The sequence below is a fragment of the Leptidea sinapis genome, chromosome 9, assembly GCF_905404315.1.
Source record: "Leptidea sinapis chromosome 9, ilLepSina1.1, whole genome shotgun sequence".
Classification (NCBI taxonomy): Eukaryota; Metazoa; Arthropoda; class Insecta; order Lepidoptera; family Pieridae; genus Leptidea; species Leptidea sinapis.
In genome coordinates, this window is record NC_066273.1 from 9,555,014 (window position 1) to 9,627,102 (window position 72,089).

General features: G+C 36.3%; 4 protein-coding genes and 1 long non-coding RNA gene across 5 annotated transcripts; 3 read left to right on the forward strand and 2 right to left on the reverse strand.

Moving 5' to 3' along the window:
• Nucleotides 1–7,656: 7,656 nt before the first annotated feature.
• Nucleotides 7,657–20,258, forward strand: LOC126966221 (DNA (cytosine-5)-methyltransferase 1-like). Its single transcript, XM_050810166.1, has 8 exons — nt 7,657–7,892; nt 8,008–8,122; nt 8,197–8,554; nt 10,816–11,029; nt 12,963–15,960; nt 16,610–16,790; nt 18,427–18,608; nt 20,135–20,258. The coding sequence occupies exons 1-8, from the start codon at nt 7,819–7,821 to the stop codon at nt 20,207–20,209; spliced, it is 4,197 nt and encodes a 1,398-aa protein (XP_050666123.1). The 5' UTR covers nt 7,657–7,818; the 3' UTR covers nt 20,210–20,258.
• A 608-nt stretch (nt 20,259–20,866) lies between these two features.
• LOC126966252 (KRR1 small subunit processome component homolog) lies at nt 20,867–22,338 on the forward strand. The gene has a single exon (XM_050810227.1). It carries the CDS (start codon nt 21,275–21,277, stop codon nt 22,307–22,309), a length of 1,035 nt encoding a protein of 344 aa, XP_050666184.1. The 5' UTR covers nt 20,867–21,274; the 3' UTR covers nt 22,310–22,338.
• Nucleotides 22,339–26,727: 4,389 nt separating this feature from the next.
• LOC126966288 (uncharacterized) lies at nt 26,728–27,443 on the forward strand. Its single transcript, XR_007729707.1, has 4 exons — nt 26,728–26,833; nt 26,939–27,139; nt 27,227–27,301; nt 27,384–27,443. It is a non-coding gene; the product is annotated as an uncharacterized LOC126966288 (long non-coding RNA).
• Nucleotides 27,444–28,489: 1,046 nt separating this feature from the next.
• On the reverse strand, nt 28,490–29,513 carry LOC126966261 (putative nuclease HARBI1). The gene is made up of 2 exons (XM_050810240.1): nt 29,243–29,513; nt 28,490–29,152 (listed from the first exon to the last, which is right to left on the reverse strand). Exons 1-2 carry the CDS (start codon nt 29,507–29,509, stop codon nt 28,490–28,492), a joined length of 930 nt encoding a protein of 309 aa, XP_050666197.1. The 5' UTR covers nt 29,510–29,513.
• A 5,401-nt stretch (nt 29,514–34,914) lies between these two features.
• LOC126966248 (serine protease Hayan-like) lies at nt 34,915–52,792 on the reverse strand. Its single transcript, XM_050810222.1, has 11 exons — nt 52,630–52,792; nt 52,272–52,347; nt 50,569–50,669; nt 50,154–50,186; nt 48,963–49,001; nt 47,905–47,996; nt 45,845–45,954; nt 44,415–44,558; nt 43,109–43,224; nt 42,027–42,187; nt 34,915–39,178 (listed from the first exon to the last, which is right to left on the reverse strand). The coding sequence occupies exons 1-11, from the start codon at nt 52,697–52,699 to the stop codon at nt 39,005–39,007; spliced, it is 1,116 nt and encodes a 371-aa protein (XP_050666179.1). The 5' UTR covers nt 52,700–52,792; the 3' UTR covers nt 34,915–39,004.
• Nucleotides 52,793–72,089: the final 19,297 nt, after the last annotated feature.

The window sequence follows — 72,089 nt, forward strand, 5'->3', positions numbered from 1 at the left end:
AGTCCCAGCCACTGTTCAGGCATTATCTATAAATAAATTTAAATGTTTTATTAAAAATGACTCTGTCGTAAATTCAACAACTTCTCAGCTGTATATCTAAGTGATCGGACAACCTGGAACTAGATTATGATTATTTTATAGCAATAGCAATAGACAGTACAATATTGTATATTTTATTTAAAATAGCGCAAAAAAAAGTATGCTCAGAGAGTTACTTGCGCGAAGCAGTAGTAGTATCTAGTATATTAGAAATGGCATCAAAAATAATTTTTAAGGAAACAATTTTGAGAAAATAAGTGACTTTTATGCTTTTATAGTTAATTAGGAAATGATATATCATTAAGTATTTAGCACTACACACACAACACCGGTACCAGTGTTACTAATACCTCTCTAACAAGGGTCAGGCTAAGGTTGGTCACTATGTTGTAATACTTATATTCAAAATAGTAAATTTTCGTAGTAAAGTTCAGAGGTTACCAGGCAAATAACAGAACAAATAAACTTTTGTTCGTGTTTATTATTGTCGAACACCCATATATTTAATACAAAATACATACTTAAACAAACATTAATTCAAATAAACATCCATGACTCGGAAACTAACATCCTTATTCATCATATAAATGTCTGCACCAAATTAGTCGTAAGTTTTGAAACGTAGTGTTATTAAAAAAGAAGTGGAATTCGCTAACTCAATCCTTTTTTTTATTAATTGTTACTTTAGAAGGAAATTGAGTAAATATAATTAACTTTCAATAGTGTTTTGGAAACAAATAAAAAAAAATACTGGTTATTTATAATTTATTTTTTTATTATTTATATAAATTTACAAAATAATATACATTGTAAAAACCACAGAGGTTTGACTTAATGCATTATCTTAGTCTACGCCTTATGTTACAAAATTTATTTTAAATATTATATAAACTAAACATTAAATTCTATACCTACATACAATCAATTAATTAATATCTATACTAATTAATACCTACAAGAAATCAACTACAGATAATATGTACTTTATTAAATATTAATTCCAAATGCTACACTAGTTCTCTAACTATTTAGTTTAGGTTTTCAGAATATGAGGTAGATTGATTTTGTGTCTGTTGCATCATTTTACATATTATATTGTAATTTGAAATGATTTGTAAATCGATGTACTTAAATGTAAATCTTGATATAAAAGAGTGGCAATGAGTTTCTTGCTACTTCTTCTCATTAGCTCAACACTTTACGAAGATAGATTTTTTTGACATTCATAAGTGTCATTTCCGTGACCTACGTGAATAAACTGATTTTGATTTGATTGATTTGATTTATAAGATTGCTTCAGTACTCCAAATTTGGTACCCAGTTGGTAGAACACGTTGTCTTTTACATCTACCAAAAATGCAATAATGCTTTTTGGCTAGTATTACGCCCTATCATAGTCATGTACTTACTTTCATACTTACATATTGACGTTGATATTTAAAGTAAATTAAATAGTACTTAACATGGTTCTTATTTTGACAAATTCATTTTTTATTTATATTTACCATATTATACCTATCTACATATTGTAGTTATAGTCTGTTCCAATTCAACCAGTCAAGATTTTCGAGCCGAGTCATCGATTTATCTGGCATTCGATTATTTATATGTAAATAACCGTACAATATAATATACATATATATGATTATAGGACATAACGTCAATTAATGATGAATATTTCTCTAATATCAGCAATGATTAATTACTAGAAACTACGCAGTGTTCGATTTACAAGTACTTACATATGTCAATAGGGCTGAAACTGTGTTGTTTAATAGTTTACCGTCATATGTCCCATTAAAGTTATGATCATGTTTTTTGATGTTATTATATTATATTCTGAAGAAACGAATAAGAAATGATGTTATCGGTAGAGAAATAAGGTCACGGTGATAGTTTGCCGTCATAATGCAATTTGGAATCAAGAGTAATGCCAAGAAATATAGTAGATTCCACTGGATTTCTCAACCCCCCCGGTTAATAAAATATTAGCATCTACATTTTTGACATTTGGCGCGGTATTTTGTGTATTTAGTTTAGGTAGGTAATTTAATATATTTAGTTTTATGACTACTTAACAATAAGTAATTGGCGCAAAACCAGTACACACGGTGTCAGATAGAGCATTGTTTACTTCGTCATATAAAACTTGGCTTCTTTTTACTTTGAATATGAGCAAAGTGTCATCCGCAAACAATACTACCTTGTGTTTATTTCAACAAAGTTAGGTAGATCATTTATATAAATTAAGAAGAGGAACGGTCCAAGAATAGACCCTTGTGGCACCCACATACCGAGATGAGTCCCAGCAGATCTCCTGCCATTCACATCAACCCTCATAATCCTATAATTTATATATGAGATCAGAAGATCGAGTGCAGATCCTCGTATACCATAGTGACATAGCTTCCTGACCAGCGTTGAATGTTATACACAATCAAAAGCGTTAGAGAAATCACAGAAGATACCAAGTGCCTTCTGTGATTCCTCCAAGGCCTTAAAAATATTCCTGATGAGTTCAACACCTTCATCCGTAGTCGTATATAAATCATCCAATATTGCAGCTCATTAACCCACCTTTTTTATTCAATTAATACATCTCAATAACCCTACTTCGTTATTAATTTTCAGTCTGAGGTAATATTCGCTAAACTTGTAAAAATGTAAGCTAAGTAAGTGCTAGTAGAGGAAAAAGTAAAATAAAAGTAGCTGATGAGTGGTCGCTATGCTTCGCCTAAAAATAACATAATTCTTACCTATACAAAATTTAAAATCTTTTTGTTTCTAACGAAATTTGTAGAAATTCAATCATTACATAACTATTTCGTTTTAACCTATTATTTTAATGAAATAATGTCAGAGCAGAACTGTTTTGACAGTTTGCTGTACATCAATAAATGATGATATACAACACGTAATCCATTTAAAACGATGGTTCTTGAAATTTAGATTCCCCAATAAATCAATAATATTAACAGTTTGCCGGTTACGCTTAAACCACTTTTGCACTTCAGTATTCCTAGCCCAACTAAGAATTAGAGACCATTCTCTATGTGACTGTGGACTTGAAGAGGGAAATGTAGACTATTTGTTCTTTAATTGTCCTTTAATGAAGTCTTCCTTGTACATTTTTATACCTCCTGAAATCCCCCGCCCCACCTCCATGAAATGCCTCCTCAGCTTCGTTTTCACTCCTTTTGTAAATATACTAACACAATAAATGTTTTATATAAGTAATATTATCAGTGTTTGTCCATTATAATCTAACAGCATGTATATTTGTTTCAGGTATGATAAGAAAATAAATCTGTTTTGATTCTGGGCACCGGTCATTACTATAATCACTTGTAAATTCGTTAACACCGATCAAATGACACACTCTAAGCTTGGTGGTCCACTGAAACGTGACATAGGCGAGTTGTGGTGCCCCTTCCACAGAAGCCACTACAAATAAAAGAATAGAATTATTTATTTATACAGGAATAAAATTTGAAATTAAAAAATGTTAAGAGTCATGAATCGAAATAAAAACTATTCTATCTCTCAAGATATAAAAAACAACTACCTACAAACTTTTTAAGAAAAGTGATCAAGTATGAGAAAAAAATATATAGACAAAACAAATTGTACCGATGTTGCACCCCTATCGAATTCAAACAGCTGCGACCTTACGTCAACGTAACCTTTGATCCATTTCATTCATAGATTTCTACGTTATAATACCCTTAAAACTTTAACCTTTTCTTATCAAAACACGATAACGGTTACAATTTGACAAAAAAAAATATTGGACATTTTATTACGTATTTACGCCGAATGGGAATATTGACATTCTAGCATCTGCTATATTTTATTTACTGTTTACTGCTATATTTGATAAAAGTTTAATTTATTGTAGTGAATTGTTATGAAGATAATGACATATATTATAAACAAATATCTCTTCAGATATTTTGTATGTTTATTAATATACAAAGTGTAGAGTCATGCACTGAGAGATTTTTTAATGTAAAATCATAAAGAGCGCCCGCCAAATCTTGGGATGTCTAGAAATCTTCAGCTTATCAATGACAGATACTACTTATACAGGTATTAATATAATGACTTTCATCATGGTTGGTCACCCAACGCAGCTTTGGAATGCCTGACATCGATCGGTGGTATTAAAAATACCTGGTAGTTTCTTTGTGGCTATATAGCCGGGCCGTTTAGGAAAGGTACATAATTTTGTAGTTTTTTTGAGGAAGATTCACTAACTCAGGTGGAGAACTGATAATAGTTACTAAGAAAAAGCATACTCAATAATTCAAGACTTTTATATAACCTTTGTTAGTATTATTATACTAATAAAATTAAAAGAAATAAAAACGAAGACAGTTTAATTTGATTTAAATGAACTGTATTTTCAAGATCAAGGTATAAAAAGGATTTATTTAATAATAGGTTGGTGAAAAATCGTTTCGCATTTTGTATGAATAAACCACTGTTTTGTTTACTTACAGCTATTCTTTATTTGTTTTTCTTATTTTCCAAATATTCAAATATAAGTTGATACATAAAAGCCGTGAAAATGCAGAGTCAGCGGGTTAGCACAAAGTTAGTTTAAGTCACGTCTATGTGTTTTCAATCCGGGAATTGTGATGTCATAGATGCATCTCGCCCTGGTCGCTCTGTTAGGCATAAAATAATATTAATGTCAGTTTATTTCACCTCACAAAAGATCTTAAACTGAGACAGTAGATCCAAAAGTATTACATTTTTTATACTTTGTTGAAGTTGGTTGACCTTGTATAATGGAAATCCAGGACCTCACCCCTAGATTTCACAGACAGCAATAATAGCTTTAGAAAATAACAATAGATTATGTATAATCAAATTGTGTCTGTATAGTGTATGTGCATTCTACTCGTTTATCTATCCAATTACATTTTATATCCGTAAACAGTTTGTAGAAATTTAAACAAGTGTGCAGTCAAAAGGCTCCGATGTGCCACAGGGCTCGATTCTTGGACCGTTTTTCTTTTATGTCTGTATTAACGATCTTTCATTTATGGTAGAGAGATGAGCACACATTCAAGAAATATATTAAAGTTTTTTTCTCTCTTGTCTTCTCTCTGGTATGGAGTGCCCACCTCAATTTTTTTAGGGTTCCGTAACCAAAGGGCAAAAATGGGACAGTATTACTAAGACTCCGCTGTCTGTCCGTCTGCCTATCTGTCTGTCTGACTGTCCGTCACCAGGCTCATGAACCGTGATAGAAAGTTGAAATTTTCACAGATCCTTTTGCCGCTATAACAATAAATACTAAAAACAGAATAAAATGAATATTTAAGGTGGCTTCCATAAAACAAACGTGTTTTTTTTGCCGTTTTTCTCGGTAGGGTCTATACGATACATCCAAATAACACCGAGTGCTACCACCTGCGCTTATTACTACATGAGGTTAGAGGGCCTACATGGTTCGAATATTTAAAAACTGTCAACGCTATCCTCCATACAACATTTTAATTAGCGTGTAACACCCTTGGACTACTAGAGGACGATAAACATAGGGACACAACTTTAGAAAAATCTGCATTGTGCGATTCTCTTCGTTCGGTTCGCCGAGCAGTTTGGTCATACTAGCACCTCAAGGCAGAACCACTAATGTAGTGTATAAGGAAGTACTATAGCTAATGCAACAACAATAACAATATTGTTGTTTAAACAACAATAATATCATGCATTTACAATAATGCATTGTAATTTGTAATATCACTTTGTTGGTAAACTTCAACACAATTCTACCACCATAGCGAAAATAGCGAATAAACCTTATTTATTAACCTGCCTGCTAGAGTCTGTCAAGCGATTATTGATTTGCAGTCAATTATAAACATTACAACAGAAATATTTTGGATAGTGATCACAATCACGCAGTAAATTTGAAACGTAAGGTTACTCTACGAAATTACAAGCCGTCTGTTGCGACAATGAATAATATAATTATTGTAATAGCTGTACAAGGTCGCGGGAGTAGGCACGTTGTGCCACGGGCCACGGCAATGTTTTTGTGCGGTCGGCACACGTCGGTGCTCGGGAATGAAGCAAGCTCCTCTCACTTGCTCAAGGTTGCTGGCATTTGTTATCGCCATCGTGCAGGATAATGAATATGAGCTAAACTAATTACTATGCCAGTTAGGTACTTATATTCTTTACATTTTTACGGAAGAGCGTTGAGCTCGGCTTGGAGTTTGAAGTCAAACTGCTTCATTAAAAGTTATAATTATACCTGCTAATTATACCCCTAAATATAAACTTATCTGCACTAATATTATATATAACTGAAGAGCTGCCTTTACGTACTGCTGGGTTACGTACCCGAAGGGTAGGTAGCCAACGGGCTCTCGACTAGTCTGTCCAAACCATAAACTTAGTACCTATACTAGCGTAATAGACGAACCCTGTGTGAAAGTGAGATAATTACTATCCTTACATAAAAACCTTGGTGTGAGAAAGAGAGGAAAAAGATGAAGACCATGAAATCGTTTTGAAACAATTTAGCTTCCATTAATCTCCTGTCAAATTAGACCGCGATTTAATTTTAGTGTTGTTATTGTTATTGTTCTGTGTTTTAACGGATATGAATTAAAAAATATAGTGGTGTCGTGTTCCGTATTACATTGTGATATCATTAATATATAGCAACAATCCAACTAAAGAAACATTTCACAGGTAAACGGTTCACTGATTCTTCAAAATTATTTTCGTAATGTATATTTTTGTAGAAAATATTATGCACTAAAACACTATATTTTCCAAAGATTATATTTATTAAAAAAATGTGTGTTTATCCATATTTGTCATAGGGATTGTCTAAAAGCAAAATACTACACACTTCACGCCGTAATGAGGAGTGTATTTGTCTATTACGATAGCATACTAAATTTATGGTCCCTCCAAACATCCGTCTGTCTGTCAGTGTTTTGTAAGACCAGAACTACAATAAATAAACAGCTGAAATTTTGTATGAGTGTATATAGGTACTATTGCCGCTTTGGTAGAAAGCCAATAATGCGTATCCCAAAGTGGCCGCCATGCACATTTTTTTTTAGTATAAAAATATTTAAGAAGTACATAAGTTACTAAAGCCGATAAAAAGGTTAGACAATCAACTCATATAGATACGGTACGACTACTTTCATAGTATTATGTCCTATGGTATATTGTTATGGGGCAACGCTGCCGACATTTAATACCTATCATCTTTGCGCTGCAGAAGAGGGCTATTCGCGCTATTAAAATATAGGTCCTAGAGAATCATTGAGAGCAAAATTTAAATAAATTAACACGTTACTGTTGCTTCTGAATATATTCTTGATAATTTTAGGTATGTACATAGGCACATAAGTGAATTTGGTAGAAACGATCATAACCATAATGTTAACACAAGGAGCAGATATAACATAACTACTTGGAATAACTTTACTTCGCGTTTATTAATAACACATATAACACATATAATCGTTTTCAAAAGCAAAAACTGCATGAACTACTATAGCCTGGTATCAGCAGCCGTAAAAAAAAGAGCTTTAAATAAAACGTCATTGTCAATTTGTCAAATTTTGGCGCGTTTTTTTCGATAACTTTTGTTCACCTGTTTTTTAAAGTAAATTCTCAATAATTTTACGAAATGTTGAGAGATTTCGGTAGGGCATGTAATTAAAATAAATACTCAAAACACACATTCATATAGAATTTACCTACTTCCTAGTTAGAAGTAATTATTTACATTTTACAATGCCTGTAGAAGTTGACCAGGAAATCCCGGACCCTAGCAACCGGCGGAGTCCTAGAGGCTTAAAAATAAACAGGTAGGTATACATACGGTAGTATATTCAAAAGGTGTATGTAAACTTAAAATTAAATTGAGTAATGCATGTTAACATCATTACAAATTAATTGTTTATCTATCTTTCTATGTTTTAGACGGGCTGCAAAAGGTAATGATAATAATCATCAATTAAAAATAACTACAATGTTTCTTAAAAAAAGAAGCCGGAGCAACAGTCCCGAAAATGATCCTGAAGCAATCATTGAGACTGTAAGTTCATAATTTGTTTAACATTGTAGTTTGCAATTTAATTTAGGTGCTTATTATTTTTTAAACAATTACAGAAAAAACCTAAAAAAGATACAGATGTAGATTGCATTGGAAACGAGAACTGCACTAGTCTTAAAGTGAGAAATATTAATGATATCAATAAAGATATTAAAGTTGTTAATAATACAGGAGACACAACAAATCCAAAAGAAAGTATAGCTGATGAAAACTCTAATGAAATTTCTGTGTCTGATAAAACATTTGAAAATGGAACTACAGAAAACAATGCAGATAAGAAAGATCCAAATAATGAACAGTGTAATGTTTGTGGACAGTATCTGAATAATTCTGATATTTATTATCAAGGACATCCACAAAATGCTATAGAAGAATTTATTGCTTTGACAGATGAAAAGCTTCTTCTTGTTTCTGGTGAGTGAATAAAATTATTTTCTTTACAACATTTTAGTTAAGTACTAATTTAACTAAAAATAACAAAATAATAAAAATTAAGAAATTTTTTACAAATCCTTTTACCTAATTTATTTTTATTACTGTAGCTTTTTGTATAACCCATTATCAAAGTTAGTGCTCATTGACCTATGAAAGGATCAGTCTGACACTATTCAATTGACAAGCTCTACTATTCTGGTTGATCTTGAGTATTATAATACACTTCGCATCTCCCCATTAGCTTTTTCTTTCGTAATTATCACTTGCCAGGCCTGCACATGGTGGCTGTGTCACACAATTTCACTATTCCCACACCTAGTGTGCTGTAGTCACTAAATACAAAAATAAGCAAAATAGCCAAATGTATAGTATAGTAGACAACCTGTATAGCCGAGTGGTTAGCGATCCTACCTACTAAGCTAGAGGTCCCGGGTTTGAATCCTGTAAGGTGCAAGCATTTATATGATGAATATGGATGTTTGTTTCCGAGTCATGGATGTTTAAATGTATTTATGTATGTTTAAGTAAGTATATTGTATTAAATATATCATTGTCTTGTAACACATAACACAGGCTATATATGCTTAACTTGGGGCAAGATAATTTGTGTAAAAAGTGTGTCAATATTATTATTATTATAGTGGTAACTATTGTACTAAGGAAAGGTGAACATTTGATTTGAATAATTTAAGATAAGGCTGTAACATAAGCTCAAGTAATGTGTCAAATAAAATCAAATTTAGGACTCCATAATTATCAGACCTGGTGAACAATATAACATGCTTGTTAAACAACACACATGTTATATTCAATGACTCTCTTGGCTTGCTTAAAAATAAAATAAACATACTTTTAAGACATACTATAAACTAACTATATAACTTAAATAATAAACTATATAAACTTAAATAACTTAAATTAATTTTCACATTTTCTTTCATTTGTACTTAGTTATAAAACACTTACTTTAAATTAATATTAGTCAATGCTGTGCATTTCTCTTATAGGTGTGTATATTAGAATTGTCAATAATGTTACGCTTATATTTGTAAATGTATTAATATGTATTCTGTTGAAGTGCCTAATAAATATATTTGTTTTTTATGAAAACAAGGGACGAGACGAGCTGTTCGTTCAGCTGATGGTAATTGATATGTCCTGCCCACAAATTCAATACAATGCAGTGCCACTCAGTATACTTGAAAAACCCATGGTATACCCCAAAAATTCTGAGCTACACTACAATTGCACTCGTCATCGTAAGACACGATATGTTAAGTCTCATTTGTCCAGTAATTTCACTAGCTACAACACCCTTCAGACCGAAACACGACAATGTTTACACATTACTGCTTCACTGCAGAAATGGGCACCACCACATCCATAATCTAGCCGGCAACCTGTGCAAATGAGCCTCCCACTGTGATTAATAAGGGCTGAAAGATCAGCTTTGACAATATCTGAGATCCAATAATTAATATAAATTCAGTGCAAGTTGTAAGGTGGTTTCCAAATGACTGATAAATTTTTTACACTTCGAATGAATATGCATACAAGTCACATAGTGGTATGTGATCACTGCGGCCCACACTCTTTTGTAACACCAGAGGAATCACAAGAGTATTGCCTACCATACAAAGATATAAAGCTATAAATAAACACATATACGACTTTGAAAACTGAAAACACTTCAATACCTATGTGGCAAGCGGGGATCAAATTGTGAAGCATACATATTTTTTTTTTAATTTTTTGATGCTTTCCTTCTAAAAATATTTAAATTCAATATAATTTTTTAAGAAGCCTTCAATAATCCATATTCAGGCAAGGGTTATATGAATATTAAGTTAAAATTATGAATAATAAGATAACTTTATTTTTATTGATGACCTCTATAGCCCAGTGGTTAGTGGCCCTGTCTACTGAGCTATAGAGGTTCTTGGTTTGAATCCCGGTAGGTGCAGACATTTAATGATGAATATGAATGTTTGTTTCCGAGTCATGGATGTTTATTTTATACTTATTATTGTTATGTGTGTGTCAAATAAAAGATATTATTATTATTTGTATTTATTTATGTTTAAGTATATTGTATTAAATATATTATTGTTGTCGTGCACCCATAGTACAGGTTATGCCTAGTTTGGGGCAAAATAAACTGTGTAAGAGTGTGTCAATATTATATTATATTCTGATAAGTACATAAATATTGTCTAAAACACTACTTTTCTTATTTAAAGGTGACGATGGTGACGTAATGGAGAGACCACAAACAAATATTACTGGTTTCTCAATATTTGACCAGCAAGGACATTTAGTACCTATTGACGGGGGTCTTATTGAATGTGACATGAGAATTTTCATGTCTGGCTATTTGAAATCTATTTGTTCTGATGGGATGGAAATTGATGAAGAATGTATACCAGTTAAGGATGTCGGCCCAATCATTGAATGGTAATTCAACTTTTTCACATAATATTAAAAAATTGTTTTTTTGGTTGTCTAACACTGTGGTAGGACTAGACGTAAATTAATGTCTTGTATGCTAAACAAATAACAGAGTACTTAGCGGTGGTCTCATGCCGTTGTCATATGGCAACGGCAGCAAACAGGAAGTTAATGAGCTTGTTGCTAGGATAAATGCTGTATATTATTTCACGTGTGGGTAAAGTCTCAAATATGTTGCAATATAATAGATAAATCTTCTGTATATATAATGAAATTGCAACATATATATATATATATATACACACACAGAAATAAAGCAAAATATATACCATGTTATTTAGCTCACTTATCCTAGAAATAACTAAATGTTATTGGTTTTCACTGATCAAGGCAGTTATTTTCTCAAGATTGATTACTTTAGAATTCTTTTTGATATCAGTTTAAACACTACCACCACTTCGGAAATAAATGGCGTTCTCAGGGAGAAGAATGGCGCAAGTAACTCACACAGTATTCTTTTTTGCGACAGCTATTGTGGCAGCTAAGATTTAATGTTTGTTCAATTCAAATGGTAATAATATCAGATTCAATGGTCGGAACTGAATGGATGAAAACTTTAATGTTAACAAAAACAAGTCCCACAGAATATGTGTAGAAAAAATAAATAAATACAGTGCGTCAAAAACCCAATAAAAAAAAAACACAAACATATTTACATTGCATTTCAATTGATTGTAAATGATCTATAAGTGCAAGTCTCTGGCGGCTGAAACCAATGGAGCAAGGACCCGCCTGTCACAAAGTGTCTTGTTTATACAGTCAATCTCTAAGTATAATATATATAGTACGTATTTGGTAGTCATAGAAGTGTGTTTAGGCACTGTCTTCATAACTTTTTTTTTAAGGAATAGGAGGACAAACGAGTGTACGGGTCACCTGTTGTTAAGTGATCACCGCCGCCCACAATCTCTTGCAACACCAGAGGAATCACAGGAGCGTTGCCGGCCTTTAAGGAAGGTGTACGCTGTGCATAAAGGAGACATACACTTGATAACGGAATACGGTTTGAAACACCTTGAGAGAGAGATGTTACTCTTGATCGTTTGTCCTTGTTTGGCTGACCGGTAATAATATTATAGTAACAGTACTCAGGCAGGCTCATCATCAGCCGGAAGACGTCCACTGCTGGACAAAGGCCTCCGCCAAAGATTTCCACGACTATCGGCCCTGCGCTGCCCTCATCCAACGTATTCCGGCGATCTTGACCAGATCGTCGGTCCATCTTGTGGGGGCCCACGAACACTGCGTCTTCCGGTACGTGGTCGCCATTCGAGGACTTTACTGCCCCAACGACCATCTGTCCGTCGAACTATGTGCCCTGCCCACTGCCACTTCAGTTTCGCAATCATTTGGACTTTGTCGGTAACTTTGATTCTCCTACGGATCTCCCGATTTCTGATTCGATCTCGCAGGGAAACTCCGAGCATAGCCCTCTCCATTGCCCTCTGAGCGACTATGAGCTTTCAAATAAGGCCCATAGTTAGCGACCACTTCTGCGTACCGTAAGTCATCACTGACAACACACACTGGCTGAAAACCTTCGTCTCAGACACTAAGGTATTTGGGACGAGAAGATTTTACGAAGCTTCCCGAACGCTGCCCATCCGAGTTAGATTCGACGAGTGACCTCTTTCGTGCAATTGGACCTGCCTAACTGGATTGTTTGTCCGAGGTAGACGTACACGTCGAGAATTTCGAGAGTACAGTTCGCAATTGTTATGGGAGTAGGTGCGACATGTATATTTGACGTGATCTTCGTATTGTCCATGTTCATTTTGAGACCTACTCCTTGGGAAGCTGTATTGAGGCCATCCAGCATATGGCTTAAGTCTTACTTTTAATAAATCTCTATTAATAAATTGTACTTTTTTTACATCAGGTATATTCACGGCTTTGATGGAGGTAACAGGAACTGTATCGCATTATCTACTGAATTCGGTGAATATAATTTACTTAAACCAAGTCCTGGATATAAATCCCTAATGGACAATTTATATGAAAAGATATGGCTAAGTAAAGTTGTTGTTGAGTATTTAGAAGAATATCATTACCTTCAACCCACCTACGAGGACTTGCTAGAAGTGGTTCGCGAATCTAAAATTCCTGATCTTAATGATAAGTTAATGACTGAAGAAATGCTTCATAAATATGCTCAGTTTGTATGTGATCAGGTAGTAAGTCTGGAATCGGATGACGATTGTGAGCCGCTCATTACATTGCCATGCATGAGAGAGTTAATCAAGCTCATGGGCATCAGATTTGGAAAGAAAAGAATCCCAGCCAAAATTGACTATAAAAAGGTGAATAAAAATACTTGGACGAAAGCAACAACAACACCATTAGTAAGAAAAACATTTGAAAGTTTTTTCACAAATCAATTGGATAAAACAAATCATGAGTTAGTGCTGAGACGAAAAAGATGTGGAGTGTGTGAAGCTTGCCAGTTGCCTGATTGTGGGGAGTGTAATGCTTGCCGAGCAATGGCAAAATTTGGGGGACACGGGCGAACAAAGAAAGCTTGTGTTCGACGGCTTTGTCCCAATATGGCTGTCGAACAAGCCGAAGATTCTGAAGCAGAAGATGATGAAGATCAAGTTTCGGAAAAATCTCAATATAAAAAAATTGAAGAGAGTGTGCCAGTTAAATTAACAGGAACAAATAGCAGAAGTATTAAATGGATTGGAGAACCCATTAAATCTGATGCTACAAAAATATATTTCGAAACAGTCGAAATTGATGGTGGAGAACTTAAAATTGGTGACTTTGTGATGGTAGAGTCGTCGCAAACCAACAATCCGGCACTGGTATCAAGGGTAACATATATGTGGAAGGACGTCACAAACCCTAAAGGTGGCTACTTTCATGCTGAAGTATTTATGAGATCTTCCGACACTGTTTTAGGAGAGGTAGGAGATCCTCGAGAAATCTTTTTGGCTGACCGTTGCTGCCATGGTGCGCCACTTTCTTCTATTCTCAGAAAAGCCTATGTTGAGAAGAAAGAAACACCAAAAGATTGGTTTAAACTTGGAGGAAAAGAAGTAGATGAGGAATTTTTTGAAGATGATGGCAAAACATACTTTTATAGCAAGTACTATGAACGGTTTATGGCACGATTCGAAGATTTGCCAGCAGACCCACCATGTCCAAACGAATTAAGAAAACACCGATTCTGCCCATCTTGTGAGCGCAAGATCAAGAGGGATAGCAGAGACATTCCCAAGGTTTTGGGTAAATGTACCGAGAAATCTGAATATGTCCAAGAAAAAAATCGTTCAGAATGGTCTGCAGTTAAGTGGCAAGATTATGAATTTAAAAAGGGTTGTGGAGTATTACTAAAACCTGGTACATTTAAACTTCCGAATAATATGACTATATCGCAGGGCACAAGTAAAACTAAAATTGACGACATTGATGAAGATATTTACCCCGAATATTATAGAAAAAGTGATAGCAACATGCGAGGTTCTAACATTGATACGGGCGAACCTTTTTGTGTTGGTCATATAGTGGCCGTAACAGCAGCCGGCGAAGGCCCACTCATAGCTCCACAAGATATTTACATTAAAGTTAACATTCTGTATCGACCTGAAAATACTTCAAGCCGATTTCCACAACATGAAGACCTCAATGTCGTGTATTGGAGCAACGAAATCAAAGAAGTTTCTTTTTGTACCGTTGTTGGACCATGCCATTTAGTATACATAGATAACATACCCCAAAATGACACAATATACACCTGGTTAGAGAAAGACCCGACACGTTTCTACTTCCGAATGGTGTATGACAAGAAAACTCGCGAGTTCAAAGACGTTCCGCAGAGTTTGAGAAGCATAGGTCGGTTAGATAAAGGCAAGGATAAAGGAAAGGGCAAAGGGAAATCTAGTAAAGCAACAGAGACCGCTGCTAAAACTCTAGATGTAATTGTGAGACCTCTGAGGACTTTAGATGTATTTGCCGGATGTGGGGGACTTTCTGCTGGACTCCACCAAACTGGTGTTGCCGATTGTAAATGGGCCATTGAGAATGTCGAAGCTGCTGCTCATGCGTACTCGTTGAACAATAAAAATTGTATAGTTTTCAATGAAGATTGCAACGCGCTCCTTAAAGATGTCATGTCGGGAGCTACACACAGTTCTAGTGGTTTACGGCTTCCAATGCAAGGAGAAGTAGAGCTATTGTGCGGCGGGCCGCCCTGTCAAGGCTTTTCCGGTATGAACAGATTCAATTCCCGCGAATATTCCAATTTCAAGAACTCATTAGTCGCATCATACTTATCATATTGTGACTACTACAGACCGAAATACTTTATCCTTGAAAATGTGCGCAACTTTGTCGCTTTTAAGAAGGGCATGGTGCTAAAATTGACGCTGCGAGCTTTGTTAGATATGGGCTATCAGTGTACATTTGGTATTCTCCAAGCTGGGAATTATGGAGTTCCCCAAACGAGACGCAGAGTCATAATATTGGCGTCAGCTCCTGGTTATATGCTTCCACTTTACCCCGAACCGACTCATGTGTTCAGTCGGCGAGCGTGTTCCCTTACCACTACTATAGATGGAAAGAGGTTTGTAACAAATATAAAATGGGACGAATCGGCCCCAAGACGAACTTGTACCATACAAGATGCTATGAGCGACTTACCACAGATCAGTAATGGTGCAAACAAAATGGAAATAGATTATGGCTCCATGGCGGAGACTTTCTTTCAACGCTTGGTCAGGAGCAGGGATGAAAATGCAAAGTTGCGAGATCATATATGCAAGAATATGGCGCCCTTAATACAAGCGCGTATGGCACGAATTCCGACTACACCGGGCTCTGATTGGAGAGATCTACCAAATATCTCTGTGGCTTTATCAGATGGTACTAAATGTAAGGTAAAATTATAATGTTATCTTTGGATTTTTACTACAAAGAACTTTTGATTTTAAGTTTCAAACAACAAATAATACGAATAGTAAAATAAAATTTTAATAGATTCTGTTTAAATAAGACTGAAAGTTTTGTTTTAAGTACAAAGTGTAATTACCTGATGTTAATTGATTACCGGGGCCCACATTCTCTTGCAACACCAGACAGGAGCATTGCCAAACTTTGCAACCGCTGGCGTAATAGTGTTAATAAGTTAACACAATTCTCTTTTAATAATAATATTGGTCCTGCATATATCTGCCTATTTCTTATTCATTAGTCACAATAAGTACGACAAAATACAAGGGTGGAAGCGCGTGTCACAGCTAGTACTATAAATGTAATGGGCACAATTGATTCATAGATTGTAATAAAAATATTTGGAAAACGATGAAACTGTAAATATTGATTTAAAAAAGTGGCCACGATTTCGAGGGGATTCTCATTGAAGCCGAGTCATCATTCTGGCGTGTTGGTAATTAATGGTGAAATTTTTATTAAATTTTCAAATTCACATACACAAGAAATGACACTTATTTCCTTTTATTTAACCTGAAATTAATGATTTGATTTTTGATTTGATTTTAATAAGTATTTAATTGCTGTGAATTTCAGGTGTTACAATATCGGTACGAAGACAAAAAGAATGGTCGCTCTTCGACGGGATCTCTGCGCGGAGTTTGCGCATGCGCAGCGGGGGGACCCTGCACTGCTGCTGACCGACAAGAGAACACCCTCATACCCTGGTGCCTGCCACACACTGCCAACAGACATAATAACTGGGCTGGCTTATATGGTAATACAGTTAATTTTAATAATATTAGTACTATCTTACATCATTAATACATATACATAATAGATAGACTATGATAGCTGTGAAAACATAGAAAAAAATTGAGTTTACTTCTATTTTGAACAATGCACGCACACTTACACAAAGTGTCATACAAATCGCGAGTGTAAAATGTAGCTTCTCACACACACTAAAGTATTAAGCCTGGATTTATTGGTTTCCAAGACACTATGGCTGGGTTATCATTAACAAAAAACGCGTACACAGCCATCAGGTGGCGCTAGCTTGTCGTAAAATTGTTGGCTTAGTAGTCTATATAATATTAACCATTTATCTCTGCCTCACAAACCTTAAATAAAAAAAAGCATAGACTGCTTTATTAAAATTTTAATTTATTTAACTAAAACTTATTTTCAATCTATGTACAGTATGTAAATAGCATATATGAAATAAATGTAGGTACATACTCGTTAGCATATTTGCTGACGATATACCAAAAATTAACAAAATCCGTGCATTGGTTTTGTCAAAAAGTAGACTTCATTTTAAGCAAATTTCAACGTTCTGTAGAATTATGTAACTGGGTCAATGAAAAGGCATAAAAGGCATTTATTTTCTCAAAATTGATTCCGTTAGAATTCTTTTTGATGTCATTTCTAATATACTAGATACTACACCGCTTCGGAAACAAATGGCGCTCTGAGAGAGAAGAAGCGGCGCAAGAAACTCTCCCAGCATTCTTTTTTTGCGCTCTTTTCAATAAAAATATACAATATTGTACAGTCATTTCTATCGCTATAAAATAATCACAATTTAGTCCCAGGCTGTCCGATCATTTAGATATTCAGCTGTGGAGTGGTAGGATTTACGACATAGCCATTTGTTTATAAAACATTTAAATTTGTTTATAGATAATGCCTGAACAGTGGCTGGGACTTTATTATAGAAGTGTATACATTTACCCTTAAAGCTATTATGTATCTTATGAAGCCTACTAGTATTAGTTACAAGCAGTCCCTTATTTCTAGTGTTATAATAATGAAAATCACTATTAAGAGCAAAAAGGTGACGATTTTTGTGGTTGGTTCAATGAACTTGAATATACCAATATCATAAACGGCGTTGCCGATTTGCCGTACAAAAGTTGAATGGCATCGCTTTGAAAGAAAAGCCGCCAGTCGGCTTTTCTTTCAAAGCGCTAGCTTTCGGCTAGCTTCCGGGTAGTGTGTACGATCTGTCAGAGCGTCCGTGAATCCAAGTCGTTGCCTTACGCTGGGCGCGATTGTTTTAAGTGATGGACTGTATTTAAAAATTTAAGTGAAATGTTTAAATAAATTTTCATTTCTACGCTTATTGTTAAGAGCTTGTTTACAAGAAGAGAAGTAACAGCCGATTTGGCGCCAGTGTGCTACGTTGTCGCTCAGCTACATATACAGCTATAAGCATTTCGGTGACGCGAACTCACGAGATTTCACCAATCCAAAAAGTGTGGAATATATTTATTTTTTTAATTATTTATTTATCGCGTGCGCCAGTCATGAGCATGTTGGTGACGCGAACCCATTAGATATTCCCCTTTCAAACACGGATAAAGACGTTTTCACTTCAAAAATAAATGGTTAAATTTCTGCACTAACAGGTCGCATATCATGGGATGGGTACTTCAGCACGACGGTGACAGACCCGGAGCCGATGGGCAAACAGGGCCGCGTGCTGCATCCCGAGCAGACCCGAGTGGTGTCGGTGCGGGAGTGCGCCCGCTCGCAGGGCTTCCCCGACACATACATCTTCGCTGGCTCAATACAAGAAAAGCACAGACAGGTACTGACCCCGTAGTCCTAGTACAGTGACGTAAACTACCTTAGTTATACAGATACCCTATTAAATAAACTATTCTAGTGAAAATGATAACTGTATAACTGTAATATTAAGGTGTATGTACCTTATATCTTATTGTTTTAGTTGTTTAATCTATTTTTTTTCTCTTCATTTGTACATACACACATTAGAGTAGAAAATATGTCTATCTAACTATCTATAAATATAAGTTTTATTTATATAAATATATATATGTTTGAATAATATATAAATTTGTATATTATACTTTATATATTATATCCTATATTCTGTTAATTTATTGCGTTATGTCAAGTTATATGTTAATAAAATCTCCTATACACCTTTAGGTTACCTGGAAGGGATCGCTGAATAGTGATAAGGTCTACCTAATTTCGCTACGATAACTGTTATATACAAATTGTACCATTATTTATTTTTAGTGCAATAAAGTATTTTTATTCATTCATACCCTGAGCCTACTGAGACTTTGCTGAAATAAATTTGGATCATTGTGGATTGTCTTGATTATGAGAATGTTTTTATTAGTCTCGTAACACTTATTACATTATGCTCTCATCTCGCATGAAATGGATATTCGAATTTATAGTTGACCCGAGTCAATAGAAAAAATCCAAAATGGCGGGTCATATTGGTCATTCTTCCTTACTCACATCCTATTGCTACATCTACACTCACACACACGAGGGTGCTTTCGGCATAAAAGGTCTTGAATAAATAAATGTCAAATATTCTGTTTCAAATAAATTTATTTTTATGACGTTATGTTATCTTAATAAAATATAAAAATGTGAACTTATTTATTCTAAGTGAATGTCTGCAAAGAATAATTCTATTCGAAATAATACGACTACCCTTAGCGCCTTCGATTTGCTAAATGATCTCATATTATTGGTAACCTTGAAGACCGTAGAATGCGGCGAACCCGACGCGTTCCATAGTTTAATGCAGCCTTTACTCTGTCTATGGATCAATCTATGGAATTTACGAACTGTTTCCTTTTGAAATTAAGTCACTGCTTGTTTTTGAGATTTCGCGACTCCCATGTCAAGATATCTTTAAGAGGATGCCCACATCTTCTAAAACTGACCATAATTTGCAATCCAAGGGTCTCAGATCTGGGCTAGACGAGGGCCAGTCAAGTCCAGTTCGTGCCTTGCGACCACTTTACAGTTGATAACCTGCTCAACCCCAATAATTGCATATTAAAAAATTGACTTGAGATGTCGCTCTTGCAAATCTAAATAGTTTGTCAGTTGAACAAGACATACCAAAATTTCGGTCGATGCGCCACTCAGACGGTTGGCTCGACGGACCCGTTTTATGTTTTATTTAAAAAATGTCCCGTAAACTACTTTACTTTGTACAAGGTACAATGTTAATTTTAATATTAAGCTCGAAGAAAATACCTAAGTGCGGAAAAAGATGAAAGTTTCTAATGAATATAATAATACCTATGTATTTTGTTTATTATAATTGTATCTTTTTAGGTGGGAAATGCAGTCCCTCCACCTTTGGGAGCAGCCTTGGGCAGAGAAATTAAGAAAGCTTTAAGTGAATCGTGACATTTATATTTTTATTATGACATTAACAAATAAACTGTACAGAATAATTTTTCCTGGTTTTACTTTCGCTAATAGATAATTAAACTGCAGTGGTGTCGAAAAAGTAGATACTTTAATTTCCTAACTTAAACCTTTTTTTAACTAGAGCACCGATTAAAACAAATTTAAATTTTGATATATTTTATTACAACGCCAACATGATCCTTCTACAGTGTACCAAGTCATCCAACGCACGTTACTCATATGTGATTTGATATTATAAAAAGAGTACAACCAAAGGATGGAAATAATGCTTGGTTTATATTTTGTCCAAATTAAGCGGCATGTAAACAAAAGTTGAAAAATTTAGAATGCTCACAAATGCAGTCTTTTTGAGGGTTTAGCCGTAATCAACACGCTTGGCAGGCGGGTTGGCGTTGGCATCTTAGTTGATGTCGTGGGAGGCCTATGTCCAGCAGTAGACTTACTCTGGCTGATACAATGATGATGATGAAATGTAGTCAAGGTGGACACAGATATGGAAAAATGTAATATATAATAGCTAGTTAATAAGGCTTGGCACCAAGGCCATAATACAATATTGAATTAAAAAAAAAAGATACAAGTGTCACTGACAGCACTACCGTCATTTGTCAGTGTCACCTGTCAACCTATATAGAGTAAAATCTAAAATAATTAAAATTTAAAACCTAAATTACTATAAAAATCATGAAGCAATACTGTTCTATCTGTCAAGTTAAATACAATAAATAACAAATTCTAACTAATACTAACTGCTAACTTAATTAAATATATATAATTGTCGCTGCTTGAATTTAATAGGGTTGATGTAGGTTACTTGATTTCAATATTCAAACTTGTAAACAAATTAACCTAGCAAGTAGGTAGGAGTTAGCACGTTTGAACATTTAAATGTTCTTTTACCAATCTAATTTAAGCAAGGTGATACAAAGTGCATAGGTATATTTAATAAAGTGACTGTACACTATACATGCCGAGAATGAATATCGTATTATAATATAAATGATAATAATACAAGTCTAACCTCAAAATATTAGCAAAACTATGGAAACTCAAGATGAAGTTACTGAATCTGGACCCGTCGAAAATGCTTGGGCGTTGAAAATACCCAAATTTACTCCCGAAGATAACCCCCACGGACTCCTTGAAGAAAGTAAGTTTGCAACACTGTTCCCAAAATATCGGGAACAATATCTAAAAGAATGTTGGCCATTGGTACAAAAAATCCTAAGTGAACATCATATAGTTGCTGAATTAGACTTAATTGAAGGAAGCTTAACTGTTAAAACAACAAGGAAAACTTGGGATCCATACGTCATAATAAAAGCTAGAGATTTTATGAAATTGTTATCTCGGAGTGTCCCGTTTGAACAAGGTATGCGAGTTTTAGAAGATGACATTGGGTGCGATATTATAAAAATTAATTCATTTGTTAGAAAAAAGGAAACCTTTTTAAAGAGGCGTCAACGTTTAATTGGGCCTAATGGTGTCACTCTTAAATCAATTGAATTGCTTACTGAATGCTATGTTCTTGTTCAAGGCAATACTGTTTCAGCAGTTGGCCCTTACAAAGGGTTGGTTCAAGTAAGAAGAATAGTAGAGGATACAATGAAAAATATTCATCCAATGTATAATATTAAGAGTCTTATGATTAAAAGGGAATTGATGAAAGATCCACGTTTAAAAAATGAAAGTTGGGACAGATTTTTACCGAAATTCAAGAGTAAAAATGTCCCAAGGAAGCAACCTAAAAAGAAAGTTACTAAGAAACCGTACACACCCTTCCCTCCACCTCAACCTGAAAGTAATATTGACAAAGAACTTGCAACAGGAGAATATTTCCTTAAAGCTGAGCAAAAGAAAGCAAAACACCAACATGAGAAAGAAGAGAAACAACAGCAAGCCAAGAAAGCTAAAGAAGAAGCTAGAAAGAAAGATTTTATTCCACCAGAAGAAAATAAGGTGGATTTAAAGAAAACCGTTGAATCAAATGTTAATATGAATGAGTTTAAAGCTAAGATGAAGAAAGCTGTTAAGCAGAACAAAGGTTTTTTAAATGTTAAAGAAAGTTCTAGTTGATTTGATTAATAAATTATTATGTAAGTCTATATTATGTTTTACTTCTAACCTTTTTTATAGATGAACAATTTACTCACTTTTATTCTCAGTGATGCTGTTATAAGTTAAAGAAATTCAGGAACATTATCAATCATGAAGAACCTTCAACTTGTTGTGTTAGCATTGATTTAAAAACATATCAGCAAAATCTGTAATTGAATTAAAGACTTGTATTATCATGAGTATCTCACATTCTATTCTGAGTTACTGCTGCTTACTAAATTAACTCTTAGTTTGTTGGACTCTCAGAACATCGAAAAAGTACAGGGTTGATTTCCTCAGATTTTATTGTCATTGCACAAAAAAACTAATTTCATACAAAAGTATAAAACACATTAATGTGAATGAATAAAAAACTCACTTCTTGAAATTTAAAGAAGTGAGATTCAAGAGTTTGATTCATATTGGCATTTGTACATTTGATTTATGAGAGTGGTATTTTAAAAAAGCATGTACACTGTACTGCCTAAAAGGCTGGTAATGCTTCTGTGAACCCTCTGGTGTTACAGTGGAAGGAGAAGTGATCGTAAAGATAAAAAATTACACATCTTGTTAAATTGTTCTTAGATATTTTTTATATAAGAAGAGGACAAATGAGCAGGTCACCTGATGTTAAGTGTTCACACCATTCACGATTTTCTGCAATATCAGAGAAATTACCAACTTTGCCGGATTACCTCAATACCTTACCATGCATTCTCACTTGATCCAACCTAAGGAGGGCACAGAACCATGAATTTCAGAGGGCAAACGAGTTAACATAACAGCACTCATTACATGTTTAAATATTATCATAGATTTTTTTAACAACAAACTTAAAACACTACATCAAACTGTATTTATTAACACCTCATGACATAATGGCTGCCACATCTGCGGTGAAAAAGCATCTGATCTCAGAGAGAATGTGTTTGTTAGGAACCAACAGAATCAGTCAGAGCATCTGTACAAACTCATCTGCACAGTGTATATGAATCTTCACACCTTTCGGCTGCACAAGCAGAACCAACACAGCCTAAGGAAGTTCATTCAGCAATACCTATGTTTAAAAATAATATTAATAGTTAAATGTCTTAAGGGATACAAACAAAAAGTACTTGTATTGAAAATAATGTGTGGAGAATTTTCATAAAACATAACCAACTAAACTCTCAATTTCTTTTAACTAGGTACATGAAACATTTTCAACTTGCATTAAGGCTTTTTGTTTATATTAATTTTATTAAATCAATACTACACTCTTTTTATTTATTACTAGCTGATACCCGCAACTTCGTCCGCATACACACATAAATAAGCACGTAGTACTTATAAATATCTTTATTTCTTAAAACTTTATTTACTTTATATTAAATGAACACAACACCATATTTTATTCATTCACAAAAAAATAATTTGATAGATAGAAACAACTGTAAGTAATCTACCAACCTTAATCTACCTAAATTTAAGTTTATTTTGTACCTCCTGAGAAAGTTAGAAAGATATAAAAATTCTAATTAGTTATTCATTTTAAACTATTTTATTTGATTACTGAATGACGGGGTCATATCAAAGGAAAATCAAAATCGTTGTTTTTATTTAATTCCGAGCATTTTCATATTTATTCACCTTTTAAACCTTCCCTGGATATCCACAATTCATTTAAGACCAAAATTAGCCAAATTGATCCAGCCATTCTCGAGTTTTAGCGACACTAACGAACAGCAATTCATTTTTATATATATAGATTATTATTCAGCTAAACCTAATGCTAAGCTAATAGTCACAATAATTAATATAATATTACTGATTTAACTTTACTAGGAATTACTTACCCCCTCCTCTAACCAAACAAATGAGTATCAGGCGCTTTTAAAAAAAATACTGTTCAAGTCTACTAAAAAGCAACTTGCTGCAGAGAATTTTAATCACACCCACTTGAAAGTCCTTTCTCTAAATGATTTTTTTCTGTATGCAGACATAAACACACTCATATGCAATGATACATACACACACACTTACATACAAAGGTAATATGTAAGGTAATAACAACACTTGTTTTAAAATATTATAATGAATAAAAAGATAGCCTATGTAGGTAATCGGGGAGCCATAATCCATAAGCCATTCACTCCCACTCAATAGCTTAGAGAGGAGGGGATGGCTGAAAAGCAGCTCTGCATGGAAATATGGATCCATGATCCCATGTCAGGTGAAGCTGAGCATTCTCCGTTTGCCTATTTGTTTTATCGCCTAGCCTAATAATAAATTTTATTTTTTGTAATGTTCAGTATGGCAATAAATAATTAATTACCACACAATTTTAAAATATGGCTAGCATCAAAATTATTTGAGTTTGTTAATAATATGTAGATGATCAAAGTAAATCAAATGTGTGTAAATAATGGTATGTATCATAAGCTTATATTAAGAAGTTCGTAACCGATGAGAACTTTATTACTTAGAGACTATGATGTCCATCCTTCTCTCTGTCAAAGGGTTGTTTCTCATAGGTACACCAAAAATAAAAGCCAAGATAGCTAATTCTATGATAAAAAACTTTTATTTAACAAACGTTTTTTGTTGATTGATTTATTTTATTTTATCTAGTACGATGGTACAAACTACAAAGGGCTGCACTTGACCGTTATTTATTTCAATACTTAAATTATGATCAGAAGTTTTCTGTTATAAAAAACGACACTATTTAGGAGGTACGACTTCTGCCCGAATGCCATTCTGCGACTCATCCAACTCTTATCATGACATGATAACGTGTTCACAACCTGGAGATTACGTTTTGTAAAGATTCAACAATTGTAATCATTTATTCTCTTATGGCTTTAACTTAAATTAACAAGATTACTCAAATCAATAGAATTAACTTTTCTATTGTCAAATTCGCAATCCGGAGCATTTTTTATTTTCATTTAGTTTTTTTTTTAATTTCTAAAGAGGCAAATAATGTTTTTGTATCCAAATAGTTTTTGAGGTATGAAGATATAAATGAAATATCCTTACATAAAGTTGACATGTCTATATGTTTGGTATTTATTAAATAAAAGATATACCTATAAAAAAAGCTATGAAATCACTTCAGAGGTATACGCATTGGTTTAATTAATTGGTAAGTAGTATCTATATTATCAAGAGTGTACATGCGTAAAATACTTTGTGTGTTTATTTTGTTAATAAGTTATCACCAGATCTTAATTGTAATACTTCCTTATGGTACCTATATAAGTTAATACCTAAATGTGTATGCATAGTATTCGTGCATTTCATGCATAATTACATACTACAATTCATGCCGTAGACTGCATTAACAATATTGGTTAGGTATCCAACTGAATTGTTTAGCGAATTATCAAATCGTAGCTACCCACGTATAAAGCTAACAGAAACAACATGTAATTGTACATTGCGGGTAGTTAAAAAAATATGTGTAAGATGCTCCAATAATAAGTTGCTATGTTATAGCTAAAGTTTAATTTATGTTGTTCGGGTATAAAATGAATGATTTTTTAGAACTTTTCTTTACTTGCAAGTTGCACTGCGTATGAGGCGCGGTTTGTCTTTACTTATTTGACATAATATCAGAAATGGAAGAAAGTGTGACTCAATATGCAAACAGTAGTGCATCATTGAATTCAATTACAGTATGTATTCTTTTTTTTGTCTTATATATATTTATATTTAGTTTGGCTATTGTAGATATTTGGTATCTATATAGGCAATAATAATGTAATAACAATGTAATATTGGTATATTTACTTATTAAATGATAAAATATTTCTTTGTGTCACTTTAAATACCTACATAACTTATGACTATTGAAAGCGTGCCGAAGGTATGTACTAATCACTTACACCCATATTCTAAGTCGTTACCTCGAAAGTCCCTCGACTCGAACTCAGTCGAGGAGGCCTCAAGGAATGACTTGAAAGGAACTCAAGTTTGGTATTCATAGTTGTCAGTTTGAGGAATTCATGAGGTTCCTCGAATGAGTGTGAGTCGAGGTAAAACTCATGAATTACGTCATCGTTTGGAGGAATGCTAACCTTATTATTGACGATTTTTTATCTGTGGCTTTCAACTTCTTGTGTCAAGTGATTAGTGAAGTGTCAAATGAAAGCGAACACATAAATAAACAAATATTAACGCAGCGTAATTCGAATTCCTTAAATGCACTTGAAAACAAAACCCATGTTTTGCGCAAAAAATACTGTGATATTTGTGAAGTGGGTGGCTTGGAGAAGAAAATATTTTGTTCGCTTCGCAGTATACAAGTGAATTCAATCGTGTGTTGTTCTTATTGAGCAATTATTTAAAATGACTGCAACTGGAAGACAGCTTTTCAATGAAGCCGAAAAGATTTGTCTGCAGGAGTTAGTAATCAAATACAAATTAAATTCGATAGCCACTATGGGGAGCGCAGTGGCTAAAAAAAATCCCTGGCTTAGCCTAACAGAGGAGTACAATGCCATAGAAACGAATTCAAAAGTAAGTACTTACTGTAGTTGAAAATATATTTTATTCTATTATATTCACTTAAGGCAAACTTTACGAAACATTTGAGCAATTATTTCTTTATCACTTTATTTTTAGAGGACTGAAGCTCAACTTAAAAAATGTTGGGACCAGGCGTAAAAGTATGTTGGCCTTAGAGAAAAGGGAAAGGATGAGGACCGGTGGTGGTTCCTCTAATGCTTACATACCTAGTACCAGTACTGGAGGATGCTCTCGCTGAACAGACAGATGTGGAGTTGGCAGATGTAATCGACAGTGATAACATACCTTGTAGTGCAGGTAAATAACATAAAAGTACTTCTGGTACTTACTGCATTAAGTTTATTGCCATTTGTGATTTTTTATGACTGTTTTTCTGTTTGGCAGTAATCCAAATTGATGATGTGATGTTGTTAGACATGTCATCTCAAGTACCAGCAGTTGAACATGTGTCAGAAAGAGGTAAAATAACCAACCTTTTTAAAATTATAAAAAATAATATTATGTTTATTGTTAAGTATTAATGTTATACGTAATTTTACAGAAAACATTATAAACACTCCTCCACATTTGACAGAGTCCCGTTTGACTGATTATAGTGCAGCTCCATCACAAGGTAGTTATAAAAATATTTTGTCAAAGTTTAAAATGAATGTACATTCAATTAAATAAAAAAATGTTATACCTGAACACATTATAATAGGCAAAATAGTTGCCATAATCAACCACTTAATTAATGTCTGACTGTTCATCACTGGTGTCTTTTCTTATTATTTGAAGATAGGGGATATAGAGCCTCAACTCGCCATGCTGATTAAATACTGGTTGATGGGCTTAGATAACTTATTGCAACTCTTTACATTTATTATCAGTTGTTAGTGGTAGTGACTGGGTCGACAGTTTAACTTGTTCTTTATTCATGGTATGGTTAGAGAGACGGAGACCACAGGCCTATTGTTATTATTTTAAAAAAAAATCAATAAATGTCTGAAATTGTTGTTTTACATTTACAATATAGGTCTTATTATATGATTTACATTTCAGAGTCAAGAAATATACGGACCAGAGTGATTCAAGAAGAATTTCATATCCGTCAACAAACATGGAAAATCTCAGAAAAGGGAAGAGGAGCTGCATAAGCTCAGAATAGCTGAGAAGGAGTGGATGGTGAAGGTAGCAGAGGAGATTTTTCTCAAAGCCAAAACTGAAAGAGAAGCTGCAGAGGAACTTCTCCTCTGCAATAGAGCCAAAAGAGAAGAGGCTGAATTAAGTTTAAGAATATTTAAAAATAAAAATTTTGAAAATTAATTTAGTATTAGGTTGTATGTATATGTTTATTTCAATTCTATTGTGTAATAAAAAACTTTATTGCTTAGTATTAATTCATTTATAAATCATCCAAAAATTTAGTTGTGAGCAGTATTTAACAAACTTATTAATAGAACAATAATAGTAAAGATTAATATTTAAATTTTCCTTAAAGTAACATTTAAAAAAATAAAGTAACATATAAAAAAATGTATATATAAAAACATAATATGATGTAGGTGTTAACTAAAATGTCTTGCTATAAATGCAGCCCTTATAACACTACCTCGTGCTGTATCACCAGTGTGAGGTACTGGAACTACAGCAAGATTGGTTAAGGGTTCAATCATTTCTTGATCTTGTCTCAATACTAATATTATGTAGCACAGCACATGCCACTATAATATTACATGTATTTGACAGATTATTTTGCAGTTTTCTATTCAAACATGCAAATTTTCTTTTCCATACACCATTAAACCTTTCTATAATATTTCTAGTACTGATATGGGCCCTATTATATTTGAATTCAGGTTGTGATTGTGGATTATGGACTGGTGTATACATGTATGGTGACTGTGCATAACCACTATCACCAATCAGTAAACCTGCAATTTCCCCTTCTTCAAATCTCATATAACACCTGCTATTATTAAATATTCTAGAGTCATGGACAGATCCAGGCCAGCGTGCTACGATATCATATATTTCCATCCGAGGGCCACATACTATTTGCACATTAATTGAAAACCAACCTTTACGATTGCGACATACTTCGCCGTTTTGTCGGTTTGGATTTTTTATTGGAATATGGGTACAATCAATGCATCCAATACCCCCAGGAAATCCAGCAACACGATGAAATTGAATCTTCACATTAGCTCGCTCAGGGACGTCAGGAAATTTAATGAAGCGCCTCATTTTTAAAGCTAAAGCTTTCGATACATTGGCCACAATCTTTGAAACGACTGATTGACTTATTTGGTGCAAGTCGCCGCAAACAATCTGTAAAAATACCGATTAAAGTAAAAATGTATACATACAAAGCTTTGTATTGCAATTTTATGAATGTAGACAAGTTATAAGAATACTTACTTGAAAGTTTCCAGTTGCGTAAAATCGTAAGGCTGCTAGCATTTGGATCACGGGTGGAATCGGCAATCCACGATTGCTGTCTCCAGTATTTTGGAAGAGCAGGGGTAACAAAAAGCTTGCCACAATATTTTTGGTGAAGCGGAATCTTATTCGAAATTCATTTTCATCATAAATTTCCATCGGATTTTCTGCATCTCGTAAATATCGTCGCGATAAGTAGTCGTAAGGACTATCGTACATATATTCAATAAAACTTTCGAAAGACATTATAAAAAATGAAATAATGTCTTTTGTACCTAACAATTACTTATAAACTTCCTCAAGGTAGATGGCGATCAACCTCACATTTGACAGTTGGTTCCTCGACTCAAACTCACCTCGAGTGAGGAAGGTGTTTGAGGTAAGGACAAAAATTACAACTGTGAATATTAAAACCCCTCAGTGAGGTTGAGTCGAGTCGAGGAAATCATTGGTTTACGACTTAGAATATGGGTGTTAGTACGTAGTTAAGTAGTTAGTATGGATGATAATTTATATTGGGACGAGTTCAATTTTCTATATGAAAAGAATGGTAGGTACTCGTTGGTGGGTGGTTATCAGCTATATATTTACTCCGCTGGGAGTATTTATCTTTGTGCTTATGCAATACAAAGCACCTGTTGGTTTATTTTAAACTAGGATATTATCCCCACCACCTGAATATGTCGCGTTCCTCCACAGTAGTTACGGTTTTCAAGGAAGTTTCTTTCACGTACAACAACGCTGTGGAATGAGCTTCCTTGTGTGTTGTTTCCGGGATTATACGACATGGCTACCTTCAAAATATCACGTACAACTTCTAAAAAGCAGGCAACGATCCTATAAGTAAGTCTGGTGTTGCAAGAGAATGTGGGCGGCGGTGATCACTTAATATCAAGTCCACTCATTTGTCGTCTTCCATAAAAAAATACAATTATATTATAACTTACTGAAATAAACAACAGCTATGCACGTCTATTTTTGGTTTTTAATTAATATTTATGCCAAGTGACAATTCTATGTAACGAATCACATTTTTTTTAAATTTGCTTTGTTTTAATGTGTTGAACTTACTCACTGTTTAGTTAAATTTAACACGATTTTTTGACTTGAGATAATTTTATAAGTATTATGATGAAACAAGTAATTGATAAAAAATATTATTGAAATGGAAGAGGCCTTCACCCAAGGGGTTCATATAATTTTTTTAAGTACTAATCACTCTTACAACTACGTAGGTAGACAATAACATGAAATGTACATAATTTCAAACTTGTAATGTGGAGCTTGTAAAATGAATGAAAAAAAAGTAAAGAATATCATTGAAATTAAAATTTAAAGAATTAAACATATAATTCTTTACAATGTCGTGTATGTAGGTAGGTACCTATGCACACAAGTGAATGTTCTAGAAACTGTCATAACCATAATGTTAACACCAGGAACAGACATAAACTCGGCCAAGTCAAGTTAGTTAGTCTTTTGTGGGGATGGACATGCTTTTACAAGAAGATCCCAGAAAAGCTTCAAAACAAAAGTACATAAGTATTACGATTAATGGACCGACTTTCACGCGGTTAGCGGCATGCGACTCAATTTTTTGAGCCTTCATAAAGAATGTAAAAGTCTATAATTTGAATAGTTATAAATGCTTTGTGTAAGATCAATAGTGTATCTTTAAAAAAAAAAAAAAATCTTTGACTTTCAATTGATCAAACTCGGAATTTCGAATTAAATCCTAAAATACACTATTTTGGGTTTTCTTTCCTCAACGGTAACTTTATTTTATTTATTTACACAAAAAGAAGTATTTTACAATTTTGCTTAAATTTAAGTACAAACATAAACCCATTCGGATTTTACCGTGCACTACACACGTCGCATGTTATAAATAATTAATGAAGAGAAAACTAAAAATATACTAAATGACTTAATATCAGTACCTACTTAAAACTAGTAACAATGTAACTTCAAAAAATGTATTACAATTATTAACATCAAACACTTATTCTTATTTCTACAAACTTATTATATTAAATTACAAACAAACAATGTTAGCAGAAAATTTAAAAAAACACCTCACGTAATTTATGGACGCCCCCTAATTATCAAGAAAATATTTTTTTAATTTTTATTTTAAATTTTTAACTAGCTGACCCGACAGACGTTGTTCTGTCAATAAATGGTTCGATGTCAGTAAATGCGTGGGTGGGATCGTGACACGACAAACTATATAATATGTAAACCTTCCTTGAGCTACGAATCTATTAGAAAAGATTTCATTGAGATCGGTCGAATAGTTTAGGAGTTATTAGGGAACATACAAACATACATTCTCTTTTATATACATAGTTATATAGATAGATTGTTATCTCCTGTTTTAAAGTTGTAGGAAGTTTATTTATTAGAAAAGGTACCTTGTAATTTAGTTTATTTCAAACATAGCCATTAGAAAATCTAGCTAAAAGTAGTTTTGACTCCGTTATACTTTTTACGCGTACATACTTTGTTATCATCGTTTTTTTTAATCACTTGAAGATTTTCGTTAAAATATTCTTCACTTAATATCGCAAGTTTTATCTTTTCATGGCATGTTAGTATTTTGCAGTATTCTAATAATTTATGGTCAAAATTCTTTAGTTTATTTTTAATATTTTTTGGAACAATAGTTTTAATTATTCTAAGTTGCAAAGTGCATATTCTGTCTATGTGGCTTTTATACGTTCTTCCATAGCTCGAGAGCCCATAACTGATAATTGATTCAGCTAATGAATTGTATAGTAACAGAAGGGTATTGAAAGGAATTCTATTTTTAATAACAGCGAACTTTGCAAGAAGGGCTCTTAGCTTGTCACACAGTGTATCAATGTGCATTTTCCAGTTCATTCTGTTATCAATGACAAGACCCAGGTATAATTGATTACTTACAACCTCAACTCACGAATGAATCAATAGATTTTGACCAGCTTGGTGGCGATCGACGTGGTTAATGTTAAGCACTTATTAATTTTTGGAATCGATCGGTTTCCGTTTAAAAGTTATTGTAAAATCTACCGGTCCGAATTGTATTCAAAATCTAAGTTTGATCAAGCCCTTTCGAATGGCGCTAATCGCACTGAAATCAGTTGAACAGTTAAAACAACACACACACACACACACACACACACACACACACACACACACACACACACACACACACACATACACATACATTCATACAGACGTATAGACACTATCGCGGGAATAGTCAGGGAAGCTTCCTAGGACCTTATAAACGTCGAGATCTGATAAAAAATCGCAGCACTGTTGAGCCAGGCTAACATGAGTTTTGATGAAGACCTTAGATACGGTAAGGACGATATTAAGATAAATGCAGGAGTAGGGGAGACTAGATACAAAAGTAACCGGGTCGAAAGGTCAGGTGATAGCATCCTCACTGCAATAAGTCGCCGCGTGCGCCACGTGCTTTTAGGTCATGTGACAGGACGCTACGTGATTTCACAATTCAAAAGTAGGTTTTTAAACGTCTTCTAATTTAATGTTTACGTAGGTACCTTGTCGTGAAAGGATGATAGTAATCTCAATTTTTTGCATATCCATTCTTGAATACATTGATGGTACCCACACTAATAATTTAATTAATTTCGTTTTTAGCACGCCAAGCATGTACCCTTTTAAGGTTATCTACAGTTTTAACAAAAATGAGGACAAAAGTAACAAGATACTTTTGTCCCTGTAATGATAAAATTTTATAGCGCACTTTACGTGTACACAGTAACTGACCTAGCGACCTGACTTAGCGTTGCCTGTCTCTTGGGGGTAATAGTAAAACAAACAGAGAATAAAAAAAAACAAACGGCTAGTGACAACTAGCTGATTACTTAAACTTAACTAAACCAATAAACTTAATAAATAACATTACAAACGTGCGAACTCCCTCGCTCACACTTATTGACATATCGGAACTCTCGCTCGCACTGCTAGTGTTGTGTGCAACAAAGAAGGGATTTGTCGATAGTCATTAGCAGGTAATTAAGGAAAGGTTAATGAAATAATGCATAATATTTTTTAAGGTGTATTTTTAATATGTGCTTTTAAAAGATACAATATATTTAATGTTATACAACTTAAATTAACATACGAGGGCGGCACTGACAATTTCGGGAATCAAGGAAGTGACACAACATTATTGAAGCAACCATTCCATTCGGAAGTTGGGGTCTCCAAAATGGCCGTTTTGTAGGCGTCCACAACTTCTTCAGGTGATGAAAATCTCTGGCCACGCAATTTATTCTTTATTTTAGGGAAAGTATAGAAATCATTAGGGCTTAGGTCGGGGCTGTACGGCGGATGGTAATAATTCTATGTTTTCTTGCTCTAAAAACTCTTTTGTTCATGCAAGATTATTTGTATTTGACTCATGCCAATGTCTAAAGTTGCCTGAATTTCGCAGTATGTCACATGTCGATCTTCCTCCATCAGCTTACGCACAGCATCAACGTTTTCTTTGGTGACTGCAGTTTTTGGACGAACTTGACGGGTATCATCACTGAGCTTGACACGTCCACGTTGAAATTCAATTCAAAAAACCAGCGCTAAATTGTGGTTTTGAATGGGGCTTCATCACCAAATGCAAAATTCACACGGTCAACACACTGTTTTTGTGTTAAACCACTTCAAAAGTCATAATAAATCATCGCGCCAGAATTTTCTCGAGTCAATTCCATTTTCTCACCGACTAAACAAGTTTGACAAGACCTTGTGACAAGACCGAGAATCTTTTTTAAATAGGTAAATAAATGGTATTCGATTTTTAAAACCAAGGAGTTTTCAATTAAAAAGATTTTAATATGACAGGAAGAGTGGAAATATTCCATTCCCGATACTTTTAGTGCAGCCTATGTTGTATACATATAACAAATTTTCGGCCATTTATGTTTTTTTTTCATTTGTAACCTATTTTATTTAATATTTTTTTCAATGATGACTTGCCGCACTTAAATACAGGCATTTATACTTTAATTTCATCAAATATCTTAGCCACTGTTGGGTATTCACCATTATCATAAAATGAATAAATAGTGCGTTGCAACAAACAAACATCGAAATTGTCGATACTTGTAACTGTTTCTGGTTTTATATATGTTTCTCTTGGTGTAGATGGATGGCCAGATTCAAGTATTTCTTTCTTGACATTTGTCTACAGTTCTCGTACTAACTACTTCCACAAAGAAGCGCCGTAATATCTCGTGGTTTATTTAAATTTAGAGAAGATATTTTTACACGTACTACTTAACACTTACTGAAAATATACAAAACTGAATTGAGGTTGACGCGTCTGACAGTTCAGTTTAATAAATAAAATTATAATTTAAGTTGCAAAAGTTCAAAAACGACTATGGAGTCTGAAATAATATATAAATCGTCGCATTTGTAATACAAATTAATATGTGCAACTCGTGCGACGTTGTCGATTGCCCACGGAAGCGAAGTTGAACGGTCATTCGCTTGAGTATTCATTTTATATTCATAATTAGAAACTTGAATATTCATTGAGAGCATTCACATCTTTCACACACCACGTGACATTATTTTTTACGCAATATAGTATATATAAGTAGCTTGTAGGGTAGTAGTAAATAAAACATAATACGAAAATGTAAACAACGCGTTTTATTCAAAAATATAATTATCAAAGTGAGATTCTGACTAGTTAAAATGTAAAACTATGTGGAGAAGTTGAACACGGAGTACATAAGTCGCAACCCAGTGACATTTTTGACATAGAATGGACCAAACGCCCCATCTAGCTGTATAAACTATAGTATTTTTTTTATGGAATAAGAGGACAAACGAGCGCACGGGTCACCTGGTGTTAAGTGATCACCGCCGCCCACAATCTCTTGGAACACCAGAGCAATCACAGGAGCGTTGCCGGCCTTTAAGGAAGGAGAACGTGCTTATTTTGAAGGTACCCATTTCGTATCGTCCCGGAAACACCACACAAGGAAGCGCATTCCACTTTGTAGTACTTGGAAGAAAGCTCCTTGAAAACTGCACTGTGCCGGACCACCACACATCAAGATGGTGGGGATGATATCCTAACTTGTGGCGTAGTATAGGACAGTAGTTGGCAGAACTGTGTAAAGTTAAGCCATCAAATTATGTACCAACTAATATGTCGTATCATCACACATAAATTACATCTAACGTAAGTGCAACCAATTATGATAAATACGGATGTTTGTTTCCGAATCATGGATGTTTATATGTTTTATGTACATTTAAGTAAGTATATTGTTTAAATATATCGTTGTCTTGTAGCCATAGTACAGGCTATGCCTAGTTCGAGGCAAGATAATTTGTGTAAAAGTGTGTCAATATTATTTTTATATTATATATATATAGATTAGAAACTTGTACTAAAGCACAGTTTCAAAATATGCCGTTAGGTCTTATTATATTACGCAAAACATCTAATTATAACATACAGCAATATTATTAAGACATTCCGTGCTAATAACGGGAACACTCAAGGTATGACCTCAATATCCACAAAAATTGGTTTCCTAGAGAGTCGATTGCAACATAACGCAATGAAAATATTCCGACGCAAAAAATACAATGGACAAATAAGGACTTAAAGAAAATTTTAAACCGAATAAAATATTTATGTATAATTTGATATATCCAATAATAAGTTTGGAAGTTGCTTCTCAAAAATAAACTTTGGAATCAAAAACTCTGAATTTTCAATGATAACAACATTCTATTTTTAGAGAATTTAATAGAATTAGTACTTTTCTAAAACTTAAACCGAACAAAAATTTTGAATGACTAAAAGAAAACCAGTAAAATAAATGCCCATTTGCAGCTTAGTCACATGATCAACACAATTACTGTAGCGTTTACAATCCTAGTCAGTCCACGGCTTAAAGAATTTGTTATTTTTAGTGGTCTATCTCAATTCCAGGAATCAATTAAAAATAAAAAATTGTCTCGATATGAAAGCGACATCTTAAGTATACCGTAAAGTAGATCCACTACGCTTTTGCTGCATGTTAAAGAAAAAGGGCAAATATTGAAACCATAGCTAAGTTTCCTTACAAAGCTGTAGTTCGTTTAGTGAGGTATTCAGTCCATTCTAGAGGTCTATAAATTTTTCATTTTATTTTACTATACTACATATAAAAACGATTGTGTACATTAGGTACAAAGATTCCCTTAAATATTTATTGTATTCGTTTATATCACATCAGCATGGCAATTATAGTTCCGCAGTTATTATCACAGAATATAGACATTTCAAAATTATTAAAATTTAGACATAATTATCAAACATTATAATTCTTAACACTATATTTTGTGGGTAGGTATACCAAAGGAATATACCGCAAACAAATAAGCAGGAAAAACTATCTATGTTAATTTAACAAAACTTGAAGATTTAAATAAAACACTTTTAAAGGATTATAGGAGTTTAGTTACATTTCAGGAGGACTGTACTCTGAAAACATGATCTGGAAAGGTTTTGAAACGTCAGGTTCACTAAAATAATAATAAAAATGTAACTTTTAGGCAAAAATCTTATCTAAAAACACAGTTACAATTACACGCGAATTAATACTTAAAAAGTGTTTTATTTAAATGTGTATAAAATAAAGTACAAAACTTGAAGACTTAGGCTGGGTTGCACTAAATAACTTTAGCAATAACAAACATGTTAAAGTACCGGTTAAGCAAAAGATTGAGTTGCACCATTTGAAAACTTTTAGATGACGTCATAACTTTAAGTGTTAATCGTAACCGTTCAATTTCCGCCGATTAAAGCTATTGTTAATGTTAAATGGCTAAGTAGCGACCTGTCAATTGGTTTTTCACTTTTGAACTTAAAGTATGCCAAGAAATACGATGGTGCAACACATTACGCAGTCTACGTTAAAGTCAGTTTTACTGTTAACGTTAAATTTGACTTAAACTTAAAGTTTATCAGCTTGTATTATGTTGCAACCCAGGCTCTCAGTCTTATTCATTATAGCACCATCCGTTTATTAAAACTATTTAGCTATCGATGAAATTAAAAAGAAATAAAATAAACTTTATCTTTCTGTCAAATGTCACTTTACCTTGACAGATAGTTAAAATATGTTTAGGTATTAAGCGGTTGGCGTTATTATGTAAAAAGGCGTTGATTTAAAAGTAACCATTGTTATAATGAAAATACTTAATAAATAAACTTTTACATATCGACAGAGGTACATATTGGTTGAAAAAATTAAAGAAAGAACAATAAGATAACGTAATTTTTTAAATACATGCAAGAATTAGTAGAAACTACGGCCATTTTGTGCGTTTCTTCAGTGAAGTCCAAATAGTTACATCACTGAGCGACATATTAGTGCTACCTTCAATGATTCTCAACATTTTTTTTTAAATCGATCTTAGATGTCTTGATGCATCCAATAAGATACACAGATCTCTAATATCGGAGATTATAGGTTAAACGGAATACAAAATAGTATTAGTACTTTGGCACTGTTAGAACTTCACTTATGTAATTATAATGAGTGTGTCGCCTTAAGGCCTACATGAGAAAGAAACTTCAATGAATGAAGAGAAAATAACAATGTGACAGCAAGAGATAGTCTAGAGCAGGGGTGCTCAAGCTTGAACTGCTGGCGATCTACCTGAAAATAGCTAGACTGCGATCGATCGACTCTGAGAGACTAACGACCGTTTTCAATAACGTATCTCTAGTTACGGATACATTGCTGTCACAATTTAATGACAAGATCTTATCTATATAGTTATGTCCAATAGATCGATATTTATATATGTCGATAGGTTATTGAAATGTAAGTAAGCGTAAAAGGATAGATTTGTCTACCTCTAGTAAGTTAAACTAAGGATTGATAGGTTATTGAAAACAGCCGTTAAAGTATGTGTGATGAAGGATTGTCGTCTAGGTAGAGTGTCACGATGACATAGATATTAGTTTTGCGCACAACAAGTGTAGGTCTGCTCTAAAATGTCAATGAAAAAACTCATAATTATTCAAAATTGCAAGTTTATTGTTTCTTACAAAACAAACGTGAGTGACTTTGTTGAATCTGCATGACACTAGCATACTTTGATGGTATGGTACTGCATTTTAAGATGGTACGTAATTACCGATTTCAATCTGTGAATAGTTCTTTATCGGATTTTTTTTCTTAAGACCGACTCAAAAAGCACTCAGCGATCGACCGTTTGAGCACCCCTGCTCTAGAGTCTAGAACGTTACAAATGGAAATAAATACAGACAGCAACTGAGCGTCCGTCGCATAGTAAAAAGGGCGTCACCACCAAAAACTTAATCTAAATTCACAATTTTTTTTTTAGTATTAGCATGTTCTCGATTAACCTAAGCTATGCTCTCACGTCCCACGCGACCGCAGACGCCACCCTCTCAGCTGTTTCGGCGCCAAACCCGGCGCGGCCACTTGAGATGCTATAGCCACTTGTGTTTACATTAGCCGAGGTATCATTATGCCGTTTATGTTACAGGTTACTACATAAACAAGCTTGGTTATTGTAAACAAAAAACGTGATTTATGATAGATTCGTGCTATGATATAGCCGTTAATACCATGCGATAAACATTCATTACGTTCAGATCAATAAAAAATATAATAAAAATCAAACATTGTTATTATGCGCTACGATGAATTCAATTATTCAAGTAAGTTTGATGAGATAATGATATTATTCGGTGGACTGCGGCCAGACCACACTCACAATCCAGTCCAAGTAGTGGTATATGCGGGTGTAGATGGCCGGGTCTTTCGACGCACACCCTCGCCCGAATGACGTCACGCCCACAAGCCGGTAGAAACCGTCGTGGTCTGTCATGCCCTGCAGCGGGCCGCCCGAGTCCCCCTAGCGATCATAATCAAAAACAAATTCAAAATCTTGGATATATGTATAATTCCCATACTAATATATCTACGAATTAAAATTTGTTTAATTCTTTAACTTTCTGTTAAAGAAAAAGTACTAAAAAACAAGGGTCAGGTGTCTCCCATTTAGCTTATCGTCTGTGTAGGGAGGCATTCACCTTTATCATCATCTACATCATCATCATCAGCCGGAAGACGTCTACTGTTGGCCAAATGCCTCCCCCAAAGATATCCTCGACGATCGGTCCTGCTCTGCCCTCATCTAACGTATTCCGACGATGTTGACTAGATCGTCGATCCATCTTGGGTGGATGGTGGGGTCTACCAACACTGCGTCTTCCGGTACGTGGTCGCCATTTGAGGACTTTTCTGCCCCACCGGCCTTCTGTCCGTCGAACTATGAGCCCTGCCCACTGCCACTTCAGTTTCGCAATAATTTGGGCGAAATCGGTGACTTTGGCTCTCCTACGAATCTCCTCATTTCTGATTCGATTTCGCAGGGAAACTGCGAGTATAGCCCTCTAAAGGACAATTATTTTCTCATCAGGTCCATAGATAACGACCACGCCTGCGTACCGTATGTCATCACTGGCAACACACACTGGTTGATAACTTTCGTCTTCGGACACTGGTGTTTGGGACGAGAAGATTTTACGGAGCTTCCCGGACGCTGCCCATCCGAGTTCGATTCGACGAGAGAACTCTTCTACGTAATTGGACCTGCCTTTTACCTTTATTTATGATAAACTTACAAAAATTATGTACTTTGGAAGGGGTGTAGTAGAATATGGTCAGGAGTGTTCTGAGCTGAGTTCAGAAGGAAAATTTGTATTTATAGTATACGTGTGTGTGTGATTATTAATAATAATTGTCATCGCCCTTATCAAACATGTTATGGGTGAACGTGAAGTGAACCACTCGCTAGTCTGTCGATGGCCTAGTAAAAAGTGGACGGCATAATACAATGCCGTTCTATACATATAGATGATGCACTTCGTAAAAAAAAAACAAAGCCAAAATATGGAACATGCCACAAGTTACACCATATTAAACTTATACATTAACGCATTCACTCCAGTTCTTTAAAATATTCTTGATCAATAAGCAGCAATGTAAAACATATATATTCACTTCAGGTCTGATTCGGACAGTGACAGTTGACACACGACTAAGGAGAAAAGTGTGCTTACATTGTCAAAGTCAAAGTTTTTTATTTGCATGAACATTAGATTGATGTTACATAAATATTATTTATGTTAGATTGATGTTACATAAATATTATTTATCTACACGCATGTTTTAAATCCTCTATTTAAGATTCTAAAAAAGTAAGCTTATTGCCAACATTAAAACACCGAATGTCGTAATAACCATTAAATCATCCAAACGAGTGTTGTAATGTTGTACTGAATTTCATAACAACACTCCTTGGTTTTTTTTCGATCCCTTCATGTACAAAGAGTTTCAACAAACAGCCACATTCTTATTGCTCGATGCGTGGTATCTGTATGCATTTCAAAAAAAGAACATTTTCGTTTACGCGCGTTCCACACTACCAGAACATGGTGTGCCGTAAAAAAAAAGTAGGTTATTCGAAACCCCGCCATTTTTCTTGAAAAAATTAGCGATTCAAGTTTTGACAGCACACCGCCGGATATTTTAAACGCTGCAATGAATTTTAATAATTGCACTATACAAAATGTAAATTACTGCTAAAGTTAATAATTCTTTCATTAATACTTAGTTTATTTGTATATAATCAGTAAGGGATGATCCTAGTAGTAACTAGGGCTGGCTGTTTTAATGTTAGCAGTAACTGTTTCAGAATCTTTTATAGGATTCATATTCTGGGTGTAGATAAAGTCTTGTATGTAACTGTTGATATTTAGGTATTAAAACACTCATGTGATACTATTATCACACTCGGCTTCGCCTCGTGAGATAAATCCACATTCGTGTTTTAATACCCCTTATTACACAACAGTTGCATAAATAACTATAAGTACATGTTTGCCCCATTTATGACGTGCAAATTTTATAAAATACATTTCTAAATCATTAGTTACAATAATATAAATTTAACAAAAGATTAGTGCAATGCAATATTATATTAGATGCAATATTATATCGTATATAGTCATGTTTTTAGTTGAAAATATTCGTCTAATGAATATGAGCAGTTTTTACTAAGGTATATTTTCAATTTAGATGAGAAATTCCTATTTGACGATACCTAAGTCGTCACTAAATACACTTTTACCGCTCCCCTATCAGACTGGGAGTGATATGTCCTCATATGTGTATAGAACGTCATTGTACCACAGAATAACAGAGTAGTACAGAAGATTCACTTAATAATACCAGGGCTGAAGCACGCTAATAAGACAGCAGGCGCCATAGACAAGCCACTTATCTATTTACCTAGTCGAACACCAATATGACAAGGTCAAAGCTACATTACAACTCGTTTGGTGAAGATGTAACAATTACATATATTGCCTGCCTGATTAGATATCTAGATGTAATATTTTTTAGGCTTTTGCGTGTATGAGAAACCATTTACTTATTTCCAGCGGCACTTTTTGCGCTTATTGTCATTATCTTACCTTTGTCACTACAGAATTACATGACAGGGAGAAGTAATTTTAATCTTGGAGTAACTTTACATTGCGTTTATTAATACGACAGTATATGTTTGAAATTTTCATGAGATCCTTCCACAGATTCTATAATCATATCTGATTTTTTTAGATCGGTCCTTAAAAGGCGGAGTCATGTTGAGAACCTCCCCCGGTTTTTAAAGTCGGTTAAAAATCTGATGTACTTACGGTGCAGGTATCGTGCTGTTGCTGACTATCACCCACGCATAGCTGCTGATCCTGCACGATGCCCTGAGGAAGCCTTCGGGATTTAACGTACGTTTCCGAGCATTTACTATGTGGCATCATCGACACATTTGCCTTCAATAGGACATCACTCACTTTGTTATCTGAACAGGAAAATATATTACACATTACACGCGACCATGCTGTAAGTATCGGATTTAGACGTGTTACTGTTACGTGCAGAATTAAAAAAAAAATATGACAATTAGAGATGAGACCGGCACGATGTTCAGCTGATGGCATTGCCCTGCACATTACAATGCAGTGCCGCTCAGGATTCTTGATAAACCCAAAAATTCTAAGCGGCACTACAATTGCGCTCATCACCTTGAGACATAAGATGTTAAGTCTCATTTGCTCAGTAATTTCACTAGCTACAGCGCCCTTCAAACCTCGTATCCACTAGTTAAGATTTGGCGCGCAACTTTTGTTTAACAACTTTGTCTGTCTACGCTTGATCAGTCGTCGGCAACAAGTCGCCAGAGGAATTAGTGTTGATTTCATCCGCAGTGGTTATATTTTATGCTCAATTACATGTTGCTCTGAAACAAACAACAAGGCGGACGTCATGACGCGCGTCAGCTGGCAACGTCGCACGCTGATGGACAACGTTGCCGAACATGTTGCGCGCCAAATCATGCCTAGTGGATACGAGGCTTTAGACCGAAACACAGTAATGCTTACACATCACTGCTTCACGGCAGAAATAGGCGCTGTTGTGCAAGCCATAATCTAGCTGGCATCCTGTGCAAAGAAGCCTCTCACTGGGCAATTTTATATCCATTCATTATCAGACGGAAGACGTCCACTGCGGGACAAAGGCCTCCCCCAAAGATTTCCACGACGATCGGTTCTGCGCTGCCCTTATTGCCCTCAAAGGTGATTTTGGTTCTCCTAAGGATCACATCATTTCAGATTCGATCTCGCAGGGAAACCCCGAGCATAGCCCTATCCCCTCTAAGCGACCATTAGCTTTGTGAGTTATAAAAGAAGTATTTATATAAAATATAACAGAGTATACATACTAATCTTACTAATCCTGCCCCAACCAGTTACAGTGAGGGGTGTGGTTGGCTCTGTGTTTTTCGTGTACAGACAAATTGGACTCACGTCCTGTGTAAATGTTACAGGTGTTTTCAATCTGTAAAAAAAAAATCATATCTAGAATACGGATAGAATAAAATCAATATTTAGGCGACCCCGAGTCGTAATTTATTACAAGCCGTTACTATGTCATTTAAAATACACTCAGAATTGTTTTAGTAATCAAATATGACGGTTGGTCGTTACATCCTATTAATTCTGATGTCAATTTAACTTCAACGACGGTATGTTATTAGATATCCTCATAGAGATATGTATCTATATACCTTTCTAAGGAAATTTATAAAATTTTGTTTTCTGCCGCATTTATTATGTTCAGAACAGCTGTTTGCCGCCACCAAATGTCACCATAAACTTAAATACAGATATCGCGCGAGTTGAATGCAGAGGTCAGGAATGCGATAGTGCTGTGACCTAATTATAATTGATGACGATAATCATGGGTGTATCGATAAATTTAAACATAGCTTCAAAATTGCTATTTAAACCTAATTATTAAATGTCAAATGTTTGCTCTCCCTTTCTTGACCACACTCTTGTCTATTGCGAGTTCTTATTATAAATTAAAACTCATTTTTGCGGAACGTCACCTGATGGACTTGGATCAGTCATTATAATTAAAACTCTAAATAAAAAAAAAATAACACGGGATTGCAACACAGCACTACACCGTAGGCACGCGAGGCGAGATTTTCGGACAGCGGGGAGAGATGCTACGAATGCTAGAGGTATTTACCCCAGGCCCCAACTGCATTTAATTCGCGCACTAACTGCATATCATTCTTCGGTTTTTGAGCTGTCCTCCACCTACAACCAAACTATGGAATGAGCTTCCTTAAAGATGTCACCTACCTAAATCTTATACTATGTGTACCTTCAAAGAGTGGTTGTCTGACCACTTACCATTAGGTGACCCATACTCTCGTTTGGTCTCTTATTCAATAAAAAAAAGGTGAATCGATGTAGGTTCACCTTTGTCCAAGTCGTTATAACAGATGTTAATACTTATTTTATAAAATATCACAGTCAATCAGATTTATGAAAGGCAATACTGAACGGCACATCAATCGTACTTTGAGACATAAGACATAATGTCATTATTATTAGCTCAGTAATTTCACTAGCTACGGGCTCTACAAACCGACACACAATAGATATAGGCGCCGCTGTGACGTCACTTGAAATTTTTTCCATGAAACAGCGAAATAATAAATAAAATATACATACCTTAGTATCGCTAAGTCGTGATATTTATACTTCCGCGTATAATTCGAAGGGAATAACCAATCCGCTATTTTTACATCAGTCTCCGTATTGAAAGTGGTGCTTGTTATGTTTAAAACTCCCAAACGCGCTATAGTCGGCTTCACACTAAAACAACACGATATTTCCGATATAACAACCTGAACTTTATTCATACAATGTTTGATGTCTGTATAGTGATTAGAACTTTTATTATCAATATTCACATTCCAAATTCAAACCACGTTGAGTTTTTTTGTTCCTATTAATAAAAGATTAAGTAGTTTAGTTATTTTCGGATGACAGAAATGAGGAATAAAACCTTAATCTCAATCCGCTTTTTCAAAATGTTCGGACCCTTCTTATTTTCAGCCTACTGAAAAACTTACGCTGAGCCAGGTGCTTGTTAATTTTCATCAAATACATTTAGTTTATAATAAACAATTTGGTTTTACGAAGGGTTGTTCAACAATACCGCAACGCAGGGGTTGAACTGATTCAAAGTATATCCGCTGCTTGTGAGATTCGCAAGATGCATTAGATATCTTTTGCGATTTGACGAAGGCTTTTGATTATGTATTCCATGATACTCTTAAAAGAAAATTACACCATCTTGGTATCAGAAAGAAATCTCTGGTACTTCTAAATTCTTTCCAGTGCAACAGAATTCAGAAGGTTGTTGTTAACAATAAAATATCAGCAGGCTCTCCAGATATAATGGGCGTGCCATAGGGTTTAATTCTCGGCCCGTTTTTGTTTCAAGTATAATATATCAGTGACTTACCTTACTTTATAAGTTATTATTATTATAATCATAATATTGCAATTAAGGAACTATAATAACATTAATGATGCACTCTCCAAGGATTTTCATTGATTAAATTGCAACAATCTACTTCTTAAACGAAACGACAAGAAAATGATGAGAAAACGAAAGTAATTAAATTTTCGAGTCCAAATGTAAAAAGAGTGGCCACCAATATACAATGGAGCAAAATTGAACCCCGTGGAGATGACTGTATTTGGTTTGATATACAAATGATTTAAGTTTTCTCTAGTGTTAATTCCGCCAATTAGTCCGCCTGAGGCGAAACACGTGTCGAATTGTTTAAAAACAAGTATTGGCGGAATTAACACTAAAGAAAACTTAAATCATTTGTATAATTATGGATTTCCGCAAAGTAACGCCTACTTCAATAAATTTTGTATTTGGTTTGACTCAAAATTGCAATGGGGCATGTAAATAGGAAAATATTTATAAATTTTGTCCTCATTAATAAAATAAAACTATAAATTTAGTGATTCACTGTTCTCACATATTATATAGATCTCAAAAGAGATTTTTATACAACCTTGCCTAACCTTATATTCGAACTACAATCTTCAGTCAGTATAAATAACCCATTGTTACTCACTCGTCTAAGGTTTCAATGCAGTGTGCAGCTGTTATAATATAATGCTTGGAAACCAGCGATCCGCCACACAAAAATTCGTAACCATTGCCTTTATCGTAACCCAAAGCTGCCTGAAATACAACAAAGCATAGGCTTAATAAAATGAACATGGCTGTCTTTCGTATACAATCGGGACACCTAATGGCACATATAAAATCTGACAAAAGGCACAAAATCCGTAGAGGCCTTTTGAAATAATTGACGTTGATTGGAGACATCGCTTCCTTGTGTGTCTTCTACCGCATGTATCTATAATAATAATAATAATAATAATATTGACACACTTTTTACACAAATTATCTTGCCCCAAGTTAAGCATATATAGCCTGTGTTATGGGTTACAAGACAATGATATATTTAATACAATATACTTACTTAAACATACATAAATTCATATAAACATACATAAATATATTTAAACATCCATGACTCGGAAACAAACATCCATATTCATCATATAAATGCTTGCACCTACCGGGATTCGAACCCGGGACCTCTAGCTTAGTAGGTAGGATCGCTAACCACTCGGCTATACAGGTCGTCAAGATCTATGGGAGTGTTCCGAAGAGCTGTTGGATCTGATGACTTCCTGCCCATTTCTAACATCCCACCTCATACAACTATTCCATTGTAGTATAAAAGGAAGTTTTCCCCCCAAGTCCAAACTCTACCATTAAGTACTGCGGTGGTTCCAGACATAACACGACATGGTTCCTGTACAAAAAGTTTGTATCTTCGTCTCCCTGGAATGCCGGTAACGCTCGTGAGATTCCTCTGATGTTACAAGAGAATATGACCCGCGGTGATCACATTCCAACAGGACTTTCTGTAACTTCTTTAGATTGGACACTTTTTGTCTCCTCTGCGGGCGTTCGAAAACGTATTAATCTTTCGACCAGGCAATAAAAGCCACCATTACGTTATACTCATTTAGCTGGTGTAGTGAGCCGAAGTATCACTCCATAAACCTGCCAACGGATTGGACCTGTTAATGTAATTCCCAGTTAAGTAAGCAGTGTAAATTCATAGTTTACGGCCGGTTCAGATGCTTGGTACTCCAAAGAGCTGTGCTTTGATTTGTCACACGGACGAGGGAGAAACTTTCGATAAAAGTAAACTGAAGAGGAATTGTGATTTCGTAAAACAAAAGTGGTAGGTCCTACCTAGGTTACTGTCTAATAAAATTTACCACTCGATATACAAATATTTGTATATTTAGTATTCATTCAAATATATTCGCAGTGTTAAGTAGGTAACTGGAAGCAAAATTAAAATTCCGAAATACAATTCTTAAAGTATAGCCTCTGATGCTTTTATTTCTATACCACAATCCTTTTAGACGGGCGTATAAAGGAACACATATTCCCTCTGACTGGTGTTGCCAGTCGGTCCGAGTAAAGTTTATATACTGGTCCAACGATTAAGGCTTTTTCGAACGCCCAGAGTAGCGAAAATGGAGACGGAGTGCTAGTTGGGGTGTCCACTGAAGTTACCTAAAGTCCTGATGGTATGTGATCATCGCGGGTCATACTCTCTTGTTACGCCAGACGAATAAGATATAATAAGAGGAACAAGAGCGTTGCCGACCTTATAAAGCATCGAATAATAGTAAATTTGAATTCGTAAACACACAAACACATGATTGAACCGGAAGAGTCTACGGTTCTGGCCATTGCGCCACCGACTTCAATATTTACTGTGTCTATACCTCATATAATTTTCTAAAGGACCATATTATAAGACAGGTATATTGAGGAATCTATAATATTATAGCTTTATTTCATTGCATTATTAACATTCAGATTAAATTACAAAGCTGAAGGAAATCACTGTTCGTTCTAAGTAAACAGGGATTCATAGCCAGCGATCCAGAAGAACTTATTAATTAATATATTAAAGGAGTATCTTTCTTTTAATTAGGAAAAAATGTCAAGAAGCAACGTTTATATATAATTATTACTAATAATGAATAGTTTATTACTAGGACGGTTTCGGAATGAATCAAGAAAGTAGTTAATTACCATATGAGGGAACTCCCCATTAGCTGCTTCTTCACCGCCGATAATATGAGTCGTTAGCGGTAGCAATGTTATTTTGATAATGTTTGCACATTCTGTAACAAAACAACGCAATGAGATAAATATATTCTAAGATGAACATTAAAGAAATTCAAGATATTTTACGTAAGGATATACTATTGTCTATTGCCTCCGTAATCTCTAGAGAAAGGATTCTGGAGGGATCCAGCTATTTAAGCAATAATATTAAATTAAATGCGATATATTTGGCGCCATTTAAAAAGGATATTGACGCTACTTACAAACGATTAAAAATACTGAACATGAATAAAGGGGCTGATAATCCCGATGCAATATCCCCGTTTCAAGTATGTGATGTTCACAAACAAATTGATTTTATTTATACAGATTTGAATAAGGCTTTCGATAGACTTCCGCAATGCAGACTTCTGCAAATCTTTCCAGTTACGGCAGCATACTTAACAAATCGTGTTGTTTTTATGTAAATGGCTTTAGTTATAGTCTTTACAAAATCACATCTGGACACCCGTAGGGTTCTCATCTCGGCCTGAGTTTGGTAAATAAATGATATCACACAAAATTTATAAAAAAAGTCGGCAAAACAACATACAATATTTAAATACCATACCCATGTTTAGAAGGCAAATAAATCATTTTTGTGAAATTCTGTTAGATTTAATAAACTTTCCACGATCATAACAGAATTGCCTAACAAAATATTCAAGACACACGTAAAAACAGTTTTAATAGCAATATTAATGCGTATATTGAGCATGTAGAAGTTTTTTGACTCTTTTGCGATTGTTTTTGCAAACATTTCATGACTATTTATGCTTTTATAAGTTTACGAAAAAAAAAAAAATTTATCATTTTCACAAAAAAATAAAAATAATCAACTACTATAAAAGGTTTTCTAAAAGCAGAGTTCCAATTCCTGAAACATACACTTCGCTCGATATTTTTACATTTAGACCTTTAGGACTTAAAGATATTCTGCATGTCACTATGCCTAGTGTTAGTTAAGGCTGTAAGCTACATACCTTTATCTGCAATTCTAATGGATTTCCTTTTTGTGTCATCTGCAAAAATATAATGATTTTGGTTACTGTAAACTCACCGGACCATGCATTTAAATTCAAATATTTTTACTAAAGAGGATTTAAAATAACTTTTAAAATTATTAATACAACACGCGTCTCGCAAAGACCAATAGTGCCGATGATCACGGAGTGGACATTGTGAGTACATTTTGTGTTCCCGTGGACACCAATAATAACACAGTGTCAGTGATACCGTGCTCGTCATCACCACCACCGACGCACCCCGCCTTGTCCAGCCGCGTACTACGATCCCAAGTCCGCAGTAAGCGGTGGGACGTTATCGCGAACCCACCACACTCACCCTGATGAAGTACCTCCGAATGGTCCGAAACTAGTCGGTACCGACACCGATAAAACGTGAGTAAAGCCGTAATAATAAATAAACTTATCAAACGTCAAAACCAACACCCATTCGAAAATTTATGTCTCAGAAACTCGGCGGGCTTCTTTTTTTTGATAAAATTTCGTACAATAAAATTTATTATTTTATAACCTGAGGGTGGTCGCCCAATTCCCAATCTGCGGTTTCATTAAGAAAATCATTTATGTTATAGTAACTTTTACCACACAAATGTTTTTTTACAATTCTTTTGAACGTACTTTAGTTTTGAACATTTTCTGGGATCCTGTTGTGTAAGCATATTCATCACCCCACAAAAGACTTACTAACTCAACTTAGCCGAGTAGTAGGCATTATAAGTTTATGTCTGTTACAATGTTGAACACATTTGTTTTGTAAATTTTCTGAGACAATTAAAAGTTGCATAATAAGGATAAATCAAAAAAGGCAAAGTCATTAAATAAACAAATACACTTGGAGATGTTCAAAAAATATTAGTGAGAAAATTGGAAGAATTTTTTAAAAAACATGAAATTTTACGTCAGATAAACAAGTACCCCCAAGGCTTGCCAAAATAAGTTTTAATTTAATAATTATATTTAATTACATGGGGTTAAATCTATCGGGTAGGTAGTCCGATTAAAATAACTAAAAATTAAAAATAAATAGTCTCTATTGCATTATAGAGCAAAATATTAATTGTAAGCTTTTTAGGGCGATTGAGAAGAGTTGACATGCGGAGACTAATTATTTATTTTTATGGGCCGATAAATATTGAATTTGTTGCATACCTTTATTTGCAAATCTATTCCCTTCGAAGTGACCTGCAAAAGTATAAGCATTTTTTTATTATGGATTCTCCAACATGTACATACAATACCTAAATGAAATAAAAATAAATATGGCTTTAATTAAATAAATAAATAGTATTAAGTTAACATATTGATAAAAGAAAATAAACAAAAATATAGTGGATTGGCTTGAGGCATGACATTATGTGTGACATACACATAATGTCATGCCTCAGTGCCACAGTGACATATTATGTCAGATATGGCTTGAAAACTATGTACAAAAACAAATTTTGGCTCTTGGTATTAAAGTAAGATTAGTGATATTCAAAAACCTATTACGAATACCTAATAGTTTATGTTAATAAACAATATAGGAATTAAAGACATATTTTTTTTTTCTCAAACCACTTACCATTTTTATTTATAGTTGTTTCTATTGGACAACAGACAATCTCATCTGCACCCTTGAACCCGCATCTAGTAAATCTGTGTGTGCGATGGGAATCTATTTCTCTAGAAACGTATAAAATATGTACTTTTGAGTTTTAGTAAGCAAAAAACTTATAAACTAAATAAAAAATTACATGTTCATTAAAAGCACTTGAAATTGGTACCTGGTATGATATTATAACACAACAATATAAACATGTTGTTGGAGATACTTTATCCCTTCTCATTGATTATCTTTTTTTTTATGGAAGAGAGGTCAAACATGCGTACAGGTCATCTGATGTTAAGTGATCACCACAGCCAAAATTCTCAGAATACCAGAGGAATCACAAGATTGTTTCCGACCCTTAAAAAAGTGTACGCTCTATTTGAAATACAATATGGGTATATTGTATCACATTGCATAATTATATTGCACATCACATCACAAAAAAGCTCATTCCACAGCTTCGTCATATGTGGAAGAAAGTTCCTTGAATTCGTTCTGGATAGATGGTGGGGATGATATCCTAATTTGTGTATAATAATTAAGTAAGTAACTATAAGTGTTAAGTGCTAAGGTGGAGTTCGGCGGCACAAATCAAGATATTTTTAAAAATCATGCATATACCCACCCTATTGCAATGCCATTCAGAATTATGCTGTTTGGGTGTATGTTGGTTCAATCATGATTCCTGATCAGGACTGCATTGTTATCGACAGTCATTTAACATCAGGTGAACGTGTTGTTAATTGTCACCTCATAATTTTTTTTTTCATAAAAGAAAGCATTATAGCTCATGACAGTAAAATCAAAGCATCAGAGTCTATAACATTGAGTGACAGTAGCAGCTACTGCATGCATGAGAACCACTCCATTATTCACACTCGAGCACCTCTTGAATCTCAGACCTTTAGATCTGGTGATATAGGAAGAGGCAAAGACCTAAGACTAAGGGCAAATGGTCTATGGATATAAAATACAGAAAAGTTCTACAGGGAATCTTGAAGGAAATACCTCTTATTGATGCACCCATGGGTATAACATTGTGCCACCATGTATTCGATCAAAATATGATATTCAACTTAATGTGGATGAACACTACATCTTGCTCTAGTATCAAGAAGGACAGGATATATACAGACGTGATTGAAAACTAAACAACCTCCATCACTTTTAAATATATTATATAGCCTTCTTATATTGATATCTATTTTCTTAGTAAAAGAGAACAGCTTCAAGATTTAAAAAAAATGTATATTTAGTATCTTTTGCAAACTGATTTTAAGCAATCAAGGGTAAATGAGTAGTATGGTGTCTCTCGCAAACTACTTTTATGAGATCGGGGGTACATTAGTATCTACACTGTCCAAAATTGCTTGTATGAGATCAGAGGCAAGTGTGTTGTGTAGAGATTCTGTCATTAACTGCTTTGTCTGGAAGAGATCGCTACAAGCGATAAGACCACCCATTGAGTACCTATGACTGTAATTAGCTTAAGATCTGCCTATATAAGGTGAGGTTTAAATTTCTTTTTCCTACAGTAGCTGCCTTGAGCTGCATTATGATATTAGTTGTAAGCAGCTAACAGTATAAATTAAAAAATATTAAATAAGGTAATAAAAGTTATTCAAAAAAGTAAATTAAAGTAGACAATAAGTACATATTTAAATCTAAAAGCTCACCTCATTGCAGGCTCACAGTTGGTTACCAGTGTACATCTTCCATCAGAATCGTTTTCATTTGCACAAGATTTTCCAACTGTAACATAATATCATTATTTAACTCCATTGGTATTTGTAGTGTTAATTTTTTAACCAACAAATGAATGATCTCCTGACCTATACTCTTTCCGAACTTAATATGGTAGATTTAGTAATTTAAATGAAATATTTGTACTAACATTACAAAAGCGATTATTTTATGGTGTGTGTTATGGTAAATAATATGAGTACAATAACATCGAACATTGAAATTGATATTAATAACACAAATTTTTAATAAATATTTATGTATATATAATTACGTTTAAAATAAACTCACTTTCTCTCTGAGATAGAATTTGTAACACATTCAATAAAATTAGGAAACCGTATATAATTATTCTACACATCTTCACTTTGTCATTCAACTCTACTTCCAAGTTTCACTACGGTAAATATCACCAAGCTTACATCATTATGAATAATCAAAATTTTTTTTTTTTTTTTTTTTGCCCTCAAGCAAGGGAATGGGCTACCCTCCGGGATAACGACGGGAGGGAGGCGGTGAATGCTCATGCATACCAACGCAGCCTAAGTCTGCGTTGGTTATGTGGGACTCACGTGAAAACCTAGGTGCCTACCCACTAAACACCACCTGCAGTTGGCTTTGGGCAGGTGCCCTCTAAGCCTACATCGAAGGCGACCTTCTCATGGGGAGAGAGAGGCGCAAGCGGCACTCCCTATGGAGCTTCCGCTGGGGTAAATATAATCAAAATTCTGGTTTAAAGCTTTTATTTTTATTATTAATTTACGTACTGCGCGTTCCACAGAACACTGTTACTCTAACGAGGCGCGTTCGCACTAAAAGTGTTCTGTGGTTCGCACTTGATTGTCAAATTCTCGCTCGCTCTTCATTAGGGTTACCAAAGTCCAAAGGGCAAACAGGATGGAAAATGGAAATACTATGTATGTACGTATAAGAGGCGGGACTGCCTAAGTAAAAATTGAAATTTAGTTTAGTATGAAACGTGCAGTTAGATTTGATATAAGTTTGAAATAGTACGTTTTTTTGTAATTACAATAGGGCGACGAAGACACAGTAGACTTATGTAACAGTATGGAAACTAAGCCTTGATGATAAAATACGTACCTAATGTAATAATATATAATAAATAATAATAAAATAAAGTATAATAATATTATAGTCTACATGATGACTGTTATGTAATATTTTTAAACAACATTATATTGAATGTATTTGTTGGTAATATTTTTTTTAAGATTTTTTTTTACTTTTCGTTGAATTATTGACTGGAATCTTTGAAATATTTGTTTTTAAACTTTATCCGTTGATGTTTCACTTTTACCGCAGTTTTATGAAACTCTTCCCTACAGTCATCCTACGAACATGTCTAGACGGGGCAATTATCGTTATCGTGTTAAGAGAGCTGTTCGTGCTATATATCAGCTTGGTTATAGACAGTTTCTCAAAGAAAAATTTAAAGAAATAATTATTATGACTGTTCATTGTCAGTAAATTTATGAAAATGTAATATACGTTCACAAAAATTATCCCCTTTTTGCTCTTAAGAGCGCCTTTTCACTAGTCACAAGTCCGCTACTGTCGCGCGGCTACAGCGCGGCAGCCGCGCGACAGTAGCTGATGCCTTTTATTACAACTGCACCCGCGCGACTTGTTTGGATTGGGGTGGTGCTCTTCTTCATACTTGCGTACTTGCTTCATACTTCAAACGTGCGTTTGCAACATTGACTCGAATGAGACTGATCGCACGCGACTGCTGCGCTGCTGTTCTTTATACAAAAAAGAGCCGCGTGATTGTCGCGCTGCTACAGTCGCACCACTTGCGACCTAGTGAAAAGGCGCCTTAATAGTGATTTTCATTATTATAACACTAGAAATAAGGGATTGCTTGTAACTAATTCTAGTAGGCTTCATAAGATAGCTTTAAGGGTAAATGTATACAATTTTAAAATAAAGTCCCAGCCACTGTTCAGGCATTATCTATAAATAAATTTAAATGTTTTATAAATAAACGGCTCTGTCGTAAATCCTATTACTCCACAGCTGAATAATCAAATGATCGGACAGCCTGGGACTAGATTATGGTTATTTTATAGCGATAGAAATGACTGTACAATATTGTATATTTTTATTGAAAAGAGTGCAAAAAAAGAATGCTGGGAGAGTTTCTGGCGCCGTTTCTTCTCTCTCAGAGCGCCATTTGTTTCCGAAGCGGTAGTAGTGTCTAGTATATTCGAAATGACATCAAAAAGAGTTATAAAGGAATCAATTTTAAGAAAAAAAAAATTCCTTTACGCCTTTTAAAGACGATAAAATAGTTAAAATCATAACTGAAAAATCTAAAATTGGATTGAGGCAATGGAAAATAGGATTGGCGAAATCCATAATGGAAAAATTGAAAAATGGATCATCATCAGATGAAGAAATCCCAATGGAACGCCGCAAAAGAGGTAGACAGAGGTAGTCACTCAGTATAAATCCATCCAAAATGAGACGGCTTCCTGAAGCGTCACACATGCCTATATTTGCAGGAGTGATGAATAGATGTCGCAAAGAAGGCTGCAGCAAAAAGTCTTCAGCAAAATGCACTAGATGCGATGTGTTTCTCTTCTTGCCTTCTCGCGATTGCTACGCAGAGTTTCACAAGTAATAAGAAACACATCTCAGTTGTATTTTCAAATATATGAAATTTGTTTTATTATTAATATTGTTGATTTTTATAATTTTAGTGTCTGATAATATGCTGATTGTTTTCAGAAAAATATTGTGCATTTTTTGTGTCATAACGACCATAAAAGTCTGAATAATAGCTAAAATTGAGACTGAAGTTGTGTGTGTTAACGTTCCTACTACATATTTAATGTCACTAATAATAATGAATAATGATTATAATTCTTGTTTTATTTAGTATTCTTAGGTCAATTATTAAGTATGTGTAAATACCTAGTGCATTTTAATGTACAAATACAAATCACATTTAAACACTATAGTTGTATTCCAGCCATTTATAAACAACATAAAAAAATATAATTTTAATCTTTGCAAATCAAATAATACAAATATGAAGCATTTCAATCCTTGAGTCTGACAAGGATACATAAACTTCAACAATATTAACAATAGGTACTTGTTAAAAACATGTAGGTATGTTTTATGTTGGTGTGAACTGTGAACGCTGTCAATGTATCAGACTGGATCAAACATGTCTCAGACCTATATGTGAACGCAATTTTGTTTTATACTTGTATTGTTTGCAACATAGTGTGTGTATGTTTCAGACAATTGCAATACATGTTTTAAACAAATAGTTATGTTTTGATAAGTATTCTACAAGTTTGGGATAAAACAAGTTTTTGACTTTTTTCTTGGTGTAAGGTTTGTGGCTAGACTTTGTTTCATCAAAGAAGTCCCGCGGCGAGTAGTGTACTAAAAGGTAAAAATCAACATTGGAAGTAGGAGCAGACTATTAAAGTAGGATATCAATGAAATATGTATTATTTGTATCTTAATCTGAGATTGTTTCTGTAAAAGGAGGTAAGATAGAAAAAATATAAAAAATCAAGTAATTTTATTTTGCGACAATAGCGCCATACCCACGGGACTTCTTTAATGAAACAGAGTCCAGTTTCCATTCTGTTACTTAAGTCTACTGTGACGAATATCTCCTTTTTTTACAAGATTATAGCCGTCATCTGTCAATGACTGCACGTTTCATACAATCGAGCGAATCGCTGTTTTCTTAGTTTCCTGAGGGTTATTAATTACTATTACTAATTTAATATATAACTTGTACTGTAATTTAGTCTTTGTCATTACATAGATAATACATAAATACATTATAATAAAACTAGGGTCATTAGGTCCAAACCTCTGTGGCCAGGCACAATATTCTATCGATGTGAAATATTTTAAGTTTTTTCAGTGAGTTTAACATCCCACTGTATATCTGCTTTGTTGACATTCGCAAGGCCTTCGACTCCGTGAAATGGCATAAGCTCTGGGACGTTCTACGCGAGATGGGAGTTCCCAATCATATGGTTCGTCTCATACATCGACTCTACGAGGAACTACTACTACGGAACTGTGACTGTTCAGATTGATAACGTTGACTGGGAAAGTTTCCACACACGAGCTGGTGCTCGGCAGGGATGCATTCTCTCTCCACTTCTATTGAATATATACACATATTACATTGTTTTAGAGCAATGGTGGTCACGAACACTGGTGGGTGTGAAGAAGAGATCCGTAGGAGATGTGCTATCACACGACCTGCCGATCAATTTTCTTATATGGTGCAGAAACGTGGACCTGAAAGACCGACGTAAAATCGACGCACTAGAAATGTGGTGCTGGCGACGACTGCTGCGAATTCCTTGGACTGCCTTTTTGGGCCCTATGTTTCAATATTGGAAGAACTCATTGTGAAGGAGAGATTATCGTCGACTGTACAAATACGAATCCTCAAGTACTTTGGGCACGTTACACGAAACCAAATCTCCATGGAACGACTCGTCGTCCAAGGACGAGTGGAAGGCAAGCGGTCACGAGGTCGGTCACCTATGCGTTGGACAGATCTGATTAAGGCTGGGACACAAACCCACCATAGTCCAATGTTCCCGTAACGCTGAAGATCGTGGCAAGTGGAGGAGCATTGCGAGGGCTGCATCACCCACCACAGATACGTCTTGTGTGTACTTACAGTCTCATCATGCAAACACGACCACTCTGTCAAGAGAGAACGACTCAGGAGGAGAGAAACATTTTCGAACGTATATGAACCTAAATTCAAAATTGTAACTGACCTTATACCAATCTTGTGCGATATGGAACGGATACCTACGGAATTCATGTCATCATCATTAAATGGCCCAATTTTTTTGTTCTCTAGTACCTGTTACAGCAAAGAAGTACAATTGTTCATTGACTGCTTGGTATGAATCATGACGTATGTTTGGTTTTTTTATATTGACTGCTGGTTTTTCAATGTCAAAAGAAAATAAAATTATCTTTATCTGTTGTGTCGGCTGAGGCTGAAAGCTGTATTTTTCTATTATTAAAGTGCTATAATTTTACCAAATATACTATATAACTGTATCTGCTATGTTATTAACAAACTTCTAATAGTAATTTGTATTAATTCGTAATTAGTATTCTAGTATTATAAAGATGAATTCGATAAATTCACCAGTGGGAGGCTCCTTTGCATAGGACGCCGGCTAGATTATGGGTACCACATCGGCGCCAATTTCTGCCGTGAAGCAGTACCTAATGTGTAAGCATTACTTGTTTCGGTCTGAAGGGCGCCGTAGCTAGTGAAATTACTAGGCAAATGAGACTTAACATCTTATGTCTCAAGGTGACGAGCGCAGTTGTAGTGCCGTTCGGAATTTTTGGGATATTTCAAGAATCCTGAGCGGCGCTGCATTGTAATGGGCAAGGCGTATCAATTACCATCAGCTGAACGTCCTGCTCGTCTCATCCCATATTTTCATTAAAAAATACTCATAGAACTCTTAGAAGTTTTTCTTGGCTGAGGAATACTTACTTGGACTTCTTGTTGGTGTTTTTCAATGAATACCAACCACAGTGCACAACGAAAAGGATAAATCCACTTCCCATGTCATTTTTGACCTATCTAAATATGAATCTCGTCTCGTTCCAGAATTCCGCGAATCAACATCATAACGGAATTATTACTTATAACTCATTACATATATATAATAATGGACTTCCGCAAAATATCGCGTAATTTAACAAATCAAGTCAGTGATTGAAAATCTTTATTGCAATAAACATGTTGTATATCTTGAAACTGTCTGTATTACGTTTAAGGTTAGATATTAGACATTTACATTAATTGATGTTATTTTTAGTAGGTACAGGTACGTCGAAAGCTTTTGATTTCGTATATCACGATATGCTATTCGGAAAATGGAAAGACATAGTATATTTAACTGCAATATTATCTTAGTTTAAATCGTATTGATTTCGCTGCAAGCAATGTACGTACATAGACGTTGTAACCTTGTTTTAAGCGTAAAGCTGGAAGTACTAACTCTTCAGTTACAACAATTTTGTTTTTCCTTTGATGTGTCCCCCGTCGTCCGATATTTGTTTTGTATGGACATATTTTCTATGAGAGAATTTATTGACGGACGGTTTGACAGTTCTGCTGTGAAACAATTTCATTACAACAACAGGGTGCAATATATATTTTAGGAAGTAATTCTTGATGATATGAAATATTATTGACAAATTAATAAAAAACATTACTTTATTTATTATATACAGAACAACGTCTGTCGGGTCAACTAGTATTCAATAAATAAGTACCTATAGTTATAAGTCATAATATACTAAGTCTGACCATAAATACCTACTATTACAATTAAAAATAAACAAAATGTTACATTTAAATTTGAAATCTGTCATTTTTATATGATTGTACATGGAGTTTTCTCATTTTGGCACTAATAAACTAAAATGGAGTGGGCTGATAAAGAGAGCCGAATCGCTGTGATTGCATGACACGAAATAGGTACAGAGCCAAATGCATTTTTGAAAACCCTCCATAAAGATATCAAAACATCGGTATAAGTATATCAATATACCATTCTTGGGAAGGTAGTGAAGCCTCTTAACAGCACCGGGTTCAATAACCAAGAATGGTCCTACCAGCAAGCCTCGGCGCCGGGTAATAAAGCTCAGTCTAGTTGGAAACGATCGTTTAGGACTTCAGCAGAGCTGAAGACTGGCCGTTGCGTTGTATAGTCCCGATTTTAATCCGCTGGATGCTCGTATGGTCAGTTTTATAGATGATACGTTGGAGTCCTTAAAACAATGCGTACGATTGGCAGTGAAGAATATTCCCATGGAAAGAGTGCGTGCTTCTATTGATAACTGGCGTCAACGTTTAAAGGACTATTGCCGCCAATGGAGGAGACCACTTCGAATAAGCTTTTTATTTTTAAAATTGTTTAATATTTATGTATTAAAATAACATATTGTTATGCAACTGTTGTGTAATAAGGGGTATTAAAACACGAATGTCGATTTAGTATCACATGAGTGTTTTAATACCTAAATATCAACAGTTGCATACAAGACTATCTACACCCAGAATATGAATTCTATAAAAGATATTGGAACAGTTAGCTTACTGCTAACATTAAAACACAAGTCCTAGTAGTAAGCTAATATCATTTATTACTGATTATATACAAATAAATAAAGAATTAATGAAACAATGATTTATTTTAGTAGTAATTTACATTTTGTATGGTCAATAATTAAAATTCACTCGAATATAATGTTCTTTTGCAGCGTTTAAAATGAATCGCTCATTTTATGTAAACAAAAAAAAATATCGAAGAAAAATGGCGGGGATTCGAATAACCTACTTTTTTTTTACGGCGCGCGACGTTCTGGGAGGGTGGAGCGCGCGTAAACGAAAATGTTCTTTTTTTTTTATATTCATACAGATACCATCGATCAATAAGAATGTGGCTGTATCATAGGAGTGTTGTTATGAAATTCAGTACAACATTACAACACTCTTTTGGATGATGTAATGGTTATTAGAACATTGGGTGTTTTAATGTTGGCAATAAGTTAACTGTTTCAGAATCTTTAATAGAGGATTTAGAGCATGGGTGTAGATAAAAGTAATAAATGTTATTTGCAATAGATTATTATTAATAGTTATTTTCATTTGTTTGTTTCAGTATTTATGGCAAGACTAGGTATACAATTAAAGAAAAAGAATATATAATTTGCTGTATTAACATGTTTCTTATTTTACTAATAGTTTTAAGGTTTACAAGTCTCTTCCTTTAGAATTGTGGGGACGATCCTTTAGGGGAAAAGAAGTATGATTGCATCATAATAATGTTCATTAAACAATCATGAAAATCGTGTGACGTAATTTATGGCTGGCCCCTTCTGATGAATGACCTACGTCATCGCCTTATGTTTAAAATGAAATTAATCTGAAAGCATACGACCCCTTCAAGTGAAAAAAAAAATAATACTTGAAAATCTAAGCTTCCTCCATTTTTAAGTGGGTTTAAAATAAAACACAGTTCAAACATAATATCAATAACATTTAATTTCTCCTTAAAAAAGTAGTAACTAATTCTTATATTATAGGAATTGAATAAACAAAAATTTTTTACTTAAATGACAAACAAACAAATATAATTATTTAAAATTAAAAATAATAATAGCTCAACAAAATGTATTTATTACCTGTTAGTTTACATAAATCTGAAATTCGCCATATTATTATACTCCTCCGAATAAGCTGCAAATTTTGATCCGTCCATTTCTCCTGCGTGGCGATTGTTGTCTAGCAACCTGTGGCTTGTTCCTCCAATGGAAGCCCCACATTCATTGCACTTGCTGACCTGCATCGCGCCTCCACACTCACCAATACAGTAGTAATGTCCGTTTGGACACTTGAACCAGTGTCCACTGCGCATGCCCATGGCTCGCACCACCATCTCCTTCTCCTCTTTAGTCACAGTGCCCGCAGCGTTAACAACCGTCTCTAACTGTTTTAATGTTTCTAAGCTCTTGTCCTCACAATATGCAGTCTGGCCAAGTATTGTTCCACATGCCAATATAACCATCTCTTCTACATTCTTATTGTTTCTATTTATCCTATACATATTGTGGTTCAATATTTTCTCCAGCTGTACAATAGAGTGCAGTCGCTTTGTTTCATTTAAAACATCTTGCTGTTGCTGTTGAGTTATCTTGTTAATATTTCTTTCAAGAGCACCGCAAACAAATGCAATTTGTTTTTCGAAACTGCTCGCAAGATTTTTATCAGGTAGGGATTTATACTCCTGGCATCTTTCATATATTTTTTTGAGTATATTTATAATGAAAAAGCGCGACTCCATTTGTATCAGGGAACTATCTTTTCTTTTGCTGACGATTGTCTTCAGTTTATTATAAGCATGTGCCCATGGTTTTAAATCTGAAATGTGAAGGATATGTTTATTACATTACATTGAGTGGGAGTGGGTTTACTATAAATGGTAGGTTTCTTAGCATAGGATGCTGTCTAGGTAGGCACCACAGCGGCGTCTTTTTCGGGAAAGCAGCAGTCTGCAAGAAATATTTGTGTTTCGGTTTCAAGAACGCCGCAGGCCACAGCACTGACATACTGGGTGACTGACTTAACTTGCTATGCTTAAAGTGACGAGAGCAATTGCTGTGCGCTTAGTTTTATCACTGGTCATAAGGTGGGTCATGGGGAAATATTTAACAACATTAAAATTGTAGAATGTTTGACGAGACGGGCACGACGTTCTTTTGATAGTAAATGGTACGGCCTGATCATATTGATACATTAAATGTTAAGTCTCATTAGCCCATTAATTTCACAAGCTTCAAACCAAAATACTATAATGCTTGCACACTTCAGCGTTTTGGAAGAAAAGCGCTGGTACCCATAGAATAGAATGCAATGGACATAATATATATTTTTACCATAGGTACGTCATGAAGCTCGTAAGGTAATCAGTTCGTAAGGGCGCTTTGACGTGGAGAGAAGAACTGACAAGAAACTTCCAGTCTATATTTAATGTTATTTTTTATTTGCGATTAAGTTCGTGACGACAAAGCTGTTGCTATAAATACCGTGGAGCGGCGGTTGACAGCCCATAGATCAGGCCATGCTCATCGTGTACACTCGTGTTCTTTGTAATTTATGTGCTCTGCACCGAAATAAAAAAAAATCTTATGAAGTGTCTTTTTGTGTAAAGAGTTCTATAAGATTTGCCGGTAGTTTGTTTTGACTTTTGTTGATCTATTAAATACCGCGGGGATTGCCACACACTTTAGAAACTCGCTTATTTGCAACTTCTCTCACTTCGCTGAGTAACCGGCTTCCCACCAGCGGGATCCCCGGTGAAAGGCGGTTTGGGGGGAAATTGCGGCAGGCGAAGAACAGTGTCGGTGAGATTTCCCCAGCTCCATGTTACGCGCCTAACTTCTCATCATGGAGCACGACTCCAAAGGCCCTTCTCAGGGTAAAACAAAAACAACACCCGCAACCCGCGCCCTGCTAGCGCATCGTGCTCTGCGAACGGCCGCGACCAGCGCTACACACGCCACCACGACCGAGACCGACGCTTTACGCGCGACAGAGAACAGTGCGACAACCACAACCGCTTTCCGCGCACCGACCGATGCCCCGCCCTATACCCATGTGCCGTGCGCGATCGTAAGAAGCCGCGCGTCATCCATGTCGCGTGCGGAGCGACCTCGTGCGACTTCCTACTCGCGACCAAACACGCCGGTCTCGCGACCAAACACGCGACTCATGCAACCACAACTGCTGAGGTCGGCCTGCCCTGGTTCGACAACAGCCCAGCCACCTGCCAGCGCCCAGAGGAAGAGTCTCCGCGAACATCAGCGGAGACAACAACGGTATTGATAGACTCTTTACTCGCCTCTGGGAAACTAACGGCATCACTCTACGATTACCTTAAGCTGGGCGGGCCTGTACTTGAACACTTCGAACGTCAGCGTTGTATTGGTCAGCCGCTGACGATACAGGAGTGTGCACAACTAATTCTCACACAAGACTCAAGCCCGCTCCCTGCACCTGAACCCCCGACCACGGCGTCTCGTCGACCACGCCCCTCACCGAGCCCGGAGGTAGTGGAATCAAGTAAGAGGCATTGTGTAATGCCTACTTCGATTGCACTCCTTTCCGAGAGCCAGCAGGGGTACGCCGCAACGCAAAGGGCTCAGAGAGAACCCCGGACATACCGAAACCAACGTAGTATCGAAATAGACGCTACGGCTACACCTACGCCTACTGTCCCGGTGACTTACGCTGCCATCGTCACGGCACCGCCACCACCTACAAGTGTGGCAAGCCGACCCCAACCGTCGACAGCTGGGTCAAAAGCAACCACGACATCAACAACCGCCACGCTCGGGCATAAAACGCCTCAGCCGGCAAGTAAGAGACTCCCGCCACTAATTTGTGAGAACCTCCCAAACTGGGTGCACCACTTCCGTGCACTCAAAGAAAAGTTGGGAAGGGCCCCAAACGCCCGCCCGTTTGGGGAAGGGTACAGATTCACCCCGGCAGATGAAAATGAATATAGAACCATTCAGAGATACCTCACAGAATTGGAGAAAACTGATAGGATCTCTTGGTTCAGCTATTCACTGCCGGCGGAAAAAAGTGCGAATTCGCAATTAGAGGGCTACCCGCGACAACTGAGCCAGAAGAGATTGAAGAGGAGTTGCGCGGGCTCGGCTTCGAACCAGAATATGTGAGGAAGATACGGGCCAGACAAGGGCGTCCGGGCTGTATCTTCTTCGCAATAATGAAGAGGACGCCAAATCTCACACCCGGCATCTTTGAAATCAAAGAACTACTGTGTATGCCGGGTGTAAAATTCAAAGCCTGGAGATCGAAGAGGGGGCCGGCACAATGCCACAGGTGCCAGCAATTTCGCCACTCCTCGCATGGGTGTCACAGGCCACTTGCCTGCGTGCGATGTGGTGGGGAACACACGGCAAAGGAATGCCCCCGCTTACTTTCTGAACCCGCAACCTGTGCGAATTGCGGAGGCCCTCACCCCGCAAACAACTCCCGATTTCCCTTGCCCATTTGCCCTGTTTTCAAGGAAGAAGTAAGAAACAAGAAAGCAGGGCCAATCGCCAAGACTGGAGAAAAGGCCAAGCAGCTCCAGCCAGCCCAGGAGCTCGCTCGAGCGGTGGAGCAGCCCAAAGAGGCAACAAGCCTTATGGCCCCAGCTAACGAGGCCATACCCAGGCGCCAAGCCCCACCCACGGTTGCTGCGGCCAAGAAGAAGAAGAAGGTCAAAAAGAAGAAGTGCCCTAATGAGAAACCTGTACAGAAAGATGCCAGATCCGGAACAAGGCCTCCAACCACGGCCACAAAGAAGCCAACGAAGGGCAAGAAGGACCTGATGATCAAGGCTTCTATGGAGATATTCCAAACGGTCATCCTTGCCCTTCAAAAGGAAGATGACGATTTGGCTTCAATCATCCTCAGCGGGATGAACAGATTGATGGAGATCGTAACCTCATAAATGGATAACCCGCTGACAATAATACATTGGAATATCAGAGGAATTAAAAAGAAGCTGCCGTTACTGAAGAACCTCCTTCGAGACCAGAACGTAGACATTGCCCTCATCAGCGAAACACTGCTGGCGAGGGCTGACACACTTCGGGTCTCAGGCTTCATCACTTACCGCAAGGATGAAGTCAGTGAGCGCGGCCCCTACAGGGGACTGGTCGTGCTCGTTAGAAGGGGGTTGCTTCACCAACCGCTCCCGATGGTGAATCTGAATAGTATACAAGCCCTTGGTGTTGAGCTCCAGATCAGCTGTCAGGACTTGCGCATCTTCGCCATTTACAGGCCGGCAAACGGAAGGCTCGTTCCCAGTTATGTGCGACAGTTGCTTAACTCCCCGAAAGCAACTCTCGCCGCTGGGGACTGGAACTGCAAGCACCCAGCCTGGAATGCCAGAACGGCCAACACCGCGGACAGAACACTTTTCAACGACTCCATCCAACACGGAAACGAGGTCCACGGCCCGGAGGTTCCCACCCACTACCCGGACAACCACAAACACCTTCCGGATGTGATTGATTGACCGTTCTCAAGAACTTGGACTGTCAGCTGACTCAGGAAACTCTTATAGATGAGCCCAACACTAAAAACTCGATTAAATAGGCTGGGCAGCCTGGTTAAGAAGAAGCTCGAAGAGGATGCCGCCGAGAGCTGGGAAGAAACGATTGGCGAGGCCGCGGACGATGTATCCGTACTTCATCGTCTGTGCCGCCAGATTACCAACTCGGCGCCCCCAGCTCGCACGCTGCGTCACCCCGACGGTGACTTCAGATACGCAGCGGTAGAGCGTGCCGACATCTTCGCCGAACATTTTGAACGCCAGTTCCAGCCGAATCCAACTGACCACGCAGCTCACGTGACAGCAGTTGAGAGAGAGGTCGCCGAATACCTCGGACGACCGGTAGCGGCACAAGAAGACGCGGTGTTCTTCTCCCCAACAAAAGTGAGAAGCTCCATCCTTCGTACGAGGCCCAAAAAGGCCCCGGGTGTGGATGGTATTACAAAGGCCACCCTGCGTCATCTGCCGCGTCAAACGATCGCGGCGATGACGCGACTCTTCAATGGCATCCTGCGCTCGGGGCACTTTCCAAGTATCTGGAAAGAAGGCCTCGTTATAATGATCCCAAAGCTGGGGAAAGACACCGCACTAGCACAAAGCTACCGGCCCATAACTCTTCTGGCGACCCAATCGAAGATATTCGAATCTCTCCTGCTGTCACTCCTGAGACCCCACATCGAGCTTAGGGAAGAACAGTTTGGATTCCGCGCTGAACACAACACCACGCTGCAGCTGTCCAGGGTACTCCACACCCTCACCGCTTCTCTCAACAAGAGAGAGAAAGCTGTGGCAGTATTCCTGGACATGGAGAAGGCGTTCGACCGTGTTTGGCACTCTGGACTCGTGCACAAAATAGCTGCAACCTCGACACCTCCCCGCCTGGTGAAGATAGTCGCGAACTTCCTCGAAAATCGTCGGTTTAAGGGTAGATGATGCCATCTCATCGCCCAAAATGATGATCGCCGGTGTACCGCAGGGGAGCTGCTTGTCACCCCTGCTGTATGCCAAATACACAGATGACATCCCGCTCGAACCGACGGCAACTCTGGCGCTGAAAGCAGATGACGCGGCGTACATTACCACGTCACTCAATGTGACGCACGCCGCTGTGAAGATGCAGCGCCAGCTGGACACCCTGCCAGAATGACTCAAAAAGTGGCGACTATCGGTGAACGTGGGCAAAACCCAGGCGCTCGCGACCGGGAGTGTGCTCACAGACCAGCATAGGTTGCAGCTAAACGGACAGGACATTGCGTGGTCCCCGACGTAGGTAAAGTACCTCGGGGTCACCATCGACCGCCGGCTCAACATGAATGAGCACGTCACGAAGACCATCGCGTCAACAAACGTCGCGATGGCCTTACTTCGTCCAGTGCTCTCCTCAAGCCTCCCTCTGAAGGTGAAGGTCTTAGTGTACAAGACCCACCTACGCAGCCGACTCACGTACGCGGCGCCTGCATGGTACGCGCTCGTGAGCCAAACTAATCGGAAAAGGCTTCAAACCGCGCAAACCAAGATTCTCCGTCGCATCACGGGCGCACCATGGTACGTGAGGAACCAGACAATTCAGAGGGACCTAAGAGTCGAGAGCCTGGACGACTTCATTTGTCGTCTCGCCGTCAACATGTTCGCGCGTGCCGACGCGTCCGATCTCCATCACCTGCGAGATCTGGCCCCCTGGCACGCGCGACCACCTGACGCCCGCCGCTACCCGCGCGATCTCGTGCGGGACGAAGATGAAGAGTGACGTGTTTGTGCCCGGCCCGGCTGATTGCCCTCCTTCTTCTTCGGGGCTGATTGCCAGGGTCCGCGCAAACCGGCGGTAAATCACCGGACTTGACACCAGAGCTGAGGGAACAGGCGATTCCTCAGCTCCTAAGATTCCCACAAAGGGGAGCATCCGCTATAATAATATATAAGGGGACAAATGACACCATTTTAAGCGAAGAAGGGAACAGCAAGGAGCAATCGCTCCCACCCTAATGACCTGCCCGTATCCACGGGCGGCGAGTGAAATCTGCTGCAGGGGACAAGAAGTCCCGATCAGCATTCCCCCACCGCGCCCTCGCAAGCGCGGCGAGAGAAGACAAAGACGTTTGACAGCCCATTTACCGACCGGCGCCCGGACGGAAAGGTTCACTGTGCTCGTTACGTAACTCAGTCGATAATTTAAATGAACGAGTTTACAGTATTGACAGTGACAGGTGGATAGGGTGAAGATGGCTATAAAAGGCGATGTCCTTAGCGTCGACACATTTCCGCTGCAACCGTTGACTAGTTAGGTCGTTTCTCTGCCCAATTTCTATTCGAATATTAGTCTTTGTGTTATTTGAAATTTATTCTTAGAAGCTTAAAAACCCTTTTGATCTTATTTCCTAAAAATATTATATTCACAAAATTGCTTAGCCTATAACATAGAACCGCTGAAGAACCATGCATTACTATCCTCTATATAATCTGCTGCTATACTATTGCAATCGTTCTTCGTCAAAGAAGCTTTAATATACTTCTTGAATTTGTGCTCAGTGAGTCCTAGTATACTGTCTGGTTAAGTTTTTCTGGTCCATCTGTGCAATTGCCTGCCATTGGTGAATACTGGTATACTGGATGGTGCTTTGAGAAGGGCGGTGATGACCAAGTCGGAAACTATGAGACTCAGAGAAAAGACGTGAAAGCAGACATGCCTCGATTTATAATAAATAATTAAATGAATATATAGTTTGCTCAAATTTCTTTAACTTTTGACGGAAATCTACCCGAATTAGTGGTGGGTGCTAAAAGTTATAACAATTAATATTAACTGTTAACCAGAAAATACCATTAACAATGTTAGTAATAAATACTCTAAAAGACTATATTTAACTTCATAGTTAATTTTTTAAGTCAGGACTCGGGTACCTAATTATTAATTAATGATCAGTGATCAGCGCCATCTATCGAAAACCGTTATGGTGTCGTATTATACTCGATAGATTCAATCACTGTGTTCGATTTGAAAATACGAAATAGTTTCTGAAAGTGACACTAGATGACGTATAATCTAAGACTATTTATTTTAAAAGTGAACATAGATGGGTAGACTATGTTTCAACGCCATCTAAAAAACTTTAGTACACTATTTTAAGATTATCACAACTTCTATTATTGCAAAATAGACTAATTTTCATAAGTGACGCTAGGTGGCCGACAGAAAATACAATGCAAATTGGTGCCTTATTTAAAATGCCATTAAGTCTATGTTTATTTAAATGAAAAAAATTAGCATTTATGTTATTAAACCTGAGAAATATTGATCAAATTTGCTATTTATGACATAAGCAGTAGCTATCATTTTCACTTGCACGATAAATTAGCATTTAATTTTCCAAGTCTTCAATGAATTAGGTAAAACATATAGGTACATTAATAATTTGAAATTATAACGAATGTGTTTTTCTCTGTTCAACTTCAGTGTTACTCAATTAGTCATAATTTTGTATAGCGGGGCCGTGTCGAACATTATTGTTTCGGAAATATTTTTGGTTTTTAGTTACATTTCGGTTATTAAATTAATTCTCTATTATTTCTAATACCGAAGTAGTTGATTGGTGTTCAGAGCACAAAAACTTTATCATATCAAAATTACTGTAAATATAATATTTAGGTCTAGGTTTAGTGTAAGAAAAACTTATTTATTATTATGGCGGAACGACGACGTACTGCTGCTATATGACTATTTTGTGAGGAGTGATAACAAAAGTGCTGTTTGCAACTTGTGCAGCAAGAGTCTATCTATCAGTCCTAAGCCTGTTTAAGTATGAAGGAAAATTCATTGATTGATGTGCTCTATTTAAATTTAACACCTCGTACCTAGTTTAGTGACCTGTCTAACACCCAGTAACTAACTGATTCATAAATACCAAAAAAATGCAGATTGTTTAATATTCTAATTAATAGTAAATAACTGCTAACATAAATAAAATGTTGTGCTAATGTTAAATTAACAAATGGTGAAATTTAACTAAGCAGTAAAATATAACGCTGTATAGTTATTTGTGAATTGTAATTTTTAACAGTGTTATAATAATTAGCGTTTTGCGTAACATGTTATTTTTTTTCGTATAAGCATTTTAACAAGTTAAGCAATATTAACGATTAACCCCACCTCTAACCCGAATGATTTTTCAAATAAAACTACATCCTGTATTATTGAATCAATGGACTCTGTTGCTGATAAGGATCAAACCTTGCAAAGATATGTATTACTAAGCAGTATCAACATGTGAATTATTTTATTAATAATAAAGTTCTCGATGCCAGGGTGATCAAAAACTACCAGAAGCGGAGAAAAAAGACCTTAACAGCTCAATTAGTGCTTAAATTAACAATTGTTTAGACATGTGATGCACTTACTTTTATCTTCTTTGATATCTGACAAAAATTGTTCAGGATCCTCGGCAAGAGATTCTATTTCCTTCATCAATTCGTCCCGCTTACTTAAAACGTCTCTTGCACTTCCGTAAATCCGCAATTTAATAGCGTTGATATCAGTTCTCATAACTGAATTGATAAGATCCTTATAGCGGTGTGTATTGATAATGGGCTTACGACAGTAAGGGCACTGTCGGATGGCGATCGTCTCTGTATCGCCGTTCATAAGATTGTCCATATTCTCCAGTTCCATTATGTGGTTGCAATCTTCTAGCACGACAAATCTGAAAAGCATATGTAATTAGTATTACTCTAATTTCATTTGTTTAATAGTTTTTTATATTATTTCGGACATAATACTTTAAAAATTACACACTAAATGATTACATTAGAAAAAGAATTACAATAAAGAAAAGAAATCAGGAGATTATCGCGAATCATTATGGTCGTTATGGTCAAGTTGTTGACACGGCGGGCTCGAACTCGCTGAGCGACGGTCGCAAGCCAACCACGGACCTACCTCCCTGCCGCAGTCCACAGATTGCTCGCGACACTAAGCGGGCTCGATCGCACTGCAGCAGCAAACCACCGGATAAGACACCACGGACCAACCGGTCCCACCCAGTGCCCCGCCTGTAGTTACAGGCGGCGATGACTAGACTGAAAGGAGCCATCGCCCCGAACAGTTACCGGTAACAGTAACCTACGCGGAAGTCCCAGGAGGGAAATAGATTATTCTGCCGTGTTAAAGTGTTGTTAAATAATTCCGAGAGTGTATAAAAGTTAAAAGTTATAATTGTAAAATCTGTACATAATACAGTATTGTGAGTTAGAATTCTGTTTTTATTTTCCCTGACTGCTTTACAAAATGTTACCTTGCTTCATATTAACTTCACCAATTTTGATTTTACAGATTGCAACCGAGTAATATTTCACTATTTTCTAGTATGAACGTAACGAACGCTAGTTTCGAACGGTATGCAATACATTGCCAAAATTTGGCACGAGTGCTACGCCAATTTGGCCTTTCTATCACGATTTATTGATGAATAGAATTAAACATCAACTTATTGTTTTTTGAGCTGTATAGAAAGAAATTGCTAACAACTACTTAACTCTGACTAATTCTGATTTGTTAAAAGTCGACACGTTAGTGCGCGTGCAATTAATTTATTTCTATTTATTCGCATTTTGGTATATATTGTGGAATGCTCAATTTTACTGCCAAAGTTATTATAAACACGCGTTTGGTAATTTTAAGCCAACCAAACCCAGATGAAATAGATCCCGATAGGTAAATAAACAAAGTCTCTGTTGACGCTCCACTCGGAACGTCCGACGATTGCCTGGTCAGGAGTGTAGTGCCTATCCAACGCCCACGTCGTAGACCACCAGCGACTCGCAACGTTTGGCACTACAAGTCAGCAGATTGGGATAGGATGCGTTCCTTTTTTGCATCCTACCCTTGGGGCAAGGTTTGTTTTCCTTCGGATGATCCCAGTGCCTGCGGCGTTGCAGTAGCCGATGTGATACTGCAGGGCATGTAAGGAAGCTCTGTAGTACCGATCAGTGGCAGATACAGCCCTGGTTCGATGCGTCAGTCAAAGCAGCATCTGACTGCAAGAAACAGGCGTATCAAACTTGGGTTGCGGCACTGGGCTCAAAGGATCCGAACTGCAAAGTTTTAAAAAGGAAATAACTGTGCCTCCAGATTCTTTAAGCGGCAAATCGCCCGTTCGAAATCGAAGCACGTTGTCAAAATCGGCGAGAAGCTTTCCAGTTACCACCCGATTGAAACACGCAAATTCTTGTCGTTGTCGAAAGCTGCTCTTGGTTAACTTCAACCAGCCGTCCCTGCCACCGTTGCACATGAGGAATGACACCCTGGCCCATACGGCAAAAGAGAAAGCCGATTTACTGTGCGCTTCTTTCACCTCCAACTTGACTCTTGACGACAGCGGAAAAATGCCGCCGACCATCCCGCGGTGTCAGAGCTCTATGCCTGAAGTACAGTTCAGACAGAAAACTATTCGGCGAGCTCTGTTTTGGTTGGACGTCAGGAAGTCGAGCGGGCCGGATGGCATTTCTCCAATCGTCCTTAGAACGTGTGCCCCTGAGTTGACGCCGGTGCTAACGCGTTTATTCCGGCACTCTTATTCAAAAGGCGTACTCATGGAAGTCAGCCCTTTTCCATCCGATCCAAAAAAAATTGACAGTTCGGAATTGGCAAAGTACAGGCCGATTGCTATTACCTCCCTGCTCTCCAAAATCATGGAGAGCATAATTAATCGCCAGCTCTTGATATACCTAGAGGGTCACCAGTTGATCAACGACCGGCAGTACGGCTTTCACCATGGTCGGTCGGCAGGCGATCTTCTGGCATACCTAACAAATAGATGGGCGGCTATTAAAAGCAACGGGGAAGGCCTGGCAGTTGGCCTGGATATAGCGAAGCTGATCTGGCGCACCCCAGTATCAGCTCGATCCATTTGACCGTGTACAACGCAGAGCAGCTGGAATAGTCGGGGACCCAGTGCTCTGTGAACGGCTAGATCACTTGGCGTTGCGTAGAGACGTCGCTTCATTGTGTATCTTCTACCGCATTTATCACAAGGAGTGTTCCGAAGAGCTGTTTAACCTGATTCTTGTAGCCGA

Coding starts and splice junctions, on each gene's coding strand:
- LOC126966221 (XM_050810166.1), top strand. CDS start 7,819: ATGCCTGTAGAAGTTGACCAGGAAATCCCGGACCCTAGCAACCGGCGG. Junction 8,123..8,196: donor CTGAAGCAATCATTGAGACT/GTAAGTTCATAA, acceptor AAACAATTACAG/AAAAAACCTAAAAAAGATAC. Junction 16,791..18,426: donor TAACTGGGCTGGCTTATATG/GTAATACAGTTA, acceptor CTGCACTAACAG/GTCGCATATCATGGGATGGG.
- LOC126966252 (XM_050810227.1), top strand. CDS start 21,275: ATGGAAACTCAAGATGAAGTTACTGAATCTGGACCCGTCGAAAATGCT.
- LOC126966261 (XM_050810240.1), bottom strand. CDS start 29,509: ATGTCTTTCGAAAGTTTTATTGAATATATGTACGATAGTCCTTACGAC. Junction 29,153..29,242: donor ACGCAACTGGAAACTTTCAA/GTAAGTATTCTT, acceptor GTATTTTTACAG/ATTGTTTGCGGCGACTTGCA.
- LOC126966248 (XM_050810222.1), bottom strand. CDS start 52,699: ATGTGTAGAATAATTATATACGGTTTCCTAATTTTATTGAATGTGTTA. Junction 49,002..50,153: donor GAATAGATTTGCAAATAAAG/GTATGCAACAAA, acceptor ATATTTTTGCAG/ATGACACAAAAAGGAAATCC. Junction 39,179..42,026: donor AACAGCACGATACCTGCACC/GTAAGTACATCA, acceptor TATGATCGCTAG/GGGGACTCGGGCGGCCCGCT.